The sequence below is a fragment of the Pseudorasbora parva genome, chromosome 18, assembly GCF_024679245.1.
Source record: "Pseudorasbora parva isolate DD20220531a chromosome 18, ASM2467924v1, whole genome shotgun sequence".
Taxonomy (NCBI): domain Eukaryota; kingdom Metazoa; phylum Chordata; class Actinopteri; order Cypriniformes; family Gobionidae; genus Pseudorasbora; species Pseudorasbora parva.
This window is the reverse complement of record NC_090189.1, coordinates 40,037,897-40,109,082: the sequence shown is the minus strand read 5'-3', so window position 1 is coordinate 40,109,082 and position 71,186 is coordinate 40,037,897. Positions and strand designations below refer to the sequence as shown.

The 71,186-nt window shown below is 40.2% G+C and overlaps 4 protein-coding genes across 5 annotated transcripts in view; 2 read left to right on the top strand and 2 right to left on the bottom strand.

Moving 5' to 3' along the window:
• Positions 1–7,447, top strand: part of atg4a (autophagy related 4A, cysteine peptidase) — a 12,845-nt gene extending 5,398 nt beyond the window's left edge. Inside the window, exons 8-13 of the mRNA XM_067424751.1 lie at positions 225–439; positions 1,886–1,964; positions 2,756–2,901; positions 4,914–4,970; positions 5,046–5,157; positions 6,882–7,447. Of these exons, the coding sequence (XP_067280852.1) occupies positions 225–439; positions 1,886–1,964; positions 2,756–2,901; positions 4,914–4,970; positions 5,046–5,157; positions 6,882–6,946 (674 nt within the window). The 3' untranslated portion in view covers positions 6,947–7,447. The remainder of the gene's footprint in view (positions 1–224; positions 440–1,885; positions 1,965–2,755; positions 2,902–4,913; positions 4,971–5,045; positions 5,158–6,881) is intronic.
• A 3,020-nt stretch (positions 7,448–10,467) lies between these two features.
• irs4a (insulin receptor substrate 4a) lies at positions 10,468–17,609 on the bottom strand. 2 transcript variants are annotated; one of them, XM_067422862.1, is made up of 2 exons: positions 13,797–17,275; positions 10,468–12,212 (listed from the first exon to the last, which is right to left on the bottom strand). In XM_067422862.1, the coding sequence occupies exons 1-2, from the start codon at positions 16,894–16,896 to the stop codon at positions 12,208–12,210; spliced, it is 3,105 nt and encodes a 1,034-aa protein (XP_067278963.1). In that variant the 5' UTR covers positions 16,897–17,275; the 3' UTR covers positions 10,468–12,207. The 2 variants fall into 2 exon arrangements, with proteins under 2 accessions (XP_067278963.1, XP_067278962.1); XM_067422861.1 differs by lacking the exon at positions 10,468–12,212 and adding an exon at positions 12,766–13,487 and having other exon boundaries at positions 13,797–17,609.
• Positions 17,610–24,113: 6,504 nt separating this feature from the next.
• Positions 24,114–42,980, bottom strand: si:ch73-362m14.2 (NHS-like protein 2). The gene is made up of 4 exons (XM_067423493.1): positions 42,514–42,980; positions 37,612–39,457; positions 35,177–35,315; positions 24,114–24,780 (listed from the first exon to the last, which is right to left on the bottom strand). Exons 2-4 carry the CDS (start codon positions 39,374–39,376, stop codon positions 24,513–24,515), a joined length of 2,172 nt encoding a protein of 723 aa, XP_067279594.1. The 5' UTR covers positions 39,377–39,457; positions 42,514–42,980; the 3' UTR covers positions 24,114–24,512.
• Positions 42,981–62,634: 19,654 nt separating this feature from the next.
• Positions 62,635–71,186, top strand: part of gpr185a (G protein-coupled receptor 185 a) — a 13,159-nt gene continuing 4,607 nt past the window's right edge. The window contains exons 1-2 of the mRNA XM_067423919.1: positions 62,635–62,899; positions 69,682–71,186. The exon at positions 69,682–71,186 is cut by the window's right edge and continues 4,607 nt beyond it. Coding sequence (XP_067280020.1) covers positions 69,705–70,691 — 987 coding nt within the window. The 5' untranslated portion in view covers positions 62,635–62,899; positions 69,682–69,704 and the 3' untranslated portion in view covers positions 70,692–71,186. The remainder of the gene's footprint in view (positions 62,900–69,681) is intronic.

Sequence of the window (71,186 nt, the reverse complement as noted above, 5' to 3'; positions counted from 1 at the left end):
GGAGGGAAAAGAGCAACTAGCATTTAATTGCTGATATTTTGCAGCATTTTTCCTAATACGTGACGATTTTGTTCTCTTGAACACATAGGATGGAAACGCTGTTTTATTCACAAATGTTTTTTGTTGCAACTTCGGATGGAAACATAGCTTGTGGCAAGGAATCCAATGCCTTAACTCTTCTTATTTCTCTCTTCCGCCCTTCTTGATGTCCTCTCCTGGTCCAGAGAAGCAGTGTCAGCAGCCAAGACGGGAACACAAGCCCAGGGCGGGTCCCTGTGTGTGGGGAGAGGCGTCAGAGTCCAGCCGGAGCGGGTCAGAATCGGGCCGGAGCGGGTCAGAGGCTCAGGGTCGGCCCCTGGACTGGAGGCCCCTGCTGCTAATCATTCCTCTGAGGATGGGCATCAACAGCATCAACCCCGTCTACATTCAGGCCTTCAAAGTACGCCGCTTCACTGATGAGCCCGATAGTCTGCTGCATAGGCCTGCCGCAATAATCAATATATCGATATATCACACAATATACACTCACCTGAAGGATTATAAATAGAGGCTACAATTTGGACAAGCTCACAAACATTTAAAATGTTGCCTGGTCTGAAGAGTCTCGATTTCTGTTGATACATTCAGATGGTAGAGTCAGAATTTGGCGTAAACAGAATGAGAACAAGGATCCATCATGCCCTGTTACCACTGTGCAGGCTGGTGGTGGTGGTGTAATGGTGTGGGGATGTTTTCTTGGCACACTTAAGGCTCCTTAGTGCCAATTGGGCAATTTAAATGTCCAATTGGCACTATTAAATGGCGTTTAAATGCCACAGCCTGCCTGAGCATTGTTTCTGACCATGTCCATCCCTTTATGACCACCATGTACCCATCCTCTGATGGCTACTTCCAGCAGGATAATGCACCATGTCACAAAGTTCAAATCATTTCAAATTGGTTTCTTGAACATGAGAATGAGTTCACTGTACTAAAATGGCCGCCACAGTCCCCAGATCTCAACCCAATAGAGCATCTTTGGGATGTGGTGGAACGGGAGCTTCGTGCCCTGGATGTGCATCCCACAAATCTCCAATAACTGCAAGATGCTCTCCTATCAATATGGGCCAACATTTCTAAAGAATGCTTTCAGCAGCTTGTTGAATCAATGCCACGTAGAATTAAGGCAGTTCTGAAGGCAAAAGTGGGTCAAACTCAGTATTAGTGGTGTTCCTAATAATCCGTTAGGTGAGTGTATATACTTGACCTCAATATTTGTTTGTGATGCTATATATCGCCCATTATGCTTATATAATAATTAATGTCTCCAATATTTTAATGGATTGTGCTGTCATCTTATATGTTTTCCATGACAGAGCTGAAAGTGTTTTTCGGGCAGTTCCTTCATAGACAGAGCGGTTATCCACAGGGGAAAAAAGGCGCAGTTTGAGGCGATATAGTGTTTTCTACTGACAGTTTGGTAGAATAAGCCCAAATGGACTCGATTTCAAAGCCGCAATCCCCTGTTCCATATAAAGGTCAACGCAGAATGACAAGCATTAAAGCCGTTTCACAAGGGAAAATGTTTATTTACTATTTATTTAATTAATTTTTTTATTTAATTGAGGATAATATATTTTTTACCCTTAATTTCTATGATCTAAAGAATTATAAGGCTGTCATTTGAAAGTGTGTAGGTCTACTTGCATTTTTATGCTGTTATATAAGGATAATATATTCAGTGGCATTAAATAGTCTTAAAGTGACAATAATATTGTTTATTGCAATTATTTCTGGGACGATATATCGCAAAACAAAAAGTAGTTATCGTGACAGGCCTACTGCTGCATAATCTTGTTGTTGTCCTTCATGTATCACATGCACGTTTCCTATCTTCTTTCACCAGGAGTGTTTCAAGATGCCTCAGTCGTGTGGTGTTTTAGGAGGAAAGCCCAACCTGGCCTATTATTTTATTGGCTTTATTGGTGAGTTTTCTCAATCAAATGTGTTTTACTTGTGTCCAAATGACACACTCAATACGTCTGCATTATCCAGTGTGTTGAGCTGTGTTTTAGGGGTGTGCAATAGTGACAAAAAAATGTCTGGATATTTTTGGGGAATTTTATCAATAATGATAATTAGACAATATTTTGCTGATTGTTTTGGTACCTTTGGCAGGTTTAAGACTGACTCCTAAAGTTTTTGATATTCTGTGGTAGTCAGTTCACAGCAGTGACAGAATTCGTCTTTTCCAATAAATTTACATTGATTTTGACCTTTTATGGTCATTATGAAGCCATTTTTCTAACCTAATTATCTTTTGTGTCAAAAGTATTACATTTATAGAATCACAGAATAAATTAAATTAGAATAATAAGACACAATAGGGCTGTTACCAATTATATATAATCAGTATCAACTAAATTCATCTTTGCAGTTCAGAGGAAACAGAAGCTGTGACTGAAGTGGATTTAGATAATTTACACAGACGGTTTAATGAGCTCAGAGCTCATGAATGAGTTTAACGTGCAGTTTATAATGGAGTGCGGATGTTGTGCGCTCTCTAGGTGTGTTTGTGTAATGTGAGGTATATTCTCGATTATTTCAACAAATACGATATTATCATAGATGATATATATTGCACACCCATACTGTTTTGTACGAGGATTACTTTTCTTCTCCCCAGTGATTCTTATGAACATTGATCAAACAAGTAAAGCTTTATCCTGTAAATGTGTCAGAGGCATCATCGTCGTCATGATTTGTTGTCCTTCAGATGACGAGTTGATTTATCTGGACCCTCACACTACGCAGCAGGCCGTGGACTTTGAGTCAGGCAGTGCAGTGGACGACCAGAGCTATCACTGTCAGAGGACCCCTCACCGCATGAAGATCACCAGCCTGGACCCTTCTGTAGCGCTGGTGAGAGTTTAATCCTCCGCTGTTTGCTTTAGCCTCGCCCCTATGGTCCCACTCATAGTGTGCTTCAGCCTCGCCCCTATGGTCCTGCTCACAGTGTGCTTTAGCCTCGCCCCTATGGCCCCGCTCACACTGTGCTTCAGCCTCGCCCCTATGACCCCGCTCACAGTGTGCTTCAGCCTCGCCCCTATGACCCCGCTCACAGTGTGCTTCAGCCTCGCCCCTATGACCCCGCTCACAGTGTGCTTCAGCCTTGCCTCAATGACCCCCCCTCACAGTGTGCTTCAGCCTCGCCCCAATGACCCCCCTCACAGTGTGCTTCAGCCTCGCCCCTATGGTCCCAGTCACAGTGTGCTTCAGCCTCGCCCCTATGACCCCGCTCACACTGTGCTTCAGCCTCGCCCCTATGGCCCCGCTCACAGTGTGTTTCAGCCATGCCCCTATGGCCCCGCTCACAGTGTGCTTCAGCCTCGCCACTATGGCCCCGCTCACAGTGTGTTTCAGCCTCGCCCCTATGGCCCCACTCACAGTGTGCTTCAGCCTCGCCCCTATGGCCCCACTCACAGTGTGCTTCAGCCTCGCCACTATGGCCCCGCTCACAGTGTGTTTCAGCCTCGCCCCTATGGCCCCACTCACAGTGTGTTTCAGCCTCGCCCCTATGGCCCCACTCACAGTGTGCTTCAGCCTCGCCACTATGGCCCCACTCACAGTGTGTTTCAGCCTCGCCCCTATGGCCCCACTCACAGTGTGCTTCAGCCTCGCCACTATGGCCCCGCTCACAGTGTGTTTCAGCCTCGCCCCTATGGCCCCACTCACAGTGTGTTTCAGCCTCGCCCCTATGGCCCCGCTCACAGTGTGCTTCAGCCTCGCCACTATGGCCCCGCTCACAGTGTGTTTCAGCCTCGCCCCTATGGCCCCACTCACAGTGTGTTTCAGCCTCGCCCCTATGGCCCCACTCACAGTGTGCTTCAGCCTCGCCACTATGGCCCCACTCACAGTGTGTTTCAGCCTCGCCCCTATGGCCCCACTCACAGTGTGCTTCAGCCTCGCCACTATGGCCCCACTCACAGTGTGTTTCAGCCTCGCCCCTATGGCCCCACTCACAGTGTGCTTCAGCCTCGCCCCTATGGCCCCACTCACAGTGTGCTTCAGCCTCGCCCCTATGGCCCCACTCACAGTGTGTTTCAGCCTCGCCCCTATGACCCCCCTCACAGTGTGCTTCAGCCTCGCCCCTATGGCCCCACTCACAGTGTGCTTCAGCCTCGCCCCTATGGCCCCACTCACAGTGTGTTTCAGCCATGCCCCTATGGCCCTGCTCACAGTTGCTTCATCCTCGCCCCTATGGCCCCACTCACAGTGTGTTTCAGCCATGCCCCTATGGCCCCACTCACAGTGTGCTTCAGCCTCGCCCCTATGACCCCGCTCACAGTGTGTTTCAGCCATGCCCCTATGGCCCTGCTCACAGTTGCTTCATCCTCGCCCCTATGGCCCCACTCACAGTGTGCTTCATCCTCGCCCCTATGGCCCTGCTCACAGTGTGCTTCAGCCTCGCCCCTATGGCCCCGCTCACAGTGTGCTTCAGCCTCGCCCCTATGGCCCCACTCACAGTGTGTTTCAGCCTCGCCCCTAAATAATATAAAAAATAAAATAAAAAAAAAAAAAACAAATAGTAATATGTTTAGATCATTCACATTTGGCCCACCAACATATTTTAGTTTTTTGCATTGAAATGTTGAAAATTGGATAATGAATAATATAATACTGTTGGATATAATGCAGGGAAATAAAACATTTATTTTCAGCCCACGTCCCTCAATCAAGAGGTGCTAAGAAGATTTTGATGAAAACATAAAGAGCCTGTGAAACCTTCTTAACACATTAAAATGTATTTGCTGAGAACACTTCACTTCCTAACGAATAACCAAGCGAATGAGCCGAGCGTTTTGGGCTACAGATGGTGGAGTGTGTGTAGGCTTTGGTTTCATTGGCCAGTAAATGTGAATGTTTGTCCCCAGGGTTTCTTCTGCAAGAACGAGGAGGACTTCGACAGCTGGTGCGATCTGGTTCAGCAGGTAAGACGTCTGCTTCACGTCTGCTTGCTTGCTTTATGGTTTAACTTGCTCTCATTATTCCTCTCTGCTTTAAAGGAGCTCCTGAAAAAAAGAAACCTGCGTATGTTCGAGCTGGTGGAGAAGCATCCCTCTCATTGGCCTCCGTTTGTTCCCCCCACCAAGCCGGAGGTGCAGACCACAGGAGCGGGTAATGTGTTATTACAGAAATAAGGCCCAGTTCACACACCTGGTGTTAAAGGGTTAGTTCACCCAAAAATGTAAATGCTGTCATTAATTCCTTTCCCTAATGTCGTTGGACACCATCAGACCTCCGTTCATCTTCAGACACAGATGAAGATATTAGTGTTGAAATCCGATGGCTCAGAAAGGCCCGATGGGCCAATTTCAAAATAAAGATTTGAACGGTTATGAATCAGCGTATTGATTCATGATTCGGATCGCCAAAGTCAAGTGATTTCAGCAGTTTGACACACGATCCGAATCATGAATCGATTCACTGATTCATAACTGTTCGTCACTATAGAAGTCGTTAGTTAGTTTTTTTGCTTACAAACTCTTCTGGTCTCTTCATAAAATGATTGTAGAGCCGCTGTAGTGAGATGGGCTTTGTAACGACGTCTTTAGTGCCTTTATGGGTCTTGAGAGAGGAAATGACATTGGTGTCAATGAAGGCCTTTCTGAGCCATCGGATTTCAACACTAATATCTTCATCTGTGTGTGAAGATGAACAAAGGTCTGACGGATGTCCAACCACATGAGGGAGAGGAATTAATCAGATAACTTTAATTTTAGGGTGAACAAACCTTTTAAGAGCAGTCGATCGGATCACAAGTGGACGATGCTAAATACAGGTGTGAACGGGTCTAAAGCCCAGGTGGCGTTTCTGTCTAAAAGCTGCGCTTGAACACACCAAACGGACAAAATGCGACTGTCAGCTAGTGCGTGCATGCAAGTAAATATTTGTCTCGGGATGCACGATATCAACAATTTAAAACCGTCAATTAAGTCCTTCCGATGGCCGATTCCGATTACCAAGTTCATATTTTTATATTATACTTTTCATATAATCTGCAGTTAGTGCACCCAGGAGAATAGAAAATCTAAGCTGCACTTAGGAAACTGATAATTTAGTAGCTCTGGCCTAACTACAACGGAAAACATCAGTCCTGACTCGTTAAATATTTTTTGTTTAAGTAATTTCAGGGACACACAAAAACAAAACACACACAGATATTGCATTTATACCACTGTATATTGGTGAGGAGGGAAGCAGGTGGAAATTACATAAAAAAGGTAATATTCCACCATTCAGAACCATTTGAATAAATCTTGCATGATCCAGACATTAAAACAAATGAAACTGGAACATTAATGTACTCTACACATGTATCAAAATGAAAACAGTTATAAATTGTTCTTACTTTATAGCTTTTTTCGCTCCAGTAAAAGAGTTCGTACACATGGGGCAGAGTTTGCGTGCAGACGGGGTTTTTTTCAAAGCAAAACTTAGGCATCGGTATGGCCTGATTTGTGAAACTGTTTCCAATTTAATACACGTGTAGAGTACATTAATGTTCCACTTTCATTAATGGCAATATGCACTGAAATTACATAAAGTCATTACTCAGATTTGAAACAAAAATGATTTACATAAACATGTGGATGTGCAACTTTTGATCACATTTCTTGCGACACTGTTTCAATGACAGCAAGGATTAAACACGTGTAAATACGTACGCCTCTTTCAGGGCCTGTTTTCTGCGTACGCAACAGTTGTAACGGGAATGTGTGTGTGATCCGATCCACCGAAAAACACATCTCAACTCCAGCTGTGTGTGAACAGGACATTAGATATTTCAGACGCACTGGATGAAGTGAATTTGATGTTTCATAACCTCATTCTTCTTCTAGAGTTCATCGAGTCCCCAGACAAGCTTTTTGAGTCGGAGGAGGAGTTCGAGATCCTAAACGTGTGATCTCCGGCCGGTCCGAAGCCTTCCTCTGCTTCACAAGTGCCTCAGATCAACAACACACACGCAAAAATCATGAGCTCGCGCTGTCTGGGGTTTAACCGGAGGAAAAACCAGCCGAGGATCCTGTAGCATCTTCAGTTTATCCTCATTCAGAGGCCTGGGTTTTTAACTACCAAAACCTGTCCGGTTGATGAGCGCTCTCGTACTGAAATGATGGAGTGATGAAGGCTTTACACCTCAACACACACACTCCACCGTCTGACCGCAAAATAACACTCAGTGTTACGGAAGAAAACCTCACTGGGGGAAAAAGTGCCTCTATTTGACGTATTTATGTTTCTGACTGGTAAAGGTGACGTTTCCTTTCCTTATTAATGGGTTAATTATTTCACCCACCCCTGCACATCTGTAAATATGGCTTCAAATGAAGATATTTAAATATGATATCGTGTTTTGGATTGGTCCTATCACTTTTTTTAGATCAAATAAACTACCTAATTATGATTTCCTGTCATTTATTGTCCCTTTCACTGTCTTTGTGTGTTTGTTACAGATAACAAATCTGAGCCGGATCGGTTCATGTATGAAATAAATAACATTATTGATGTAAAGTATTAATATGTAACTTGCATACAGTCAAACCAAACATGATTCAGACACAAGTGTGACTAGTGTGTGCAGGACACTATCGTTCATTTCTGTAAGTGAGGAGAGCAAAGTAAAGTAAACTGTGACATTATACCCAAATATTCTTCATACCAGTATAATTGATAATAATTTGGGAGTAAAATGATTCAGACACTTTGAGCTGAGCATGTTTTGCTGAAGTGTTTTTCTGTAATTGCTAATGTGACCTTTGACACCACAGACTAACCCAAATGAAGCATTGCTTGGTCATTGGTTGAGCTAAATTGGTATTATCTAATCTAACAGCCGATTGGTTGACTGTAATCCTTTACATCCCTTTCTATCAAAGTTATCTGACGCTATCAAGATATTTTATCACTGTTTTCTAAACTATAACGAAACATTACTATTTTTAATGTTTTTGAAAAGAAGTCTCATGCTCATCAATGCTGCATTTATTTGATCAAAAATACAGAATCAACAGTATTATTGTGAAATATAATTATAATGTAAATCAGCTTGTTTCTCTGTGAAAATATCCTCCTGGGACCCAGAAAAAAATAAGTTTTTCGAATTTTGTATTTTTTCATGTCATCAGATTGTTTAGAGCATAAGAAACAAATGGACCGTTATTTTTTGGGGAAAATTATATTGTATTCATATGTTATGATATGTCCTCTGTAGTTGACACCAGGACTCAGTTGTTAAAAAAAAATAATGAAATGAAATTGCATGTATAGGCAAAAGCAATGGGATTTATTTTAAATTCACGAATACATTTTTACGTTTCAGGATTTTTTTAAAACAAACCTTTTGTTTGAGCTATGTTATAAAAGATATAACTGAATGCTTTGACATGCCATCTTATTTTATGCAATATGTGGGTAAAATGGCCACACTTGAATTTTCCCATTTAATACAACGTATCGGTATATTGCATCTAATTTGCATATTATTGTGTTCTTGGTGCAACATGTAATGAAAAAAAGAAGTGTAATAAGGGAAGTAATAATTGGCAACATTTTCATAATAATATGTAATATTTCATAGGAATATTGCTATGTAATTTATTTCCCTATTTACTGTTTGTGTCTCCAAAATGCCCGATAAACATGATTTATGTCCTGGTGTCCTCTACAGTAGACATTTATGAAATCAATGCCCTGTTTTGTAACAAAAAGGTCATATTTTGATTAGAAACCCCATAGCATTTTCCTGAGATGTTGAATTATAACAAACAATTAGAAAATTAATCAGATTTATATTATAATTAAAAAATATTATCATATTTCCATAAGAGTGCTAAACATTAATGTCAGCCATTTTTAAAGACCAAGAAGTTTTTGTTGTCCTGGTGAAACCTCCAAACATTTGGTATCTCCGCAAAGCCCTGAATGTGCTCTATAAAGGACATCCTGACTCAAAACTGTGACGTGTGTGATGTCACAGAAACTCACTGAAATATAATGTCCACTACAGTGGACAAAAGTCTATTACTGGGTCCCAGGAGGAGTAAAGGGTAATGTATTCCTGTGATCAAAGCTGACTTTATCATCATTACTCCAGTCTTCAGTGTCACATGATCCTTCAGAAATCATTCTCATGAGGATTTATTATTAACAGTTGTGCTGCTTCATATTTTTTATAACCTGTAATACTTTTTTCCGGATTCACTGATGAATAAAAAGTTAAAAAAGAACAGCATTTATTTTAAATTATTTAATTTTTTTATGTAACAAAATACACTGCCATTAAAAAGTGTGGTCAGTAATTTGTAGTCACTTTTATTCAGCAATTATGTTAAATTGATAAATGAATCCTGAAAAAAGTATCACACGTTCCAAAAAAACATAAATAGCATAAAAATCCTCATATGAGAATGATTAGTGAAGGATCATGTGACACTGAAGATTAATGATGATAAATTCAGCTTTGATCACTGGAATAAATTACACTTTACTATATATTCACAATATAATATTTCAGTATTTCAGTTTTTACTATACATTTAGATTTTTTTTAAATGTAGCCTTGGTTAATATAAGAGACTTTATTTTTATGTTTATCGTACTGACCCAAAAAGTGTAATGTTTGTGTAGCTTTGTGTATCTTCATTAATCAACTTTTTTTTTTTTTCTAATGGATTATATACATACTTAAGGCTTAATTTCCCCCCTCATTTTAGAGACATGGTTTGGATAATTGTCGCTTGAATACTTTTGGAGATTACAAGCATGTATACTTTAGAAAAGCAATACTTATGGCACACTCATAGAGTTATGTTTTATGTTTGTAAAAAGGATCAGGTGTGTGCAAGGTGACCCACGCTTAGTTTTTGACCCCTGAACTTTACCAGTTTACTCGTGGAGCCGCATTGAGATCTCCATATCTCTGGCATTGGACAATCGAGGGCCTTTAAAATGGAGAAACCAAAAGAAAAGTTTGTTAAGAACCAGAATCTAAAAGGATATTAAGATATCTTTGATACTTCTTGAGTTACAGGCATGCAAACTTGGGGAAAATAACACAAGAAGTGCTTATTTCCAATTTTTGAAGGGTCATCGTTGGCATTTAATGCTAGAAAGATTGATAAAGTCAACAGATTTTACTAATAGAGCTACAAATCTCTGTGTGAACATACAATAATGATCCTGCCATCTTTCTAAAGTCATTTTTACCTCCTGTAATTTGGCTCCAAATCATTTTATAGACATGGTTAGGATAATTGTTGCTAGTATCCAGTGCTTTGTCCAGTAGAGGTCAGCACTTCTCAACTGAGCTGCGATGGATTCAGGACGACTAAGTGTAAAACTGGGGTCTTAACATGTCCACAGCGATGTTGCATCATACTAGACATGAGAAAGCACAATCACATGACTCAGTCACAGATACCTTGGCACTTTTTTTTATTGCAATAGCTCTATTACAAGCAAAAAACAATCTAATAAATATACACAAAAAACAAAATATAAAAATGTAGAAGTGACCAAAAAAAAAAAAAAACAGAAACAAACTCAAACACCCTCATCCTTGAAACCAAACGAGGTGCCGTGTAGCATGTCGACTAGAGAAGGGATATCAAAAATTACAATATTTACAAAAGGAAGACGGCGCTGATAATGGTCTGCTAGTATTATCAACATGTTTCGACCCGATCACAAGCTTAATAAGTGAGTACTGACCATATGAACAGCTCAAATGCTTCTTTTTTTGTCCATCTCTTCCTTTCAGTCATTGTAAAAGGCAAACAACTCGACACAATATCAGAATCCCCAAAATATAACCTCAGTAGAGCCCCAAGTATAAAAAAAACACACGTTTGATTATTTTCCCAGGCTGTCACGGTAGTTATTGTGTAGCAAAATCCCCAAGAAACGGTACTACTGTTTTTATCATTTCACATTTTACTTACATTAAAGCAACGCAATATCATGACACAATAGCTAGTCAAAAAAAGAGCGCGGCCACAAGCGTGCCGCAACCCAAACCAATGGGAAAAAAGTCACCGACGTATGATTTCGTCCCAACGTAATCTGGACTACTACTGTAAAGCTTACACATCTTACTACACAGCTTTCAACCACAACCCAAAATCTCTTCATATAAAGCTTCCAGGTACAAGCGAAAAAAGGACTAAGAACTCAAGGCCCGAGAGATGAGAGGTCGTCTGAAGTTGTATATATACACTGAACTCGCCCTCTCAGCAATGCACCGAACAAACCGTCCCGTAAACGCTGAATAAATAACCAATAAATAACCAATAAATAAACCAAACGCGGGGAATGCGAAGTGGCACGACGTCGTCCTGCTGCGACGTGGCAGTTTGTAAGACTAGTAGTGAAATGCAAATACAAAAGTGGTGTCGTCGAGGCCTGAAAACACCCGCAATTTTATGTAAACAATGCATTGCATTCGAAACGAGGACGGAATAAGCCGTGGTCGTGAAAAACAGTGTTTTGCATCACTTGGTTTCACACTAATACGAGGATTTCGTGAGCGTTTTCAGGAGGTAGCAGCTCACGTCTAAAAAAAAGTGCTCGACTGGGAAAGTGTCTTCGTACTCGTTTTTTCCCCCCCAAATTCGTTTTCACAGACACTCTCGCGAGGGGGGGGGGGGGGGGGGGCGTTTTCATGCACCGAGAGATGGTTTCTTCATCCAAACTTGACCCCTGAAAAAAGTACTCAAAATCAGTAGAACTAAGTGCGGCGAGTGGGGCGTCACACGGCTCATCGTACAAAATGAGATTCACTATACAAGCTTCTCCTATTTACACGGATCTCGCGTGGAGAAACATGAACCTGTAACCAAAAGAGCTGATGCGATTCGTTTCGTACACACACACAAAAATAGAAGTGCTAGATATCTGAAGCTCACAGTTCTAACTCCGCGAACCCGCTCTAGTAAACAAGACAGGAAAAAACAAACCGTGTCATTCGGACAAAAACAGACAAATGAAACCGGTTGTTGAGGCAGTTATGTGGGAGATACGGAGCGTAAGAGGTTGTGCAGTTTCTCAGTCTTTGTTGTTGGAGGTGGGAGGAGGAGGAGGTGGCGTCGTTCCTCTTTGACGTTCCAGAGGTCGGAGGCTCCTCCATATCCTGGTTCTCCTTTCATATTCTCCTGGAGTATGACTCACTCAATCTGCAGGCGTGAGGAGAGAGATGCGTTAAATGTTGGCATTCTGGACACATTCCTGTAGCAGAGCTCATGGAAAATTATCACATGTATAGCTCTCATAATGTAAATGTCATGCAACTTTATCGTTATGAACTAGAGCTCATTCATATGCAATCAGTAGCTTTTTTAAAGTTTACTACCTTAGTATGAAAATTAAAGTCTATTATGAATGGTCAAGATTCAAACCCAGACAGCAACATAGTGTCAGCCCAGATCCCAATGTTGGACTCAACATGTACCAGTAGTGTTGCCAGATGTGGGCCTGATCTGGGCCGACACTATGTTGCTGTCTGGGAAAGAACAGACCAAAGATATATTTGGACCCATTAGGAGTTTTTTTTGTTTCAGCAGATGTGACAAAATATTATACATGCATAGAATATAACCATGAATTGGAAATCAGGATAATGATGTTTAGACATATATATATATATATATATATATATATATATATATATATATATATATATATATGAAACATTTAGCTTCCAAACTAAATATGGGATCAGATGTTTTCCTAGATGCTTTAGAGCAAAACCTTTTAATATGGATAGGTTGAATGATTTTTGCAAATAAATACTCATATATCATTGCTTAAAGATGAGCATTACAGTACAAACAATGGGATTACATTTAATGGGATAGCTCATCCAAAAATTACCATTCTGTCATCATTTACTCTCCAACTAAACTTTTTTTCTTCTGTTGAACACAAACAGCTGGCACCCATAGTACTTTTCCCCCATTCTTTGGAAGTCAATGGCTATTGTCCAACTGTCCGGTTACCAACATTCTTCAAAATATATTCTTTTACGCTTGATATAGTAAACTAATTCATTTGGGTTTGGAAAGTCTGGAGAGTAAATGATAATGGTAATTTTTGGGTGAACTATCCCTTTAATGCTTTGCTTATAGTGGTGTAGGATTGCTTTTGTTGTTGTTCATTAATGTCATATAGTGTGTGCAAGCCTCATCAAAGCTTTTATAAATATTCTAAGCAACTTCAGCTTACATGCATGGCAATGTGAGAGCAATGTCACCTGAAAATTTCTTGTTGAAATGATGTGTGCAAGAAAATCAGGGATGCATCTTTGATAGACCAGGAATTCAAGTCATCATGGTGGAAGTTTTACTGGACTGTGTATTTTATGTAGCATGCAAGTGGATTCCTTTAATATCATACTTGCACATTGTGGTTGTACATCCGCTCAGTGTGCATCAAGTGCTCTTTACCCAGTGCTATTCAAAGTGCAAAACCAAATCTCAAATCAGTTCAATAAGGAAAAAAAGAAAGTCTTTGAAAGCAACAGCAATATTTTTCACTATTACAAGTTGAAATGACAATTCTGCTCCGTCGTCTCTTCTCAGGACTGTAGGAAATACTTGTTTGATTTAGAAAAGTGCTACTAAACAAATCAGACTGTTACTTCACATCACATCTGTGCAAAACCGTCTTTGCATTCACACAGGACAATGTCGACGCAGCATGCAGACTTTACTTGCGGTCACTTATCTTGTAGCATAATGGGAGACAGAGATGCAACCAACCTTTTGAGGCAGTGGCACGTCCTCCCGAAACGGAGAAGTCTATACCAGCGTAAGCATCGCTCTCTTGGAGGTTGCTATGAGCTGTGTGTGGAGGGGGAGTGTCTCGGACAACTTCTCTCAGGTCCAGAGCGATGTAGTTGAGGTAGCTGGATGAGTTGTTTAGAGTCGTCCCTCGGGTAGAGGCGCTAGCAGGTTCAGGAGAGGCGTCCGAATGTGCCCACGCGGTATCGAAGCAGGCCGCGTTTTGCCATCGGCTAGATTCGGAAAGATTCTGATTGGCCGAGGGCCTGATTCCACAACCGCTTGCAAACCCAGCAGGCGAGGGGATGAAAGTTTCTGAACTGTGTCGCCTCCTTCCCTGCGGATCCGCCCTGATGACCTTGGGCTCCGTGTGAACAAACGCCGCTCGTTCGGAGATGCAAAGATGCTGCATCGTTCTCAAGGGACTGTCTCCGCATTCAGCGTGCATCTTCTCCAGGTCCAAATTGGTTGACGCCTGCCCGTAAGAGCACCCTAGGGGACGGGCATAGTTGGGGGGGTTCCATGGAGCAACAAGCGAGTGACGAGGAGGACGGTCCTTTAGGAGGCTGTCCATGTTCAGGCCCAAATAGTCGTGATCCGGTGAGGAGCAACATACGCGGTAGCATGGCTGAGAAGGCGGCGGAGTGGAGGGCGAGTCTACGGAGTCTCCAGTGGGAGCTGGACGGGACTGGAACTCCATGTGAATGTACTCTCCGGGACTAGGCGGGCTTAGGGGCTCAGGTGGGGACATGGGAATGTAGTCCATCTTTTCGTGCTTGTCTCGTGACGGGGCTTTGTAGGAGCGCGGGAGAGAGAAGTATGAGGTCTTCGGGCCTTCAGGCGAGGCCTGGGAAAAGCCTTCGGCCACGGTAAGTTGGGACATATCCATGTAGTCGTCATACTCCGCCTGCTCTCTCGGGAGCATCATCATGTAGCCTTGCTGCGAGGAACAGGGGTTTGCTTTGGGATGCATAGGAGTGTAATCTGCATTCGGAGAGGGAGCAATGCTGTAAATCATGGGCATGTAGCCATCGTCTTTTGGCAGTTTCTTTTGACACTCGGAGCTGAGCAAGGGAGGTTTGTTTGGGTGATGTAACTCAGAGTAAGACTTATAGGCTGACTTTAGCATGCACGAGCAAACTTGGTGTCGTTTGGACTCCACCGGATTCGGTTCATCCAAAGAGGATGAGGTTTGCGTAGCTTTCTGCTGCGTGATACTCAAGCTGCCACTCAGCTTTGGCTTGGAGGACGAGTGAGCTAGCTTGAGGAAAGTCCTTTCCATGTAACTGCTCTCCTCCTCGAAAGTCCTCGCTCCATCTCTATGCCAATCCATGGTCATGTATTCAGTCAGCCGGTAGTCCTCCCTAATCGGCGGGGTGCTGCCGTGGGATTCGGGTGTGGTACAACTTGCGTGAAAGTACCTGAAGTCACAGGGGCTAGGGCAGAATTCATCGGAGGAGTTGAAGCCGCCGTCGCTTGGGGAGCCACAAATGGAGGAGCTTGAGGGGCGAGTGTGTGTTTCGGAGGCCGAGCCGTGCCCGCTGCTGCTGGACACGCTAATGGGGCTTGTGGCGGACAGGAAGTGAGACACAGGAAGTGAAGCAGAGCGGGTGTGATGGCTCGAACTGGGTGAGGCGTGGTTGCAGCAGCTGCCGCTTTCTTCTCGGCCCACACTAAGAATAGGGGTGTTGAGGTGCACCAGGCTGCCCGTGCCAGAGCTCAAAGGGCGGTCTTGAGTCCCTTCACCCTCGCTGGACGTTCGGTAGCGCTGCTGACCCCGCCCTCGGTTTTTCCCTGTCGGTGGCGTGCCCGTCACCGAATCGGTTCTGGAGAGGCGCTGCAGCCCAGTTTGGCTTGGGGGAAGGTTGCCGAGATGCCGACGCGTAGTTATAAACGCCAAGGGATTTGAGCCGGATGACTGGCTTTTGCTCCGCGGCCTAAAGTCAGGAAAGGCCTTCAGAGCCTTCATAGTTTCCAGAATGGTCTCGTGCATGTTCTGCGCTACCACCGAGTCCTCGACTTGCACCCATATCTCACCGGGGCCGATGGAAGAAGAGCGCCCCACCTCGATAAAGAAGAAACTCTCGGAGTGGCCGCAGCGGCGAATGTTCATCAGCGGCAGGTTGACGGCGGGCGTCTCCGAGTTCAGCTTCACCAGGTGAATAGTCTTGGCGGAAAGGCACAGACGGTATACCCCCATTAAATTCCTAGTCTGACCTAAGCCTTTAGGTTTGACGTTCACCTGCCACACCTCCTTGAATATAGTCCCTGGCGAAATCGTCCCATATCCGTCGTCAAGCTCGTCGTTATCTAGCTGGCCCTTTTTTCCCTCCGTCATAAGTTCGGTGAGGGATAAGTACCAATCCTCTTGCTCCTGTTCGCTCTCGGCCACCACCGCAAAGTACTCATCTTTAGTATAAAGGGCAATGAGGTATTTGTTCTTGGCATCAGCCCTCTTGTTGACCGTAAAACACTGGGATAAATAAATTACCCTTTTGGCGGGGCACGCAACACCGGAGGCAGCAGCTTTTAGGGCGTTTCGAAATTTTTTCTCGCTGTCATAGTACTCCAACCGACTGGGTCCGAGATTGCTGGGGCCCCTCAGCACAAAGAACCTCTTGTGGCCATGTTTTTGTTTTCGGAGATATCCACATTTCCATATATCCCGGTCCACGCCACCGGAGCAGATGGCAGCGGCGGCGAGGGCAGCAGCGGTTGTGTCAGCGCTTAATACGCGGCAGAAGGCAGAATCATGCACCTTATACTGGAGGGGTGGCAGGTTCTTCCTCAATACAGCATCCTGAGGGCTCTCATCTGGGAACAGATGATGCACTTTAAAGTGGTAAGGCGGATGGTACCTCCTCTGAGGCTGAGAATGAGAGGAGGCCGTTAAGTGCATGGGCAAACGGGAGCCGCTGTTATTGATTGAGGTGGATGAGGAGGAGGATGAGGATGGTGGCTCCCCGGCAGCACAAGAGATGTCGCCGTTAGTCGCGGTCGTTTTCGTGACAGCGCGACGCGGTTGTGCCTCCAGTGTCAACATGACGCCGTGATTCGGTAAACGCGGCCGATCTTCCATGGGACAATGCGATGAAAGGTCACTTTACCTCAGCTTTACGCCGATGCACGGCCCATTTTGTTGGCTAGCTCAGATACAATTACACGTTCGAGTAATCCGTGCTGCTTCGCGATGTATCGCCCCGGTGATTGTTCAGCACGACGAAACGTTGCATCTTCGCGGAGCCTCCATCATCTCTCGCTGCCATTATAAATCTTTATTTGCCCGCTTCACTCATGGTGGCTACACATCACTACAGCCCAGCGAAAACATCACGTGACGCGTACGTCAGCGCACTGCGCGGGGTGAACGGGGACAGCAGACGCTCCTGATTGGACTGCTCTTGTGACAGACAGCACTCTAACCCAATCAGAGCCGGCCTTCCAGCAACCGCGTCTTGTCGATTGGATGAGCGCTCTGCCTCTGTGTGCTGGAGCTCGAATAAATGTCTTTACATTGAAAATTAAAAGTATCGTTTCACAAAATAATATAGCGTTACATGCTTTAAACGTTGAAAACTACATATTAAAGGATTTTATTGATGGACAGGGGTGATAGTGTCTCGCGCTGATCTGTCAGACAAAAGTTTGGACACTACTGCTCATTCTTTATTTATTATAAATCTTATTATTTTGTGACACTATTCAAACTATTTTAGAATAATAGCAAAATCATCACACACACATACACACACACAATATACAAATATATAGATAGGCTACATATAGCCTATAGATATTTATTGACACATGATCTCATATTAATAATATACAATCCCAGGTTTTCTTTTGTTGTTGTTGTTGTTGTTGTTGTTGTTTTTACATTGTTGTTATAGTTTGACTGCAGGGCCAGACAATAATCAGACTGTAATATTTCCGATAAATGATCAATATCCTTACAACCTGTCATTTCCACTGAATGTTTTTCGTTGTCATAATAAAACATAATACGTTTACATGTTGTATCTGAATTTACTGCCTTAAACACTCCTTATGACCCAGTCTAACATTAAAAATGAGCAGGATTATTGAATAATCTTGATTGCATCTGACTGTCACAAAAAAAGTGTTATAGCAAAATCAACGGAGACCTGCTCGAGACATTCTCTTATCTCTGACTAACAGAGCACACAGAAACTAATAAAACATACAAGTACTAAGTTTGTTTCACATTACAGAGGTTGCATTTTAGAAGAATATAATGTTTGAATATCAGGATATTAAATAGTTCACATAGGTGATATTTCCTTACACGTTTATACACTTGTGTTTCAACACACACTGCATATGCAAAGGTACTGAAAATACATTTCATAATTCAGCACATGGACCATTTACATCGAACATATATTGAAAGAAAGGGCATCACACTTTCACAACCCCCTTAACCCGGGTGTTTGGGGTCAATATACTCCATCTGAGCTTTCCTTAGTTAAAACATATTGTGTGTTTTTGTGGCTTTTGTTACATTATATATCTATACATACACCGAAGCTGGGTTTGGTTCGGCTGTTCTGAAGATGTAATAAAAAAGGGGGAATATAAGCAACAATCAGGGTGTTTGGGGTCCGAATATGACCCGACATTAAAAAAAACACACACAAAAAAACATATATATTTATAAATTATAAACACACACACACACACACACACACACACATGTTGGTCTATGTGGTTTACAGGGACTCTCCATAGGCGTAATGGTTTTTATACCGTACAAACCGTATTTTCTATCCCCTTACACTGCCCCTGCCCCTAAAGCTACCCATCACAGGAAACATTCTGCATTTTTACTTTCTCAAAAAAACATCATTTAGTATGTTTTTAAGGCCATTTGAATTATGAGGACATTTGATATGTCCTCATAAACCACCTTTATAGTGTAATACCAGTGTAATACCCATGTAGTTATACAAATTTGTGTCCTCATAAACCACATAAACAGGCTCACACACACACACACACACACACACACACACACACACACACACACACACACACACACACACACACACACACACACACACACACACACACACACACACACACACACACACACACACACACACACAGTGTTCTGCTTTTTTGTTGTTGTTGTTGGTTTTATTTACTTTTAAAAAATAATTTCTTATTCTAACTGTAATTATTTTATACATTTGGATTATTGATTATTGGATTGTATATAATACATTATTACAATTAAGTCTTGCATTTTAGTGGCAATTATTATTTATAAAATGATTATTATTGCAAAAACAAGACCTACAAAAATAAATATATAAAATCCTAATATAAAATCACAGTGCTAGGAGCAGTTTTGTGGCTCTCTCTGGCCCTCTGCTGGATGGTCAAAACACTTTATGTCTAAAACTGCAGAATTCTTCAGATTGGAGTTTTTTCTGATGGCTTAAGCACATTTTTTGTAATTATTGGCTATTTTTGCAAAACTCTACACTCAAATAAGAGAACCCTTCACCAAATCAGAAAAGAAACATTGTAGTTCTCTTGCAAAAGCTAATAAACCTTGCTTAACTTCAAACCTTCGTACAAATGATCAAATAGTTAACACAAGTTATCACATAAATAAGCACACAATGTGCCAACTACACACTGATGGTATGACTAAAAACACATCTGACTTTCCCTTTCTCTGTGCACAAGGCTAGGCCAGTTTGAGCTCATTTTGTCATAGTTCTGTAAACATACGGGGATCCAAACTTCAGGTACTGGTGTTTATTTACACACATTAAGACATACACAAGTGTTTTTTTCCAAGTCAAAACACAAAATTTGCACTCACAAAAAAGAAATAAAATCCGTCTATCGTGTCGTCTCTCTGGGTCCGGCCACAAAATTTAGTCTCCATCCCATGTAATGTCCTCCAGTCCAAGGCATGGAGAAAATCTCTTCATGAATGCCGTATCCAGGCCGGACGTGATGGATATCATGGTCAATATCTCCACATGCCTCCTCCATTGCCTGTAAGAGGGCTATGCGTTGATGGGGATGAAAGAGTAGCCTGAAGAACTCTTCAATTGGACTCAAGAATAGAGTATGGGGGAGGTTGAGTGCAGTGAAGCGTGTGTGTGTGTGTGTGTGTGTGTTTCTCGTAGCCTTATGGAAGCACAGTTTTTCCATTCCATTTCCATTCCATTGCTAACACACTAAAATGACATGCACAGCACAATTATTTACACTGACACACGGAGAGCAAAACCTTTACTCAAGTCTCCTAAACTCTAAACACATTTTCTGCTTTACACACATTTTGCCATTCAAAATGGCACTTTTTACAGTTTTTCTCAATTGCTAAAACACTATTTCTGAAACCTTGCTCCATTTTCTGAAACCATTAAACACAAAACCTCCTCTTCAAGCACTATTCACAAAACCTCTGACTTCTCTTGCAAAATGAAACTTTCGCCTCAAAACAGTTTTACCTGTGTTCAAAATCAAAAACTGCTCTCAAATCAGAAACAAAGTGATCAAAATGAGAAACACTATCAAACAATACAGCAAAAAATAGAAAACACATTGTTCAAAACATAGTTCTCAGGCAGAAGTACATTTTTAATCTCAAAACAAATTTCATATTTTTCTGTCATTGTCTTGTGATGAATGAAAACGTGTTCCATCATAGTAGCTCAAAATTGGTCAGAAATTATTACTACTCTGCTTTGCTTTGCAATTTTTTGTTCTTCCTCTTGCTTGTAGCCCTATTTTTACCAACTCATTCTCATGAAATGCATATACATCACAAATTGTATTTATTGTGCGATTTATACGGCACATTTACAGTTTTTCTCGATTGCTTAAGGACGTTTCTTGAAACTATGCCTCGTATTCTCAAAACTATAAACACAAAACCATAACATCTCACAGTTTCCCAAACAACCTATTTTCAGGTCAAAATGAAGCTCTACACTCAAAATTTTCACTCTTGCTGAAAAACCAAACTTTGCCCTCAGACAGGACACACAAGCCCTCAAAATCACACACACACACTACAACATAGTCTAACACACTGGTGAAATAAATTCAAAACAACATTTCCAAAACTGGTAATTACAGTTTTTTTCAATTGTTTACACGCAATTTTGAAAACGGAGTTCTTTTTGTCAAAATATAAATCACAATTTTCCAAAGACCATAATCAATTAGCAAAATTCATAGATTGTTTGCAAAATGACACACTTCAGTCAAAACATATACACATATTTGTCAAAATCCTATTTGTTTTCATTTAACCAACACAGTCATCAATGATCATACACTATTGCAGCCAGTTTCACACTGCTGTGATAAATAAAAAACACATTTGTAAAAAAAAAAAAAAAAAAAAAAAAAAAAAGATTTTTGGCCAGACATTCTTACTGTATGTAAGAGATAATTTAGGTGACAAAAAATTGTGAGAAACTCACAACATTATTCATGATTTGTTTTGAGATATAAGGAGAATTTAGACAAATACTGTAGGCCTACTATAACCTTACCAAGCACTCCACAACACTTGATGCTGCAGACTGAATATTTCAAGTCTTTATTTCAATACTTACAGTATTTCTTACCGTAATCAGTTACAGTAATCAACCAACAATGATATCAATTACTGTAAACAAATAAAATCTATAGACAAATAAAAATTACTGCATGAATTAAAGTACATACACTTCAACTCTGAAGAAAAGTAAAGTAAAAGTAAACAGAAATGAAAGAAAACTACTGTAAAAGCAACAAGAATACTGTAACTATCCGTCTCTCCGTCTGGCTGGATCAGGCCATAAGATTTCATCCACATCACAGGCTATGTCTTCATTGGCAAGGCACCGTTGGAAGAATCGCCTTGTGTGACGAATCCACCCCTGCACTGAAGCTGCTTCAATAAGAACACATGCCTGTTCCATGGCCTGAATGAGGGGCAAACGGTCATAGGGCCGCAGGTCATATACCTTCCACCGCCACGCTGAAACAAATTCTTCTATAGGATTCAGGAAGGGGGAGTATGGGGGAAGGTATAAAACTTCAAAATCAGGGTGATCATGGAACCAGTTCTGGACCAGAGCAGCCCGATGAAATGAGACATTGTCCCAAATCAGTATCATCATCAAGTTTGCAGATGATACTGTTGTCCTGGGCCTCATTTCCAACAACAATGAGACTGCATACTTGGACGAGGTGGAGCAACTGACATCATGGTGCCAAGACAACTGTCTCCTTCTGAATGTGAACAAGACCAAAGAACTGATTGTGGACTTCAGGAAGAGACAGCAACGGTCATATTCCCCTCTCATGATCAGCGGGACACCAGTAGAGAGAGTGAGCAGCTTCAAATACCTGGGTGTGAACATCTCCGAGGACCTGACCTGGACTGCACATATCCAGTCTCAGGTGAAAAAGGCCAGGCAAAGACTGTACCACCTGCGCCAGCTGAGGAAATTCCGGGTCTCACCAGCTATCCTGAAAACTTTCTATTCAGGGGCGATAGAAAGTTTACTGACTCAGTGCATCACAGCGTGGTATGGTAACAGCACCAGTCACGACTGCAAAGCCCTGCAAAGAGTGGTGCGCTTTTCCGAGCGCATCTCAGGGTCAGCTCTCCCGTCTCTGCAGGACATCTACATCAAACGATGCAGAGGCAGAGCTACAAAAATCATCAAGGACATTAATCACCCGGCCAACCCCCACTTCACCCGGCTGCCTTCTGGTAAGCGCTTCCGTAGCCTGATGGCCAAAACTGAGAGACTCTTCCTCCTTCTCCTCTACCTATGCCTCTTCCTCCTTCTCCTCTACCTATGCCTCTTCCTCTACCTCCTTCTCCTCTTCCTCTACCTTCTTCTCCTCTACCTATGCCTCTTCCTCTACCTCCTTCTCCTCTTCCTCTACCTTCTTCTCCTCTACCTATGCCTCTTCCTCCTTCTCCTCTACCTATGCCTCTTCCTCTACCTCCTTCTCCTCTTCCTCTACCTTCTTCTCCTCTACCTATGCCTTTTCCTCTACTTCCTTCGCCTCTTCCTCTACCGCCTTCTCCTCTTCCTCTACCGCCTTCATCTCCTCTTTGAGCTCTCCCTCTCATTCTCACTCTTCTTCTTCTTCTAACTCCTTCCATTTTTGTTGAAGACAGGTGAACTCACCTGCTGCCTTTTATAGCACACCTGAGTGCTGCGTTTTCAAATGAGCAAATGTGTGCTTCCACACCTGGTAGATGTGTTTATCCAATTCGTTCATTAGTGTGGTAATTGGCAATCCGGTGCTTTGTAATTACAAGGAAGTAACCTCACAATCCTTATCTGTGTCTAAGGTGTGAAAATGTGTGTAGAGTTTTACAAATCACTGTGTGTAATGTTTTGCAAAAATGGTGAAGCAGACATTGTGTGTAATGTTGTGCAAATCTGTGGAGGTGTTTTGCTCATTGGAGTAAAATTTTGCTAATTGTGTGGAAATTTTAATGTTAGTGTGTAAACAATCGTAAAAAACTGTAATAAAAGCGGGCTTTCCACACAAACAAACGTACGTGTCATTAGTAGGCTATATGAGGAAAAAAAAATAGATTTTAACTGTCGGGCTCGGGTCGGGTTCGGTTACTGCTCTGTCGGACGCGGGCCGGGCTCGGACAGAAAAATGCGGCCCGATCCGCAGTCCACAGGTCTTTACACTGGCTTCCAGTTGCATTTAGGATCTATGTTTAAAGCTCCAGGAGACATTGTGAACCTGCTCCCTCTCTTCCATCTCAGATAGGGGTACCCAAATTTAGAATCCAGCAGATAGGGCAGATTTCTCACGATATTTTTTTATTTCCTTTACAACTGCTTCTATTTTTATTTTTACACATGGTATTCTTTTTCGTATGCATGTTATCACAATTTTAATTAATTTCTATGTAAAGCACTTTGAATTGCCATTGTGTATGAAATGTGCTCTATAAATAACCTTGCCTTGCCTGGCCTTGCCATGTCTCTTTAGCTCCGCTTACTGCACGCCTCCAAGATCTCAACTCATTTCAGAAAGAATCGGTACAGTGTATCTGTCTTTTATAAATCTGATAAAACTAAAGTGTGAGATGTGAAGGATCAACACTACTCTATAGACACTCAAGATTAACATGAGACAAGCAGAAACTGTGAGTTATGACCCTTTAAGTATATCATATTCCATCATCTTCATGTAAACTTTTGTTCAGCTTGCGTTCTCTAACAGATGTACCAAGTTCAACGTGTTAAGGAACACAAAAACAAGCATGAGTTACATCTGAAAAGCGATTTAATATACTGAACATGTGCAAATCTACAGCAAAACATCTTAAAACAGTCATTGATATAGTCTGCTTCGTTATGGAAGGCAGGAAGCCCAAACACAACCAATTATTTATGCTTTAATATTCAGTAGCTTTATGACAAGAACTGTAATATTTTCTCAAGATAGCATCTTAACTCTTAAAACATTTATATTTACATTAGCACATAAAGATATATTTGAAGATATATGATGTGAACAACTTCTTAATGTTCTGCTTCAGATCCTCTTCAAAACAAAAGCAAATATTTACAAGCTAATATTTTCTGATGCTTCGATATTGTTTTGTAGGCTTTGACATGGCATTGTAGTTTGGACGTAACACATGATTGGAAAATAAATTATACTTTATGGACCGTGTGACTGTACATAGCTATTTTTGCAGTGTGTGATGTTTTCTGCAATGGTAACGGAGGGTTTGGAGCTTCTGAGAAGCTCTGTGGCTGAGATCCGTTCCCCGCAGCCGGCCTTGGCACTTCTCGTCCTCCTCAGAAAAGCCATGAAGTTGTCATTTTGGGAACTGATCTTGGACGCTCCGCTGCCGAGTGTCTGGGTGCCAGGGTCACCTTGCTTATTTTCAAAGGAATCTTTACGACCCAGGAGCTTTCTTTTAGACCTGCAAAAATGGACAAATGATATAAAAGAGAGCGGAACGCTGAAGCCAACATCAAAACAAGACTAGAGCTGTACTGGGAACTACAGTATTTTGTACACTCTAAAACATGCTGAGTTTAAAACAACCCAAGTTGGGTTGAAAATGGACAAACCCGGCGACTGGGTTGTTGTTTGTCCATTTTCAACCCAACTTGGGTTGTTTTTAACTTGAGTTGTTTGTGGTTGGATTAAATGTTTGCCCAATGTGCTGGACAGTTTTATTTAACTCAACTATTGTTTAAAAATTACTGTATGGCATAGTTAAAATTAACCCAAAATAGTTTGGAACTTAATGAATTAAATCAGACAAAGCACCAATAATAAATAAAAGGAACAAACCGCGTTGACAAATACTGACGGTGTGTTGACAAATACTGACTGAGTTGACTAATACTGATTGAGTTGACAAATACTGACGGTGTGTTGACAAATACTGACGGAGTTGACAAATACTGACTGAGTTGACTAATACTGACGGAGTTGACAAATACTGACTGAGTTGACAAATACTGACGGAGTTGACAAATACTGACTGAGTTGACTAATACTGACGGAGTTGACAAATACTGACTGAGTTGACAAATACTGACGGTGTGTTGACAAATACTGACGGTGTTGACAAAAACTGACTGAGGTGACTAATACTGACGGCGTTGACAAATACTGATTGAGTTGACAAATACTGACGGAGTTGACAAATACTGATGGAGTTGACAAATACTGATGGAGTTGACAAATACTGATTGAGTTGACAAATATTGACAGAGTTGACAAATACTGACGGAGTGGACAAATACTGACAGAGTTGACAAATACTGACGGAGTTGACAAATACTGACGGAGTTGACAAATACTGATTGAGTTGACAAATACTGACGGAGTTGACAAATACTGACAGAGTTGACAAATACTGACAGAGTTGACAAATACTGACGGAGTGGACAAATACTGACAGAGTTGACAAATACTGACGGAGTTGACAAATACTGATTGAGTTGACAAATACTGACGGAGTTGACAAATACTGACAGAGTTGACAAATAGTGATTGAGTTGACTAATACTGACAGAGTGGACAAATACTGACAGAGTGGACAAATACTGACAGAGTTGACTAATACTGATTGAGTTGACAAATACTGACAGAGTTGACAAATACTGACGGAGTTGACTAATACTGACGGAGTTGACAAATACTGACAGAGTTGACAAATACTGACGGAGTGGACAAATACTGATTGAGTTGACTAATACTGACGGAGTTGACAAATACTGACAGAGTTGACAAATACTGACGGAGTTGACTAATACTGACGGAGTTGACAAATACTGACAGAGTTGACAAATACTGACGGAGTGGACAAATACTGATTGAGTTGACTAATACTGACGGAGTTGACAAATACTGACAGAGTTGACTAATACTGACAGAGTTGACAAATAGTGATTGAGTTGACTAATACTGACAGAGTGGACAAATACTGACAGAGTTGACAAATACTGATTGAGTTGACTAATACTGACGGAGTGGAGAAATACTGACGGAGTTGAAAAATACTGACAGAGTTGACTAATACTGACAGAGTTGACAAATAGTGATTGAGTTGACTAATACTGACAGAGTGGACAAATACTGACAGAGTTGACAAATACTGATTGAGTTGACAAATACTGATTGAGTTGACAAATACTGACTCAGTTGACTAATACTGATTGAGTTGACAAATACTGACGGTGTGTTGACAAATACTGACGGAGTTGACAAATACTGACTGAGTTGACTAATACTGATGGAGTTGACAAATACTGATTGAGTTGACTAATACTGACGGAGTTGACAAATACTGACAGAGTTGACAAATACTGACGGAGTGGACAAATACTGATTGAGTTGACTAATACTGACAGAGTTTACAAATACTGACAGAGTTGACTAATACTGACGGAGTTGACAAATACTGACGGAGTTGACAAAATACTGACAGAGTTGACAAATACTGACTGAGTTGACAAATACTGACGGAGTTGACAAAATACTGACGGAGTTGACAAATACTGACGGAGTTGACAAAATACTGACAGAGTTGACAAATACTGATGGAGTTGACAAATACTGATTGAGTTGACTAATACTGACGGAGTTGACAAATACTGACAGAGTTGACAAATACTGACGGAGTGGACAAATACTGATTGAGTTGACTAATACTGACAGAGTTTACAAATACTGACAGAGTTGACTAATACTGACGGAGTTGACAAATACTGACGGAGTTGACAAAATACTGACAGAGTTGACAAATACTGACTGAGTTGACAAATACTGACGGAGTTGACAAAATACTGACTGAGTTGACAAATACTGATTGAGTTGACAAAATACTGACTGAGTTGACAAATACTGACAGAGTTGACTAATACTGACTGCGTTGACAAAATACTGGCAGAGTTGACAAATACTGACGGAGTTGACAAATACTGACAGAGTTGACAAATACTGACTGAGTTGACAAATACTGACGGAGTTGACAAAATACTGACAGAGTTGACAAATACTGACTGAGTTGACAAATACTGACAGAGTTGACAAATAGTGATTGAGTTGACTAATACTGACAGAGTGGACAAATACTGACAGAGTGGACAAATACTGACAGAGTTGACTAATACTGACAGAGTTGACAAATACTGACTGAGTTGACAAATACTGACGGAGTTGACAAAATACTGACAGAGTTGACAAATACTGACTGAGTTGACTAATACTGACGGAGTTGACAAAATACTGACTGAGTTGACAAATACTGATTGAGTTGACAAAATACTGACAGAGTTGACTAATACTGACGGAGTTGACAAAATACTGACAGAGTTGACAAATACTGACTGAGTTGACAAATACTGACGGAGTTGACAAAATACTGACAGAGTTGACAAATACTGACTGAGTTGACTAATACTGACGGAGTTGACAAAATACTGACTGAGTTGACAAATACTGATTGAGTTGACAAAATACTGACAGAGTTGACAAATACTGACAGAGTTGACTAATACTGACGGAGTTGACAAAATACTGACGGAGTTGACAAAATACTGACTGAGTTGACAAATACTGACGGAGTTTGACGGAGTTGACAAATACTGACGGAGTTGACAAATACTGACGGAGTTTGACGGAGTTGACAAATACTGACGGAGTTGACAAAATACTGACAGAGTTGACAAATACTGACTGAGTTGACAAATACTGACGGAGTTGACAAAATACTGACTGAGTTGACAAATACTGACTGAGTTGACAAATACTGACGGAGTTGACAAAATACTGACTGAGTTGACAAATACTGATTGAGTTGACAAAATACTGACTGAGTTGACAAATACTGACAGAGTTGACTAATACTGACTGCGTTGACAAAATACTGACGGAGTTGACAAATACTGACTGAGTTGACAAATACTGACGGAGTTGACAAAATACTGACTGAGTTGACAAATACTGATTGAGTTCACAAAATACTGACAGAGTTGACAAATACTGACAGAGTTGACAAATACTGACGGAGTTGACAAATACTGATTGAGTTGACAAATACTGACTGAGTTGACAAATACAGACGGAGTTGACAAATACTGATTGAGTTGACAAATACTGACTGAGTTGACAAACACTGACGGAGTTGACAAACACTGACGGAGTTGACAAATACTGATTGATTTGACAAATACTGACGGAGTTGACAAATACTGATTGAGTTGACAAATACTGACGGAGTGGACAAATACTGATTGAGTTGACTAATACTGATTGAGTTGATAAATACTGACGGAGTGGACAAATACTGACAGAGTTGACTAATACTGACAGAGTTGACAAATACTGACAGAGTTGACTAATACTGACGGAGTTGACAAATACTGATTGAGTTGACAAATACTGATTGAGTTGACTAATACTGATTGAGTTGACTAATACTGACGGAGTTGACAAATACTGACTGAGTTGACAAATACTGATTGAGTTGACTAATACTGACGGAATTGACAAATACTGACGGAGTGGACAAATACTGACAGAGTTGACAAATACTGACGGAGTGGACAAATACTGATTGAGTTGACAAATAGTGATTGAGTTGACTAATTTCTGACGGAGTTGACAAATACTGACAGAGTTGACAAATAGTGATTGAGTTGACTAATTTCTGACGGAGTTGACAAATACTGACGGAGTTGACTAATACTGACAGAGTTGACAAATAGTGACGGAGTTGAACAGGATCTTGAGCGTGCTCAGGTTGAGAGTATGCACGTGTGAGTGAACGTGAACAAAGGCAGTATGAGGTGAGGAACCTAGAGCTCGAACTGGAAGTTAAGAAAGCTGAAGTTTTTTTTGTTTTTTGTGGGTGTGGACTACGTTCAGACTACATCAATAAACCCCGCCCCTCAAGCCTGATTGACAGGTGACTGTTTTAGACATCGGAAATGCAAACGCAAAGGGGATTGCGATTCCATTTTAATTTTGTGCAGGTTGTTGCAGGACACAGAGGAAATGAAATAGCAAATAGGTGATAGAATATTACTATTCCAAAATGACAGGGTCATTACTTGTAAGACATTGGAAATTCAACTGCAAACAGACTTTGCTTTTCCATTTGAAATATGGCATTCCTTGTGCATTCGCGTAAACGAAAATGCAAACGGAAATGCACAATTTGAAATTGCGTTTGGATTATGTGACATTTTAAGCGTCCACAAATTGAAAACGCAAATTGCAAATACAATTTGAAATTACTTTTGAAAATAGTCCATGATATCCTTCCATGTTTATAGCTATTTTTTAATGGAAAGTATAATTCAATATTTACTTATTGTATTGTTTGATATCTTAAAGATCTCCACCTTTTAATGTAAAGGTGTATTTTTTTTATTTGTTGCATTTTTAAACACTTTATTTAGCAGTTTTACATTGTGACCTGATGCTGAGGTTACATTAGTATAGACTAGACATGTGCCGATTTTCGGTAATGCGATATATCACGATAATGAATATGCACGATATTGTTATTGTGGGCACTTCAAAATATCGTAAATAATAATTTCTGTTACAAATGTAGCTATTGCTCAATCTGAGTAAATGCATTAAATAATGAGAGCTTATTGTAATTTGTTACCTGTTGTTCTTTATAGCCTAATTCTTTTGCACTTTAATCTGTTCGAAAATTTTACTTTTACAGCTCTGGAAAAAATTTAGAGACCACATACCATTGATTTCTCTTAATTTTTTCCAGAGCTGTATATATTTTTGGTGCATTATTGTATTTAAACATTCAGTTATTTTTGTTATTACAAAAATAGTTCTTAAAACTGTTATGCTATGGCAACACTTTTTTTGCAACTTATTTAAATATCGTGATGATGTCGTATATAAAAGCTTCAGCAATTAATCGCAACATGAAAAATTTATATCGGCACATGCCTAGTATAGAGTGTGCTTTTATAGTAATACTAAAGAAATGATTTCAAAGTATAAGCAACGGATGCCCTGAGTATACAAATTTCCATTAGATGTAAATTCCAACACACTTTGGGAAACATTTTAAGCAAGAAATACAGTCATTTTAACTACCCAGTAGGTTGGGCAAACATTTAACCCAATTGGTTTGTCCATTTTCAACAACTTGGGTTGTTTTTAACTCTTTTTTTAAGCTTATTTTTTATTTTTATTTTTTAGAGTGTAGCAGCACCAATTAACCTGTAAATAGGGTTGGGAATCAAAAATCATCATAAACATTTAAACTTTTAGATAAATAGTAACTGTGACATTATAAATACAACATATTGTTTCCAAACTTAAATTGGCTATATTTAATCTTGAAAATGTTGAACCTGAAAAAGATGTAATTAAAAATGATTTGTATTTTATTTGTATTTTCACAATAAATGTATGTAAGCAGCTTACGTCCTGCCTAAAGAACACTGCCTTACAACCCCGGTGAGTGAGATAAAGGGGACCATAGTAAGGAAAAACTCACTAGAAATATACAAAGCAAACAAATACAATTTTGGAAAATATGTACATGGCAAGAAAGGAGAAAAACATTTAGAAAATAAACCAGATGTTCGGTAGACGTTATCCATTTTCTCTTTGTCTTTTTATTCTCTGAAATTTCCTGGGGACCTTCTGAAGGACCCCTGGGTGTCCCCGGACCCCAGTTTGAAAATCCCTGCTGTATGCGTGATACTGAACTGAGTTCTCTTCCACGTCTTTTTGCACTTGAATGGACAAATACACTCAAAAATATGTCAATATCCTCCTAACACAGTCAGTTATGTCTTAATTGAATGTAAACACTTGAGAAAGACGTGTGTGTATCAATATATTGGATCCATGCAGGTCTTAAAGAGACAGCTGCCTAATATTCTTGCTGCTGTCTCCATAATTAACAATTATACAACAGCTCTTTCTGGTTCATAAATCTGATTGGCTGAGAGCCTTTTTCCACCTGTGCGACAGTTCCAGCTTTTCTTTTACAAATGCTACTGTTGTTGCGTCACAAAATGTAGTTGAAAGAGTTTTTTAAGGTGAAAATGTTGTTATTTACACCTCAAATATGTGACTCATATAATAAGCATAGGGCCTATTTATAATTTGTCTAGATGAGACGTGAGCTTCTGCAGAGAACAGCTTCATCTCAGACAGTTCTTCGGGAATGTACTGCTGACTCTTACTGTAAGTAGATATTGTTTAAACATGAGATATAATTCAATTGGCATAAAACAAACAAGCAATCTTTTGGGTTAAGGGGAATATTTAGGCTATATTTAATTAAATCCTGTACTAGAGCACTGCTTTTGTACGTTTGACTAAATTGTTTGCTTGCGTTTACATCCTGTTGTCTTTTATAATGGCTGTTGTTGTTAAGTTAAATATTGTTGTTCAATAAAAATTATTTGATATATAGAATATGCCGCATTTGTTTGTTTGTTTGTTTGTTTGTTCTAGCGTGTCATGGTTAAAATCCTTTAAAAGTTAAATAGTTTTTAAAGTTTTTAAAATAGATAGAATATTCTAAAGAGAATGAATGCTGCTATATCAGATGAAGTTAGTACACTTGTTTAGTCGATATCTCTCTCATAATATTCTATATAATACAATAAGCTTAAATGAAGCGTTCCTTCATAACTAGTTTTAAAGGTGCAGTGTGTAAATTTTAGCAGCATCTAGTGGTGAGGTTGTGAATTGCAATCACCCACCGCTCACCCCTCCCTTTCAAAGCACATAGAGAAGCTATGGTGGCTGACACAGGACAAAGATGTCGTCTGAGACAGCAGAGAGTAGCTAGCGCTCTGTAGAGGAGTTTGTCTCTTTAGGGCCACTGTAGAAACATGTCGGCGATTTCACTGTAAGGGAGGTGTGTATAGATAGAAATGGCTCATTCTAAGGTAATAAAAACATAACGGTTGATTATGTAAGGTCTTTATACACCACTGAAAACATAGTTATGTATATTACATTGCATTTCTGTCAATAGATCCTCATAAATACTACACACTGCACCTTTAAAGTGACGTTGTAGTATTAGTAATGGAGGTTTGGCTCGACTGTCAAACTGTCAACTTGAGATTTTTTTTCTCATTACTGTACACACAGCACTCTATATTGACAGAAAAACAACAGAATTGTTGAAATTTTTGCAAATTTATTAAAAAAGAAAAACTGAAATATCACATCGTCATAAGTATTCAGACTCTTTGCTCAGTATTTAGTAGAAGCACCCTTTTGATCATCTAATACAGGCATGAGTCTTTTGGATATCCTCTGCCATTCCTCCTTGCAGATCCTCTCCAGTTCTGTCAGGTTGGATGGTAAACGTTGGTGGACAGCCATTTTCAGGTCTCTCCAGAGATGCTCAATTGGGTTTGAGTCAGGGCTCTTGCTGGGCCATTCAGGAACAGTCACAGAGTTGTTGTGAAGCCACTCCTTTGTTATTTTAGCTGTGTGCTAGGGGTCATTGTCTTGTTGGAAGGTGAACCTTCGGCCCAGTCTGAGGTCTTGAGCACTCTGGAGAAGGTTTTTGTCCAGGATATCCCTGTACTTGCCCACATTCATCTTTCCCTCAATTGCAACCAGTCGTCCCGTCCCTGCAGCTGAAAAATACCCCCACAGCATGATGCTGCCACCACCATGCTTCCTTGGTCTCATCAGACCAGAGAATCTTATTTCTCACCATCTTGGAGTCCTTCATGTGTTTTTGTAGCAAACTCCATGCAGGCTTTCATGTGTCTTGCACTGAGGAGAGGCTTCCGTCGGGCCACTCTGCCATAAAGCCCCGACTGGTGGAGGGCTGCAGTGATGGTTGACTTTCTACAACTTTTTCCCATCTCCCAACCGCATCTCTGAAGCTCAGCCACAGTGAGTCTTTGGGTCCTTCTTCACCTCTCTCACCAAGGCTCTTCTCCCCCAATAGCTCACTTTGGCCAGATGGCCATCTCTAGGAAGGGTTCTGGTTCTTGCCACAGTTCTGTCTCTGAGCTCTTCAGGCAGTTCCTTTGACCTCATGATTCTCATTTGTTCTGACATGCACTTTGAGCAGTAAGGTCTTATATAGACAGGTGTGTGGCTTTCCTAATCAAGTTCAATCAGTATAATCAAACACAGCTGGACTCAAATGAAGGTGGAGAACCATCTCAAGGATGATCAGAAGAAATGGACAACACCTGAGTTAAATATATGAGTGTCACAGCAAAGGCTCTGAATACTTAGGACCACGTGATATTTAAGTTTTTCTTTTTAAATAAATCTGCAAAAATGTCAACAATTCAGTTTTTTTCTGTCAATATGGGGTGCTGTGTGTATTTTAATGAGGAAAAAAATGAACTTAAATGATTTTAGCAAATGGCTGCAATACAGAGTGAAAAATTGAAGGCGGTCTGAATACTTTCCGTACCCACTGTAAACTCAATATCAAACTTGTATCCGTGTGATATGGCTGTATATGAGAAGGCTGTGATTACCTATGGCCTTGTGCCTATGGTCGAATCACAGCCGTGCTGATATAGAGAGATATCGCACGGCTACCAGTGTGATATTGCTCATTAACCAAACAACAAAAGAGCTGTTGTATAACAACAAGAGATAATTCACTTGCCGTTCTTGACTGAATAACTATATTTGTAATGTATATTTGATAGAGTGCAGCGTTCTTTTACATTTGATTACAGTTTCTGTACCCTAATACCTGAAAATCTTGAAACACTATTTATTTCAATCGTATCTTTGTTGAGTTGTATTGATTTGTTTATTCGTTTTTTTTTTGAGTGTTTACTTGTCTTTAATAATCCTTGAAATGTGAAATTCTTTTGTGTATTTATTAGTTAGGCTAGTTGTTTTTGCTATGGTATTTTTAAGTAACCACTGAATGGAATAACATTTAAGGTATCATTTAAAGCGTAGAAACTCAGATTTTGAATGCATCAAACCCTTTTGATCAGCTCTTGACAAATGTTGAGTAGTCCCTTTAAACCGCCAGCAAACGGCACTTAGCTACGAAAAAATTAATAATCATAATTTTAAAAACTACTGCCTTAATCAGTCTTAGAGCTTAGAGTCTGAACTTTACAATGAACGTAGCCCATTTTAAATAACTCCAAAGTAGCGCTGGGTTATTTGTTTATAAATAAAAACTAATTTTCATAATTTTCCTAGACAGCAACATAGTGTCGGGCCAGATCCAGGTCACATCTGGCACATGTGGATTCAACTGGTACCAGATGTGGGCTGGATCATGGCCGGTATGAAATACTTTTTGTACTATGTACTGCGACGTGTCAAAAACATCACACAGCTCAGATGGTTATGTGTCATTTGAAAGGTCTCACGGGGAAGTATGTAAATAATATTCAAATGCTGCGTTTATGTCACGTTTTCACACATAACTTCATTGTGTCAATCACAAAATATTCCTCACGGAGGAACAACGAAAAGGCTACTTTGGTTCCAAATTCTGATTACTTTATGCAATTTGATCCAGATGCAGCTCACATGTAGGGGAACTTCACCAAAAAAGAATTGTCCTCCTACCTTATTTCCTTCTTGAGTTATTGCATGTCAAATAAGAAAGATATGTAAAATTATAATAAAAAAAATGAAATGCCATCAGGGTTTAAAGGGTTAAACCATAGGCAAACGTTCCTTGTGTAAGTGCTCTTTAGCCTGTTGGTTTTTGTTCATGGTATTCAGCTACAATTAAATGTTTGCAAAAAGACAGAATAAATGTGAGTGATATCTAAGTTTTGAACTGAAATTAGGAATCAGAATCGTTGTAAGCAGATTCAAATGATACACAACCCTACCTGTGAATTATGGTGAATAGATCCTCCGTTGTTTGAGATTTGGACTTGTAAAGAAATACATCATCTTCCTCTCCTACTAACTGCAGAGGTCCAAGGTCGGGCATTCGGTCCCTCTTCTCTACATCGTATGTTGGATGATCTGTTGACACGATGAGATGGCGAATGATTATAGTATTTGGCAGTTTCAGAGCTCCAGACTCACATCTGAGAATTACCTTTATAATTCTCATAAAGGTAATTGAATCAAAAAATTACTATTGTTTTGCATTGTTTTGTTAAGAAGTGCAGTTAATAATATTACTTGTTTGTTTATTGGACATTTCACAGTTAAGCCCTGAGATTGAATCTACATGCAGATAAAATGAACTTTTATTAACAACCATAATGTGCAAAAGCTTATTTGTTTTTTTTTAGGGAAAATGTAAATATTCTTCTCTTTTTAAATGTGCCATTGTTCTTCTATAGTCTCAAACTGAACTGACATACAGATTCAGTGATTATTAAAAGAGCTCTGCTCTTGTTTTCTGTGTATTTCAGTCACAATTTGACAAAAGTTTTTTTTTTACATGAGCCTTTGTGAATTTTTTTTAATATATTAGTTCACCCAAAAAGGGTTAGTTCACCCAAAAATGAAAACTCTGTCATTAATTCCTTTCCCTAATGTGGTTAGACACCTGTCAGACCTCCGTTCATCTTCAGACACAGATGAAGATATTAGTGTTGAAATCCGATGGCTCAGAAAGGCCTTCATTGACACCAATGTCATTTCCTCTCTCAAGACCCATAAAGGCACTAAAGACGTCGTTACAAAGCCCATCTCACTACAGCGGCGTTACAATCATTTTATGAAGACACCAGAATAGTTTTTGTGCACAAATAAAACCCCTAAATAACGACTTATAAAGTGATGAACGATTTCGAAACACCGCTTTCTGAAGCTTTAAACCACTATGAATCAGTGTATCGTTTCATGATTTGGATCTCCATAGTCAACAGATTTCTGCAGTTAATAAATCGATACACTGATTAATTATGGTTCGAAGCTTCAGGAAGCGGTGTTCTGAAATCAGCCCATCACTATATAGGTCGTTATTTAGTTTTTTTGCGCTAAAAAATGACTCGTTTTCTGAAACTGGTGTTCTGAAACTGGTGTTCTGAAACTGGTGTTCTGAAACTGGTGTTCTGAAACTGGTGTTCTGAAACTGGGGTGCTGAAACTGGGGTGCTGAAACTGGTGTTCTGAAACTGGGGTGCTGAAACTGGGGTGCTGAAACTGGTGTTCTGAAACTGGTGTTCTGAAACTGGGGTGCTGAAACTGGGGTGCTGAAACTGGGGTGCTGAAACTGGTGTTCTGAAACTGGGGTGCTGAAACTGGTGTTCTGAAACTGGTGTTCTGAAACTGGGGTGCTGAAACTGGTGTTCTGAAACTGGTGTTCTGAAACTGGTGTTCTGAAACTGGGGTGCTGAAACTGGGGTGCTGAAACTGGTGTTCTGAAACTGGGGTGCTGAAACTGGTGTTCTGAAACTGGTGTTCTGAAACTGGGGTTCTGAAACTGGTGTGCTGAAACTGGGGTGCTGAAACTGGTGTTCTGAAACTGGGGTGCTGAAACTGGGGTGCTGAAACTGGTGTTCTGATACTGGGGTGCTGAAACTGGTGTTCTGATACTGGGGTGCTGAAACTGGTGTTCTGAAACTGGGGTGCTGAAACTGGGGTGCTGAAACTGGGGTTCTGAAACTGGGGTTCTGAAACTGGGGTGCTGAAACTGGGGTGCTGAAACTGGGGTGCTGAAATTGGGGTGCTGAAACTGGGGTTCTGAAACTGGGGTGCTGAAACTGGGGTTCTGAAACTGGGGTGCTGAAACTGGGGTGCTGAAACTGGGGTGCTGAAACTGGGGTGCTGAAACTGGGGTGCTGAAACTGGTGTTCTGAAACTGGGGTTCTGAAACTGGGGTGCTGAAACTGGTGTTCTGATACTGAGGTGCTGAAACTGGGGTGCTGAAACTGGGGTGCTGAAACTGGGGTTCTGAAACTGGGGTGCTGAAACTGGGGTGCTGAAACTGGGGTGCTGAAACTGGGGTGCTGAAACTGGGGTGCTGCGGGGCTGCATCTGGATCCTATTGAGCGCTGTGTAGTAACGGTGTCACGTGATCGAGATCGGCATGTGTATGAGCTTGCGCTGTCTATTTTTGCCCCAAGCTGATAAATGGTCAGCCCAGCGTAGCTCAATTGGTTCTTTTACACTTTCGTTTCCCTTGCCGTTTAATTTTTCTCTTATGTAATAGAAATGGCCGCTCTTATTAGTTGGGCACTAGTGTGACCTCTAACAAAATAGTTGCATCAGCAGGAAAAAAGTTTGCAAAATGCATTTAGTATCAGTCTGGACTCCTGAGTTTCACAAACCGAAAGATGAATTTCAGTCGATTACAGTTTTCTTACCTGGTGCACTTGAGTGCTGTTGCTCAGTGACCGAAGGGTAAGTTGGAATAACGCCATACAAGGTGACATGATATTGACTCGCAGAGGTCGGAGACTTTGGAGACTTGCAAAGTTTAGATGGAGACTGGGCTTCGTCTGGGCTCTTCATAGCACCTGAGTTGGGATAATGCGAATGGTCCACAGCTGGAGTCTTTGCCAGAGGTGGTGGTGGGGCTCGTCTCTTCTTTTGAAGTTGGTTGCAATAGGTGGTTGTGTTGAAGGGGACCGCATTTGGATTCTGTGGCTCAAAAGTGCATGGCTGACGGGGTTGCCCTTGCAAAAAAAGCTGCTGCCTCTGATGATGTGGTTGTTCAATACTCTGTGATGGTAGAGTCACTGTTGGTTTTGCTTTGTTAATCATTGCGTAAATGTCTTCCGATCTCTCACTGGCGATGACCGTTGGTGTTTCTGGAGCAGAGGCTGCTCCAAGATTTGGCTGTACCACGGTATTGGGTGGCCATTTATTCCTCTGAGGCTTCGGAGCCACGGGTGGCTTGGCTTTATGGTTGTTTTTAGGGCTTAAAGAGTTTCCAGCCTCCTCCTCGATAATGTCAGCCGTAGTTTCCTGGGCGTTCTCGAGATCCGAGCTGCTGACCGCCCGTAAACGCACGTTATTCAGGTCCTCTTGAGTAACCACAGGCATTATAAACATGCTGTTGCTCATCCTTTGCTTGGGTCTGGTGGCTTCTGTGCTGTCCGAGTATCGCCGATTGACTTTTGGCTGAGCTGCGGAAGGCTCTGGATCAGGGGTGTGTTGCTGAAACTCAGGAAGCTGAAGAGAGAGCCTCGCGTTGCGGTTTCTCGCCCTTTGGCCTGGGATAACACCGGCGGAAGGCTTATGGCGCATTCTGCAGGATAGGATTGACTGAGTGGGCGTTTCACACTGGCTCGCGTAGCCACTCGAGGGAGAGTTTCGTTTGGAAGGTGATGAGATGGAGGGCTGCGAGGGGGAAGAGTGCGAAGAGGATGGGGATGTGTTTATTTCAGAAGAGGTACATTCATTTATAGGAGTTGCTGTGGAGGAGCCTAGGCCCAACTTGCACGGTTCGCTGGATCGAAGCTCGTTTAGTGCTCTGTGACAGGTCTTAAGGACAGCCTTGCCTGGTACTTCAGCGGTGGGAGTCGGTTTCTTGCACTTACCAACGTCTTGCTTCGAGGTTGGAATGAGATCTGGTAGTATCTTGATGCTTTGGCCATCTTTTCCGAGGTGAAGTCCCTGTTTTTTGTGTTCTGCTGCGAGCCTTTGCAGGGAAACGGTTCGCACAGGTGGAGCTGGTTTCCTTTTGGCTTTCTTGAGGACGATGCTCCGGGATCTGGATCGCGGTACCGCGTCTGGAAGTCGATCTCCCCTCCTTGCAGAGTTGCTGTCACTTCCACTGTCCTCCGAGCTGCTACTGGGATAGGAAAGCGCGTAGCTTTCGCACCGGCGTCGGGCCACGCCTGGGTTGGAATTGACCGTGGTGGAAAGCGACAATGAGCGTCTGTGGAGCTCTATGTTACTGGTTGGTCTACTCCTACGGTCTTTCCTCAGGGAGTCTTTATCTCGTCTCAAGTTGGTGGGTGACACCTGGCTCGGCTCCTCTGGATCCTGGAACTGTGGAGGGGGTTTAATCACGTCAGGCGCCATCAGAAAGGAGTTCACGCTATCATCCCACTCGGAGGAAAAGGTGGAAACGTTTGGGCCGCACCAGCCCTGGGCAGAACAAAGCAGGGTCGTGTTTTCCATCTTCGATTTCAGCACTTTCTTCTGAATATTTTGCAGAGATATTCCATTGACTCCTTTAAGCTATTCTTGAAAACACACAACCTGCATGGGGAAAGAGAAAAAATAATTCATTGCAGGGCTGTGATGTTTGGCAAATACTGAATCTTGTTCCCACTAAAAATATCACTGGGTGACGTCACTGTCCAAATGCTCCAAACAGAGCGGACTAAAAAGTGTGGAAAGGAAAATCTGCCCATCTCGGTCTTTGTTTGGCTCATGAGTGGGTGTTTGCCATGGCAACTGTTACCTGTTCATCCATATAAGCGACTCGAGAGAAATCTTGACTGTATTTACACATGTGTTTATGGCTCTCAGAAGAGTGGCAAAGACAACTGAAGTTCTCTGTATAATTACTGTACACTCTCAGAAAAAAAGGTACAAAAGCGGTCACTGGGGCGGTGCCCTTTCAAAAGATACACCTTTGTACCTAAAGAGTGCATATTAGTACTCAAAGGTACATATTGGTACCAAAACTGTACATACAGTATTAATAGTTTTTGAATGGGTACTGTCCCAATGACAGCTTTTGTGCCTTTTTTTCTGAGTGTGTAGGAATGTCTTTTTTTTAAAGCTGTATTCTCAGTAAGGACGGTAACTTCTCAGGTGAGGGTTACTCTATCATCTTGACAAACGTGATCAGAAACAGTCTGGTCTTTGCTGGTCTAAAGCTGTTAATAAGAGAAAAACCTTCCCTTAACTGCCTTTTCCCCCTATTAATATTTGATTAATGATCATTAATTAGGTATCATTCGAAAGCTCACAACCTCAGCATTCGTCCTATTATAAGCATTTTGAAATCGGATGTTTCGTTACCATGAAAACAGAACCTAAATTCCTTTTGGTGGGCTCCTCCCGCTAGTGGGTGGTGACATGTTTCATATTACAAAATTTTTATAATCAAAACTTTTTCTGATCTTGGCAAAACATGTTATTGGACAGGTCTGAGACTCAAGGTTTCATATTTGGTAATAGAAGTGATATTGTGACAAAAATGTCTTAATTTGTGACAGGAGAACTCAATAAAATGTGGGTGACATCTGTGGCTATTTTTGGTATAGCGCCTAAACAAAAGCACCTAAATTTTTGTGATATTAACTTAGAGAGACATAACACTTTTTATGGAAGCTTGTTTCCTCCAATGAATAAAGAATAAAAAGATTATTGCTTGGTTTTATTCTGAAATTTTTCTCGCAATTGTGAGTTTACATATTGCAAAATAGAATTGCATCATAAGAACTCACAATTGCGAGTTATAAAGTCCAATTCTGAAGGGATTTTTTTTTTTGCATACTGTAAAAAAACTGATTTTATTATTTAGTATTTTTGTCTTGTTTCCAGTCCAAATATAAATATAAATATATATATATATATATATATATATATATATATATATATATATATATATATATATATATATATATATATATATATATATATATATATATATATATATATATATATATTATATTAAGATGCTTTTACTAAATAAGTGAAATGACAAAGATATATTTCTTGCTTAAAAAAAAAAAAAAAAATCTAAATGAAGTGAGTTTTTGCTTAAAACAAGCAAAATGATCTACCAATAAGGTGAGAAACATATCTTGTGTCTGTTTGAAATCTTGTTTCGGTCCCAAACAGAAATAAGATAATTTTTCTTACCCCACTTCATTTTGATATTATTTGCCAGAAAACAAGAAAAAAATATGCTGTAATTTAACTTATCTAGTAAAAGCATCATCAATTTTTTTTAATATTTGGACTGGAAACAAGACAAAAATACAAAATAAGAAAAGCATTTTTTTTGCAGTGCATTTGCAGTATATTATCATATAGTCAGATTTGCAAAATGTAAACTCGCAATTGCAAGAAAAAAACAAAGGAAATCAGAAATCTGAATTGAGATAAAAAGTCTGATAATATTATCTGTTAAATGACACAATTATATTCTTATTTTTTTTATTCTGAGATGGAAATTAGCTTCCACAGATTTTATAGCATTTTCAAATTATAAAATATTTTCTTAAATATATATTTTTGTATAAAATATAAAATGCTTAGTACAATAAATTTGCTTTACAGTAACTTTTTTTTTTTTTTTTACAGTGTTGTCAACCCAAAGCATTCATGAATCGCAACCATCTACGTTTAAAAAAAGAGGGGCGGCAGTTGAAGGGTTAATATAATATTAATTGAGTGATGATGTCATGTTACACGTCATTGCTGGAAAAATAACAAAAACAGAATATCAGCACTCGCTGGAATGACTCATGATTTATTCAAAAAAAAGAAAAAAAGTCAATTTATTCGTGTAATTTATTCAGAGTATCCCAGACAGCCAAACCCACCGTATGCCAGCATGTAAATACTGAAGGCATCCGTTATATAACCGGGCCAGTGCTAAATACATTTAAAAACATTTCATTATAGTGAAATATAATTAAAATATAAAAATGATGCAGTAAGTGTGAGGACGTTCAAATGCAATAAGATGGACTGAATTTAACAACAAAGCCTATTTCCATCCCACCCAGTGCTTATGATGAAAATGAGACTTGTAGAGCCATCAGGCCAACTAAACAGTCGCTCTGAAGATGAAACCAGATGTTTACACCTGCTTCTCCACAGCCGGGATCTCAAACCCAGACAACCTGTCGCTCTGTATTGATAATACGCAGCATCACCAGTGGACAACATGAAAGTTGTCATGAGTGCAATTACCATAAAGATCTTCCAGATCAACAAAACACTGAAGAAGGATATCGATACGCACATGCTCTCTCACAGGTGCATTGTGACGTTGCTTCTTACAACCAGAAAAAATGTTACACCATATTGATGTGATGCCCAGCTGGACTAAACATGCAAAAATAAAACCCTTCGAAAATGACCTGCGACTGGCATCGCACGGCCAAAGTCAGAGGTCACTTTGTCAAAATGCACAGTATTGCCGCAGATGACGAACGTCATACACAAAGGCATGAAATCGACCATCCAACCTTTTAAATGCAGAAAAAGGACATTCTTTAGAGATCTGAGGATGATGACCAAACCCAGCCGTCTCTGAAATGTCCCATAATCTCTCTCCCCATTCGCCTTACCGTTCATTCGCTCCGGAGACCGAGCCGTGCCTTCTGATGCCGTTCCCACTCGATCTGTCTCTGGCTCAACGCATTCACATGCTGTTGCCATGACGATAGGAAGTGGGCTGCTTGCTTCCTCCCCGAGTTCAAGTTCGTTGAATGCTGCGTGAAGAGAGAGAGAGAGAGAGAGAGAGAGAGAGAGAGAGAGAGAGAGAGAGAGAGAGAGAGAGAGAGAGAGAGAGAGAGAGAGAGACATATTACATAAACACCAAATCCTCAGAGACGCTGGAAAATGCTGCTTGTCAAAACCCCCAGAATCCACAGTGCCAGCATCGATCCTCAGCTAATAGTCACTCCGTGAAATACACACTTATACCCATTGCATTGAGTAGCAGCTACGCCTATGCATTAGTAATAACTCTATTAATCACATGTAATAACAACACCACAGAAACAGCGCTTTCATAATTGATATTAAGAATGATGTTATGCAACATTAAGACCGAGCAGAACATGAAGCAGATGTGCAGCACTGCAGTACGCTCGGTTTCTCATGCACATCTCTGCAGATATGAAGTTTGTTCCACCCATTTGCAGGAAGACTGCGAAACAGGTCATTGTTCTGCATTTTCCACATTTCAACAACAGAGGTGGTGTGAGTGCATGTTTGAAGAGGTGTGAAATATATAATCATCCCGTATTACACAACTCGGTTGCATAACAAGTGCATTTGATCGTAAAACTTCATGGTGATGTACAGTGTAGCGATTACAGCTCAGACCAGGGTGCCTTACTTGATGTATGGCCGCTGTAATCATAGATGGCTTAATCAATTTGATTTATATAATCATTCAAAGAGAAAACAATTTGCATGCAACCTGGATGATAAGAGCAGGTAATCTTACAGCATGAACAATGGTAAAGGTGTCATGAACTGGCTTTTATACTGTTGTCTGAGGTCAACTAATGATGTTTGTGTGGTTTTTACATTCAAAAACATCATAACTAATAAGTAATAGGCTATTTCCTACACTGGTTTTGAGGCTCTCTCCTGAACGCTGAGTTTTGATGGGCGTGTCACTGGAGACTTGGAAGTAAACGCCTGCGGATAGGTTTGGATAAGATTTGCATATTTAATGAGCTTCAGCCCCTGTTCAGTTCACATGAGGGAGGGATTGATTTGAAAGCGGCAACCAGAATAAACGTCTTTATCGAACAAACACGATTTATTTCTCATCCACCCGCAATTAATTGGATGATTATTTTTGTATTACACATAGCCCGCAAGATCAGTCGATATGAAGGCAAACTGCGCACACACACACACGCGCGCACCCTTCAAATGTCATGTCGAGAGAGAAAAAGAACAGCGCAGAACAAGAAAGGAATATTATGAGATTAATCGGCCTGCCGACGCGCTTTCGTTTTGGTAGCCCGTCTGGAAAACACACAGCCCCAGGACGTTGGGCTTTGCGAGCCCTGGCCCATACGTGTCTGAGTCCAGCGTGCTAAAGGTATGTTCTGTTAGACACGGACACATAATCAAAACGATCTATAACAATGCCGAACTATTACATATAAAAACACGTTTTACTCACACAAGTGTGTTGCACCATTCCTGTCGGATCCAATATAGAAGAAACAACATAGTGTTTTAATATCAATATGTCTGCAAATCCAGCTCGACCTGAGATTAGTTTACAAACGATCCCGCAGTGAACTGAAGTGAACATGTCTTCCCCACGTCAGCTGGACCTTCATTAAAAATAAAGTTCAACCACTCATTCCTAATATTAGGATCCGAAGGAAGCTTATGCGGCGACTGTGTTCTTCCACAACCAGGAATAGTGCAATATCTTGCTATCTTCATCGCCATGTTTACTAGCACGAGCTGAACAGCTCTATGAGTCGGTGGGCGGCTGAACTAAAAACATTTCGACCCACTGGGTCTTCGTCAGGCAAACAACAAGCACAAAAAGGCACAATTTAAGGCCCCATTCACACAAAGCCAGAGCTTTCCCTTTTTTTTCCCGTTTCAAGAAATATCTGTATACACATGAGATCACTGAAACTGACTCAAAACGATGTAGTATACATGCCAGGCCAGTGTGTGGCGCTGTCATTCTGCCACAGAAATACACTAAAAACAGAGAAGAAGAGTTGTGGCTAGAAGAGGTATAGCCATAGACAGTAAAAAAAATGGACGGAGCGTTCCCATTGACGTCAACGGCAAAAGAATGAAGTCAACCTAGGGGCACTCACTTCCTGATGGCTGAGCGAACTGCGCAGGCTCAGACTGAGCTTGACGACGTAGATGTGACGTGAGCCTCCTGTCTGACAGCTGTAGTTCTTCTAGTAGATGTGGAAAGCGAAAGCTGAATCACGTTGTTTAAATATTTTCTCCCGTTGCTTTTGGCTCACTATGGGCTTCTCCCCATTCTTCCCCCTTGACTTTATCAGACTAGTCTCCAGGACATGTCTCCACGTCCCCCCGACTGCCTCATAGACAGTAAAAGATTGCCTGCGAGCGTCTCCTCATGTCTATACGGTAATTTCTCAACTGTGTGACAGGGTCGCGTTGGTTATGACGCAATCGTTAGCCTATTTTTACAAAAACAGCTTCTGCGGGGCGATAGTGTAAGATACAAGGTAATGGAGCCTTTTATACATTGTCGTGTTTCTTTAGAAATAAACAATGGACAAATGGAGTCTTTAAACGCCTCAGATGTAAAGTTATTCACTGTCAAAGTGACTCAAAAATGAATGGGAGTCAATGGGATGCTAACAGCAGGTGATGGCTTGGTTAGCAATGGCAGCCCCTATGGGTGGAACGCTTTCCGAGCGCTAGATTACCCCCTTGGGTATAGCAGTGGTTGGATGTGAGGCAAAATCTCCCGATAAAATAACAATAAATACATTTGCTACTTAATAGATGTGTTTTATTAATGCCTACACCTACCCCAACCCTAAACATACCCTTACAATAATGCAGATACGGTAATTAAATGACGCGATATTAATGTGCGCATGCCCAGTGCCCGTAGTTGTATCCCTTTAGTGTTTCACCGTGCCAGACGTAGTGTGATGACATCACCATTTTGCAAAATATACGGATTGGCTGAACACACGAAAAAGCAAGATTGTCGTTTTCAGATTTATCCACTCTGAGACACGGTTTCAGAAAATATCGGATTCATGCTTCTAAAACGCCGGATCCATGTGGACGAAACGCTGATACGGTACAACATTTATACGTATACAGCTACACACACACTGACTGACACTGACACACACCTGAATGACACTGACACACACTGACTGACACTGACACACACCTGACTGACACTGACACACACCTGACTGACACTGACACACACTGACTGACACTGACACACACCTGACTGACACTGACACACACACTGACTGACACTGACACAAACCTGAATGACACTGACACACACCTGACTGACACTGACACACACCTGACTGACACTGACTGACACTGACACACACCTGACTAACATCTGACTGACACTGAAACACACTGACTAACACTTACACACACCCGACTGACACTGACACACACCTGATTGACACCTGACTAACAATGACACACACCTGACTGACACTGACACACACCTGACTGACTCTGACACACACCTGACTGACACTGACACACACATGACTGACACTGACACACGCCTGACTGACACTGACACACACCTGACTGACACTGGCACACACCTGACTGACACTGACACACACCTGACTAACACCTGACTGACACTGACACACACCTGACTAACACTGACACACACATGACTGACACTGACACACACCTGACTGACACTGACAAAAACCTGACTGACACTGAAACACACACATGACTCACACACACCTGACTAACACTTTACTGACACTGACACACACCTGACTGACACTGACACACACCTGACTGACACACACCTGACTGACACATGACTGACACTGACACACACCTGACTGACACTGACACACACCTGACTGACACTGACACACACCTGACATACACCTGACTGACACACACCTGACTAACACCTGACACACACCTGACTAACACCTGACTGACACTGACACACACCTGACTAACACCTGACACACACCTGACTAACACCTGACTGACACTGACACACACCTGACTAACACCTGACACACACCTGACTGACAGTGACACACACCTGACTTACACCTGACTGACACTGACACAAACCTGACTGACACTGACACACACCTGACTGACACTGACACACACCTGACTAACACCTGACTGACACTGACACACACCTGACTGACACTGACACACACCTGACTGACACTGACACACACCTAACTGACACTGACACACACCTGACTGACAATGACTGACACACACCTGACTGACACTGACACACACACATTGACTGACACTGACACACACCTGACTGACACTGACACACACATTGACTGACACTGACACACACCTGATTTACCCTGACACACACCTGACTGACACTGACACACACCTGACTAACACTGACACACACCTGACTGACACTGACACACACCTGACTGACACACACCTGACTAACACCTGAATGACACACACCTGACTGACACTGACACACACCTGACTGACACACACCTGACTAACACCTGAATGACACACACCTGACTGACACTGACACACACCTGACTGACTCTGACACACACCTGACTGACACTGATGCACACCTGACTGACACTGACACACACCTGACTGACTCTGACACACACCTGACTGACTCTGACACACACCTGACTGACACTGACACATGCTTGACTGACACTGACACACAGCTGACTAACACACACCTGACTGACACACACCTGACCTGACTGACACTGACACACATCTGACTGACACACACCTGACTAGCACCTGACTGACAATGACACACACCTGACTAACACACACCTGATTGAAACACACCTGACTGACACTGACACACACCTGACTAACACCTGACACACACCTGACTGACACTGACACACACCTGACTAACACTGACACACACCTGACTGACACTGACACACCTGACTGATACTGACACACACCTGACTAACACTGACACACACCTGACTAACACTGACACACACCTGACTGACACTGACACACACCTGACTGACACTGACACACACCTGACTGACGCTGACACACACCTGACTAACACTGACACACACACTGACTGACACTGACACACACCTGACTGACACTGACACACACCTGACTGACACTGACACACACCTGACTGACACTGACACACACCTGACTGACACTGACACACACACTGACTGACACTGACAAACACCTGACTAACACTGACACACACCTGACTGACACTGACACACACCTGACTGACACTGACACACACCTGACTAACACTGACACACACCTGACTGACACTGACAAACACCTGACTAACACACCTGACTGACACTGACACACACCTGACTAACACTGACACACACCTGACTGACACTGACACACACCTGACTAACACTGACACACACCTGACTAACACTGACACACACCTGACTGACACTGACACACACCTGACTAACACTGACACACACCTGACTGACACTGACACACACCTGACTGACACTGACACACACCTGACACACACCTGACTGACACTGACACCGACCTGACTGACACTGACACACACCTGACACACACCTGACTGACACTAACACCGACCTGACTGACACTGACACACACCTGACTGACACTGACACACACCTGACTGACACTGACACACACCTGACTGACACTGACACACACACTGACGGACACTGACACACACCTGACTAACACTGACATACACCTGACTGACACTGACACACACCTGACTGACACTGTCACACACACTGACTGACACTGACACACACCTGACTAACACTGACATACACCTGACTGACACTGACACACACCTGACTAACACTGACACACACCTGACTGACACTGACACACACCTGACTGACACTGACACACACCTGACTAACACTGACACACACCTGACTGACACTGACACACACCTGACACACACCTGACTGACACTGACACACACCTGACTAACACTGACACACACCTGACTGACACTGACACACACCTGACTAACACTGACACACACCTGACTAACACTGACACACACCTGACTGACACTGACACACACCTGACTAACACTGACACACACCTGACTGACACTGACACACACCTGACTGACACTGACACACACCTGACACACACCTGACTGACACTGACACCGACCTGACTGACACTGACACACACCTGACACACACCTGACTGACACTGACACCGACCTGACTGACACTGACACACACCTGACTGACACTGACACACACCTGACTGACACTGACACACACCTGACTGACACTGACACACACACTGACTGACACTGACACACACATGACTAACACTGACATACACCTGACTGACACTGACACACACCTGACTGACACTGTCACACACACTGACTGACACTGACACACACCTGACTGACACTGACACACACCTGACTAACACTGACACACACCTGACTGACACTGACACACACCTGACTGACACTGACACACACCTGACTAACACTGACACACATCTGACTGACACTGACACACACCTGACACACACCTGACTGACACTGACACACACCTGACTAACACTGACACACACCTGACTGACACTGACACACACCTGACTAACACTGGCACACACCTGACTAACACTGACACACACCTGACTGACACTGACACACACCTGACTAACACTGACACACACCTGACTGACACTGACACACACCTGACTGACACTGACACACACCTGACTGACACTGACACACACCTGACTGACACTGACACACACACTGACTGACACTGACACACACCTGACTAACACTGACATACACCTGACTGACACTGACACACACCTGACTGACACTGTCACACACACTGTATGACACTGACACACACCTGACTAACACTGACATACACCTGACTGACACTGACACACACCTGACTAACACTGACACACACCTGACTGACACTGACACACACCTGACTGACACTGACACACACCTGACTAACACTGACACACACCTGACTGACACTGACACACACCTGACACACACCTGACTGACACTGACACACACCTGACTAACACTGACACACACCTGACTGACACTGACACACAACTGACTAACACTGGCACACACCTGACTAACACTGACACACACCTGACTGACACTGACACACACCTGACTAACACTGACACACACCTGACTGACACTGACACACACCTGACTAACACTGACACACACCTGACTAACACTGACACACACCTGACTGACACTGACACACACCTGACTGACACTGACACCGACCTGACTGACACTGACACACACCTGACACACACCTGACTGACACTGACACACACCTGACTGACACTGACACCGACCTGACTGACACTGACACACACCTGACTGACACTGACACCGACCTGACTGACACTGACACACACCTGACTGACACTGACACACACCTGACTGACACTGACACACACACTGACTGACACTGACACACACCTGACTAACACTGACACACACCTGACTGACACTGACACACACCTGACTGACACTGTCACACACACTGACTGACACTGACACACACCTGACTAACACTGACATACACCTGACTGACACTGACACACACCTGACTGACACTGTCACACACACCTGACTGACACTGTCACACACACTGACTGACACTGACACACACCTGACTGACACTGACACCGACCTGACTGACACTGACACACACCTGACTGACACTGACACACACCTGACTGACACTGACACACACACTGACTGACACTGACACACACCTGACTAACACTGACATACACCTGACTGACACTGACATACACCTGACTGACACTGACACACACCTGACTGACACTGGCAAGTTCATTCCTGAAGAGTTTAGCTCCAACCCTACTACAATACAGTACCAATACTCATGACTCCCAGCATGCATTGCAGCAGTATGTATGTCACCATTGTTGAGATTCATGATGTGATTCATTCATGTGTGTGTCTAAACTGCTTCTCCCTCTAGAATGTATTTTAAATTCAAAATTTCTGATCTGTAGCAAAAAAGTATTGATGGTGAATATTATTTATTAACATTTTTAGTCAGTGATAAGTGTAGTCAAACATTTTCTCCATGATGATTTTTGTTTAAGCCTTCTTTGATTTGAACCAATTGTTTTTTGTTAACGCAAAAAAACGCAAACTCACAAAAAATGCCAATCGTCAAACTGCCCAACTAAAAGAAACACTGACCTCCAATATGGTGACCAAATATTTTCAATAAAAGATCACCATCTAAACATCTTTTAATTCCAAGGGGGTAATCTGGCTCTTTTTTGGGGGAAAGCGTATCACCCATAGGGGCGGCCATTGCTAATGCTAACCAAGCCATCACCTGCTGTTAGCATCCCATTGACTCCCATTCATTTTTTTAGTTACTTCGACAGTGAATAACTTTACATCTGAGGCATTTAAAGACTCCATTTGTCCATTGTTTATTCATAAAGAAACACGGCAATGCATATAAGGCTCCGTTACCTTGTATACACTATCGCCCCGTAGAAGCTGTTTTTGTAAAAATAGGCTAACGATTGCGTCATAACCAACGCGACTCTGACGCACAGTAGAGAAATTACCGTATAGACCTGAGGAGACGCTCGCAGGCAATCTTTTACTGTCTATGAGGCAGTCGGGGGGACGTGGAGACATAAAGTCTGATAAAGTCAAGGGGGAAGAATGGGGAGAAGCTGAAAGCGCCAAAAGCAAAAACATTTAAACAACGTGATTTAGATTTCACTTTCCACAACTACTAGAAGACTTACAGCTGTCAGACAGGAGGCTCACGTCACATCTACGTCCTCAAGCTCAGTCTGAGCCTGCGCAGATCGCTCAGCCATCAGGAAGTGAGCTCTGATTGGCCTCATTTTCCGCTGTTGATGTCTATGGGGTCGCTGTGTCCATTTCTTTTACTGTCTATGGTTAATTCTCAATAAGAGCTTCTATAGACGTCTTTCAGGGTTGGAGCCAAACTCTGCAGGACAGCGAGTCTCTAGGACTGAACTTGCCCATCTGTGCTCTAAGCAGAGGAACACACTGGTGGAATTACCCTAAGGACCAACCGTGTACCTTTAAAGCTATAGATACAACAATGTACCTCCTCTGTTTTTTTTTCTGAGAGTGTAGTATAAAAGCAGAATAATTGACTCTGAGCCATTGAATTATTAGAAAATTAATGCACATCCGAGGGGGTAATGCCATTACACCTCAGGTGTGCATAATTTTCAATAATTCAATGGCGCATTATCAATTATTCCGTACTTAATTTCAGAGGCGCACAGTAGTGGAGTACAGGGATGGAAATTAGCACCCGCCACCAGCCAAATGCGGGTGATTTTGAGTTGTGGCGGGTAAACTCGCTTCACCTACCGGCCACCGTGGCGGGTAAATAAAAATAGCATACTGTTTCCCCTCTTTATAAACTTTGTTCAATGCATGCGAGTGCGGCCGTTTGTCCGAATATGACCAGTCGTTTTCGCCGTCATTACCCGGATGTAGAGCCAGAAGACGCGAATACGAACTCGCGCGCGCTGAGAGAAGTTCCAAGGCAAGGCAAGGCCTTATATTTATATAAAATATATAAAAAGTGTATTTATATATTTATATAGAGCTTGTATTTTTCAGATGCAGTTACACATTGTCGGTTAAAAACATTAAGTGGCTGCTAGATTTTGAAATCCACCAGCCACAGTGGCCGGTGGACAAAAAAGTGAATTTCCATCCCTGGTGGAGTATTTTTACTTTCTACTCAAGTAAATTTTTTAAGTATATACTTTATCAGTGATTTTTATTTAGAAAACTTTTACTTCACTACATTTCAAAGCATAATATATAATGTCATACTTTTTACTGCACTACATTTCATAAATAAAAGTTGTTGTTTTCTTACCTTTAATACTTAATTGCATTAAAAATTTAGAACTTTCTTACTTGTACTCAAGTAAACTAACTTGAGTACACTTTTACTTGAGTAAAAGTATACAGTACTACATTTTAAATGTAATTAAGTATTAAATAATATTCAATATTAAATATATTGCCGTAAAAAGTACAATATTATGTTTTGGGGTGTTGTGAAGTAAAAGTTTTCCAAAGAAGAACACTGATAAAATACATACACTTGAAAAACAAAATTACTTGGAAAGTAAAAGTACTTCAATACTGTCCGTGTATATGATAATGCATGAATTCACAGTAAATAAATACCAGTAAAGCAACAGAGTGTCGGTCCAGATCCGGGCCACATGTGGTACATATAAAGGAGTGGGCCGGATCTTTGCTGACACTATTGCTGTCTGGGTATAAGTAACTTTTAAACTACATGTCAACTAACTCTCATTAGAGTATTAGTACTGTCTGCTTAATATCTGCTGACTCTTTATTTTGATGCTCCTTAACAGCAGACATTCAATTGACTATCAGCAACTTTGCAAGTGCATGTCAACTTTTTTACTAGCCCAAACCAGAACCTAACAGTTTATTAATATTCTAATGAAAGTCAGCTGACATGAACCTTCAAAGGTAACTATAGTAAGTCGAGAGTGGGCCATTGTAATAAAGCGAAAGCTAAATTCGTCCAGTGTTATCTTGCATGTTTTCATTCAGCGGTTGAGCTCATCACAGTCCACCCTCTGCCACTAAACCCACAAGCCAAGCACGAGACACTCCCTTCAAATAGAGGAAGCACATTTGCTCAAGCGGACAGTGACAGGAAACATGGTTTCTAGGTTGCTCAAACTTTGGGTTGAGTTTATGGCCAAAGTCAAGATAGCCGCACCTGTAACCGCAGAGTATGAAACAAGGACAACACCCAAGAACTACTCCTTGGGGGGTTTCCCCTCGAAATTATTTGATCTAGCTTTGACTATAGGAATCAAACCTTTTTAAAAATTCTGATAAAGACATTTTGAGGAATACAAAACATTGAAACATTTAAAATGACATTAAGCTGGAAGAAAACACACAGAAGCCCTAATTGGAGCCCAAGTTTTCATTGCAGCTTACAGTGAATTTTCCTCTTTATGTCGACATCAACAAAAGTTGCTCTGGAGGAAACAAAAGATCTACAATAATAGAGTACAACGGGCACACCTTTTCTTTAACTAATGTCTGAGTTCATACTTGTTCAAAATAATCACTTTAACCAAGTTCAAGCTATTTTCAGTTTATTTTGATAAATAAAATAAATAATTGTGTTCAATAAATACACTGTCATTAAAATGTCATTTTTAAAAAATATATAGAAACAAAATTATTTCAAAAAGTAAAGATTTTAAAAGCATTAAATAAGATCCCATAATGATTTAATATAGATTTACAGAAGTAAAAATAACCAGTGTTATATTATATGATATAATTAATATCATATGTTTTAATTATGAAGGTTTTATATGGTGATTATCTCTAAAGTTTGATGTATGATGTATTTATCATCTGAATCTAACCACGTCAACAAAAAGTCAGGGACTTTTTATGATCTGGGTGGTTCCAAAATATACGATCACATGGCAGGTCAAGATACACTTGCCAAGATAAAGGGTGTGGGTTAACTTACCCACCGGCTCATCTTACCCCACTACAGGCTCATAACTGGTAAAACACATCGTCAGAGAAGAGATGTTTTTTGGATTCAAATAAAATAATTATGTGTGTGCACAGATGACTCAATAAACACTGCAATATTTAGTAAAAAAAGAAAAAAGAAGACAATTTTGACTGCTAAATTTAATGATAGTTTAGTTCATTTCAAGATGACACCTGAAAAGAGAAGCTGCTACGTTCATATGGACACTTTTGGCTTCAATCTGAATGAATCCGACCGTAGTGTTTATATGATCGCGTTTTTGTCACAAGTTTCTGATTGGATTGAAACTTTTGTCATGCGCACACTTCACAAATATACAGTTACCCGCTGTTTAATACTAACCATTCTCCTTTTCTTTGCTTTAATATGAACCTCTATGCTGTGCTGCTTGTATTTATCAAAGAGTACAGCCATTCTCCTGCCCAAAACCAGTCGACTGGGGATCAGAGTCTGAAACAAGGACTGTGTGGGAGAATTTCAGAATGACACGGCTATGGCAGAGCTCAGTAATTGAATTAGCAAGCTCTACATTTGCATTCTAACAATTCAATTGTAGAGCTCTCTAATTAAAAAGGAATGGAAGTCAATAGAGTCAGATGACTAGTAAAAATTTGTTTGTAGAGCTCTCTAACTGGAGTTGTTACTAGTAAGAATTTAATTGTAGAGCTCTCTAATTGAATTCTCACTATGGAAGGCCGTTTCAGCATAAAAACGTTCCAGCGTTACTCGTCGTAATTATATTTTTACTAGTAACAATTCAATTAAAGAGCTCTATAATTCAATTTTTACTAGTAACAATTCCAATTAGAGAGCTCTACAATTCATTTATTACTAGTCATATGTCTCCATTGACTTCCATTCATTTTTATTTATAGAGCTCTGTAATTCAATTGTTACTAGTAACAATTATAATTGTAGAGCTCTCTAATTGAATTCTTACTAGTAACAATTGAATTACAGAGCTCTTCAAATGATTTATTACTAGTAAAAATACACATTAAGGATATGTGTAATTGCAGAGCTCTATAATTGTAATTGTTACTAGTAAGAATTCAATTAGAGAGCTCTACAATCATAATTGTTACTAGTACAAATTGAATTATAGAGCTCTTTAATTGAATTGTTACTAGTAAAAATATAATTACGACGAGTAACGCTGGAACGTTTTTATGCTGAAACGGCCTCCCATATTCTTAGTTAAAATGCAATTACGACGAGTAACGCTGGGAACAATTAAAGCTAACACAGCTTGCCATTCACAACACTCATTTAGCTCTGCACTGCTCATGCGCAGTACTCTCAGACAGTTTCGGTTATTAATCTGATCAAGTGTTTACATGACCTCTCAATCGGATTAGAGATGGTTTGAACCACCCCTTACAATCCGAATTCAATTTTAATCAAATCTGGTTGATTCATTCTGATTGACATGTTTTTTACATAGGCCTATAATCAGATTATTAGGGTCCATGTAAACACTAATAATCAAACAAGAAGAAAATCACTCACTGCTCTTTGGTGGGTTTAGTAGGATTGATCTATAGAAACTAAGACTGCAGTTTCTGTAGAGAAAGACTCTTCTGCTTTTCCCCATGAACGTCCTCCGTTGCCCGCCTGTCACCTTTACCAGGTTTGTAGTAAGATTTAATGTAGTAAGACAGTGATATTAAAATACCAAATTCAATATACACCTTATTGATGATGCATATTTTGTACAGGAAAGCAGATGAACAGGTCAAGTCGTCTTTATTTATACAGCGCTTTTACAATGCCGATTGTTTCAAAGCAGCTTCACAGTGTCAAACAGGACAATACTGCAACAAAATATGATTTGGCTGTACAGTCGCTCTGGAGAAAACAGTGATGTTATCAGCTTATTTTAATTTATCATAGGGCGACCATGTGGGCAGATCAGTATTATAGTTTATAAATACAATTAATTAAGACCTAATAAATGTACTTTATTTGTATATTTAGTTGAATAACTTACATCGGTGTTTTAGTGTCCCCAACTGAGCCAAGCCAAGCCAAAGGCGACAGAACCCAAACTCCATCAGGGCATGATGGAGAAAAATAAACCTTTGAGAAACCAGACTCAGTTCTCCTCTGGCCTATTAACACACAGAGTGTGATTATTATTCTGGCGACCTTACAGGTCAGAAATCATATTAGATCGGTATATTCACAATTTCTGGATATCACGCCAGAGACGGGTTTATTGAGGATGATGTGCCGGCCAGTTTCTCTTGAAGCCAATATGGAAGTAATGTAAACTGCAATTCCTCAACTGGCCACTAGGGACAGGCTCCAGAAGGAGCAGAATCTCATTGAGCCTCATGTTAAAATGCCCAACTTTACAGCAGAAAAACACATGTTTACAGCCTGGTACAAATTGTGTTTTTGGTCTATACGGCTAATTTTGCCCTTCATGACAACTGTGAGAGGGGAGAATTTTTTCTCATTCATTTACGTTATATAAAACCTTAAAGTAGTGCATAATTAAGGGGCGTGGTCACTTTTGATTGACAGGTGGACAGCCATTTATTCGCTGTCTGTTAGTCACCACTCAGCTCCGCCCACGTCCCGCCTCTTCGCCCATTTTCTGTTATCCGGGCGTATTTTACATGCTTGTGACATTTTAAAGGTGTCATGAACTGACTTTTACATTTTTTTATACTGTTGTCTGAGGTCAACTAATGACGTTTGTGTGTTTTTTACTTTCAAAAACATCATAACTAATAAGTAGTAAGCTATTTTCTACATTGGTTTTGAGGCTCTCTCCTGAACGCTGGGTTTTGATTACTAAAAGTTTTACTAAAATTATGACTAAAAGTTTGCTAAGAGGTATTTCTTACTAAAGCAATACATTATTTGACTGGTAAGTGAATCCAGAGCAGACTGGTGGGCGTGGCCTTGGATGACAACAAGCCCAGTGCATTATGGGTGTTGAAGTTCATATTTGGCAAAAGGGAAGACAGCAAAAAAAAATCTTCTGTTTTCTCTAGTCAGGTAGCACCGAGCCTCAGAAGCCCACGGACCGTCGTCTGAATGTCTGATGCATGTGGAACACTTATCTGGACACACTTCAGGAGTTCGGAAGACGTCATCTGATTGGTTGAATTATACAGGATGTCCGTGAGATGTGTGTTGCGTTCTTTAAAGGGTTAGATCACCCAAAAACAAAAATTCTGTCATTAATTCCTCTCCCTAATGTGGTTGGACACCCGTCAGACCTCCGTTCATCTTCAGACACAGATGAAGATATTAGTGTTGAAATCCGATGGCTCAGAAAGGCCTTCATTGACACCAATGTCATTTCCTCTCTCAAGACCCATAAAGGCACTAAAGACGTCGTTACAAAGCCCATCTCACTACAGCGGCTCTACAATCATTTATGAAGACACCAGAAGAGTTTTTGTGTCAAAGAAACTAAATACCTACTTATAGTGATGGGCCGATTTCAAAACAAAAATCTGAACCGTTATGAATCAGTGAATCGATTCTTGATTCGGATCGCCAATGTCACGTGATTTCAGCAGTCTGACACGCGATCCAAATCATGATTCAATACACTGATTCATAACGCTCCGAAGCTTCAGGAAGTGTTTTTTTTAATCAGCCACCGCTATAAATTATATGTTTGTTTTTTTGCACACAAAAACTATTCTGGTGTCTTCATAAAATGATTGTAGAGCCGCTGTAGTGAGATGGGCTTTGTAACGACGTCTTTAGTAATAAAAAAAATAAGAGGCATCTGTAGTGTGATATTTTTCTCTCATGTTGTCAAGGTGTTATCTTGTGGTTGTTATTATAGGGTGTTAATGTAAGTGGTCTGGGTGTTTGTCGACTGTTCAAAGTCTAAAGTCAGACCTAAAGTCTCTTTATATATATATAGTTCAGTCATGAACTGGCGGGCCCAGGCTGATCTGTCCTTTACATGCAATCTCCATGAACGAAATCTATAAAATGAATACTGAAAATATTAATCTGGTACAAATGCTAGAAATATTTAATTTCCTTAAGGTATGACATACAGTAACAGACAATGTAGATAAAGTGTACACTGATCAGGCGTAATATTATGACCACCGTCTTTACTAGTCATTGACACTAATCATCCTTTGTTTAGTAAATATAATATAATATGATATGATATGATATGATATATGATATAATATAATATAATATAATATAATATAATATAATATAATATAATATAATATAATATAATATAATATAATATAATATAATATAATATAATATAATATAATATAATATAATATAAATAATGGTCCCTCTTTTGCTGCCAAAACTGCCCTGACCTGTTGAGGCATTGACTCCACTCGATCCCTGAAGGTGTGCTGTGGTATCTGGCAACAAGATGTTAGCAGCAGATCCTTTAAGTCCTGTAAGTTGCGAGGTGGGGCCTCCATGGATCGGACTTGTTTGTTCAGCACATCCCACAGATGATCAATTGGATTGAGATCTGGGGAATTTGGAGGCAATTTCCATGATAGGCTGAACATGGTCTCAGCAATGCTTAGGTAGGTGGAGCGTGTCAAAGTAACATCCACATGGATGGAGGACCCAAGGTTTCCCAGCAGAACATTGCCCAAAGCATCACACTGCCTCCGCCGGCAGGTCCTTCTTCCCATAGTGCATCCTGGGGCCATGTGTTCCTCAGGTAAGCCACACACACACACCTGGCCATCCACGTGATGTAAAAGAAAACCTGATTCCTCAGACCAGGCCACCTTCTTCCATTGCTCCGTGGTCCAGTTCTGTTGGTGCTTTCGGCGGGGTCAGGGGTCAGCATGGGCACCGCCGCCCCTAACCCAGCGCTTGGGTTGTTTTAACCCAGCAATTGGGTGTCTTAAGCAACATTTAACCCGACCGCTGGGTTAAAACAACCCAATTGCTGGGTTAGTCCATTTTCAACCAAACTTGCGTTGTTTTATATATCCTTGCTGCCTAATATATCCCACCCACTAACAGGAGCTGTGATGAAGAGACCATCAGTGTTATTCACTTTACCTGTCATAATGTTATGCCTGATCGGTGAATGTTTATGCTTTCTCTGGAAATCAAACTCTTTTTTTTATGTTGATTGTGGACTCTTCTAGTCTCTAAGGAAACAGCTTCAAACAGGGCATTCACCCTAAATATTGCTGACAAAAGAAAAGAAGAAGAAGCAACTAGGGTCACATTTGCTGATTCTCCATCACTCTTGTTGTAGTTGAATGTGTGTGTGTGTGTGTGTGTGTGTGTGTGTGTGTGTGTGTGTGTGTGTGTGTGTGTGTGTGTGTGTGTGTGTGTGTGTGTGTGTGTGTGTGTGTGTGTGTGTGTGTGTGTGTGTGTGTGTGTGTGTGTGCTGCCATCTGGCGTCCACCCCATGAACTGCATCAGCACCACGGTCAGCACCAGCGCATCGATTATCAATGCTGTGCTTTTTAAGGCAATCTGTGGAGGTCGTCAAGCAATAAAAGTATTCAGGAGTTGCTTTGATGTGGACATTGCTGATTATTCGAGGAAAAGCTTTTCAGTGCGCGCATTACTTGAGGAAAATTCGTGGTTGTAGTATTGATGTCTCTTCTGAAAATGTTATTGGGTTTTGTCTTAAAATTTCTCCTTGATTTGTATGGTAATCTCGATGGAATAAGAATAAATTTGGCTAATGTTTAGAAAACGTGTAGTAAGATCTTAATAAAATGACGCAAGTGCACCCGAGAGAGAATTGAAAGAAGTCATTGAACTAGTCACTGACACTAACCATCCTTTGTTTAGTAAATATAATATAATATAATATAATACAATATATTATAATATAATATAATTTAATTTAATTTATTTTAATATAATATAATATAATATAATATAATATAATATAATATAATATGTATAAAAGGTAAACACTTTTGGGTCATTCTATGTCAAAATCAACCACATTTCAGAAACTTTCATGTTTTTATTTCTAAAAAAAACAAACATAAATTAAGAAGAAAGCAACATTACTGAAAATAAGCACTTGTGTTTTTGCCCAAAGTCTGCATGTCTGTAACTCAAGAAGTGTTAAATATATCTTAATATCCTTTTAGATTCTGGTTCTTAAGAAACTTTTCTTTTGGTTTCTTCATTTTTAAGGCCCAAACATTTCCAGAGATATGGAGATGTCAATGCGGCTCCATGAGTAAACTGGTATGTCAATGGTCGCTCATTTTCTGAAAAAACAAATACTGTTGAACCTAGAAAGTTAGGCCTATCTTGTTTTTTTATAATAACACCAGTGTAGAAAATAGCCTATTACTTATTAGTTATGATGTTTTTAAATGTTCAAACCACATGAACATCATTAGTTGACTTTAGACAACGGTATAATTTTTAACAAAAAAAGCCAGTTCATGACACCTTTAATGTTATTGCATCCGGATGGTTCGGTTCTCTCCTGCATTAATGCGATTTCTTAAAAGTCCTTTTTATGGTATTTTGCGTCACTGCTGTTTATCTATCACACATCTGCAAATTATAGGCTAAGTGAATACTACTATCTACTATTGCCTAACACAGCTGTCAATCAAACTCACCAAACGTCATGCAAAAACCATAGACTTTAAAAGCACATTTTATTTATTTCAATATTTGATATTAATATTTGTTATAACAATTTTGTAATTAGCCTACGTTAAAATCATATAAACAACTGTATACACATATTTGTATAATAAGCTGGGGGGGGGGGGTTATTTTTCTCCAACCAATAACTTAATTCTGAAGAATATTTGTTATTACATGAGTACTAATGTTTTTGAAAATAACAGACGGCAGGCAGAGATAAAGGATCCAAATGCAGAGAGATCATTTTATAATTAAAAAAAAAAACAATCAAATGAGGATTCAGGAACAAAACAAATTAGAGAACAGGGAACATCGCCTGGAACACCAAACAACGACCGACAGAGAACCAGAAAAACACAAGGGCTATAGGGAAGACTAGCGTTGCACAATAACAAATGGGAAACACCTGCTAATCAACATGAAAAACTACAAAGAACTACAAAATAAAGCACAGGAGACACTTCAACTTAAAAGTCCAAGTCCATAGATCACAAAAACTGGTTTAAGAATGGGATCAGATAGCGAATTATTTAATCAGGATGGTTGATGGTTACTCTCTCACTATCATGTTTGCCGCTGTATTTGGTGCTATCCCTAATGGCGTCGTTGTTATTTAAGGGCCACAATAGTTTTCTGACTGAGTTCTGAAATGCCTCTCACAGACCCGGCTGACGCGGATATATGTGGGCAGGATATGTTTTAAATCTACATTAAAACATAATATTATATATAAATGGTACCAGATATTCGTTTTCCGTTTTTCAGTGATGATTGTGTTTCCACTCTTCATAGTGGACAATATTTAATGGAAGAAGGTTTGGAGTCATAAGGTTTTGATGTCAAAGTTTAAATTAAGTATAGATGCAAATGGTACTTTTTGTGATTCAGAAACATTTTTCTGTCATTTTGATCATACAAGAAAACTTTGGCAAGACATTTGTACTATATAGCCTATATATGAAAGTTACGCTCTAAAAAAATGCTAGGAGGAAGGAGTTAAGGTTATTTTAGGGGAAGGAATTAGGTTGTTTTAACCCAGCGATTGGGTTGTTTAACTGCTTGTTGTTTAATTGGGTTAAAACAACCCAATCACTGGGTTTAGTCCATTTTCAACCCAATTTGGGTTGTTTTTAACAAAACAAATTTTCTGTACCCCCATTTTTTTCTCACATTCAAGATCTATTTTAAACGCTCATCTGTAACTAAAACTCTGAATAGGCTGTATGCTCACTTTACCGTTTTTGTATAATTAGTTTATTGTTTTGTGGGGAGAATCGTTTTTAATTAATACTTCTTCATTATGTTATAATATAAAAGTTTCTGAAATGTGGTTATGTTTTTTTATTTTTGTTTGTATTTCTTTCTTTCTTTCTTTCTTTCTTTCTTTCTTTCTTTCTTTCTTTCTTTCTTTCTTTCTTTCTTTCTTTCTTTCTTTCTTTCTTTCTTTCTTTCTTTCTTTCTTTCTTTCTTTCCGTCCCTGACCCTCTGGCTCTCTTTTCTGCCTTATTATCATCATGGCTCTTCACTTTCTTTCATCCGCGCGTTTCGCCGCGTCGCGTCAGCTTTCTGGTTCAGTCGCGTAGCGTCGCGTTGGTGACAGTTGTGATTGTGAACGAAGGGTCTGTGCTGTGTGTGTGTGTGTGTGTTTCTGGTTCTGGTTCTGAATCATACCGCAAACCGAGCCATTGACGTCAGCCGCGCGAGTCATCTCAGCGACCAATCAGATGCGAACAAGCAGATGTCTGTGAACTGCCAACGCGTTCTGATCGGAATGACAAGCCGAGGCTGAGCTCAGGTGAGAGACCTCCAATAAACGGGCGAGCAAACATTACAACCATGAATACTTAACAACGACAACAGCAGCAGAAGCAAGCCGACAGACTCCCTCTCAACCACGTCTTCAGTTTCATCCCCAAAAGATGCGCTCCTGAGCCTCATCTATTCTTCTCTTGACGGAAGAGGGATGGAGACTCGAGCCCGTTCAGTGGTCGGTACTGTCTTTTCACAATGAGTCTGTGTTTTACAACAATGTGTGCATGATATTTTCACTTCAATTAAGAAGCTTGGCTATTAGCTCAGTTAAATATAGCCCCTTATTTTACATGCAGCGGAGGGCTAAAAATAGCCCATTTTGAACAGATCTGTGACAGGTCAGTTTGGCTTTTGTTGTGTAGCCCTGGTATATTTTTAGTAATCTTTTTAAAGGCACAATATGTAAGATATTTGAATTAAAATATCCCAAAACCACTAGAACATTGTTATATATTTGTGTGTACTTACAATATCCCAAATGTTTCTTAAAACATTTAAATCCAGAGAAATAAGCTATTTTAACCAGAACATGGACCGTTAAAGGCATCATACACGTGTAACCCTCTATTTCCGTTGTTTTATTAGACAGGTGAGCAACTGTTTGGATCATTGATGGACAGAAACCAATCATTGATTATGATCTCGCTCACTGCAGTGTGAACAAGTCTCTCATAGTAGCACCAGAGTAGTATTATAACATCCCTTTAACACACTCAGATGTGTGTGATATGATGATTAAACAGAGCTGCGTTACCACACAGACACACACACACACACACACGCGTTTGTTTTTGTGAAATGTGGAGACATTCCATGGGCGTAATGGTTTTTATACTGTACAAACCGTATTTTCTATCCCCTTATACTGCACCTGCCCCTAAACCTACCCATCACACACACACACACACACGCACGCACGCACGCACGCACGCACGCACGCACGCACGCACGCACGCACACACACACACACACACACTGCCCATCACAGGAAATATTCTGCATTTTTACTTTCTAAAAAAAAACTCATTCTGTATGATTTATTTTGAAAAGTGGGGTAATGTCCTCATATTTCACCCTCTCCTTGTAATTCCTGTGTCATACCCATGTCATTATACACATTTATGTCCTCATATTTCACAAAAACATGCTCACACACACACACACACACACACACACACACACACACACACACACACACACACACACACACACACACACACACACACACACACACACAAACAAACAAACACAGACACACACGAGCGGAAGCGTTTGGTTGTCAGAATAAAAGCTCCGCCCAATCAAGTCATAAAGACACGCCTTTGTTTTGAATAAGAGACCACTAGCGGTGAAAAATTAAGTCAAGTCGTATTTATTCATATAGTGCTTTATACAATGCAGATAGCTTCACATTAATAAACAGATAAATAACAGTGTTAATGCTGTAACATTAATTAATTATGAATCAAATTCAAGCTATAAAGCAGCTCTAAAGAAGACAGTGATGTAATTATTCAGCTCAATTCAGAGAAAAAAAAACATACGTTCTAATGGTTTCCACTAAAAACTCCATTTCAAAAATCACAGACCTTTAAGAGTTAACCATTAAAGCCATCACCTAATGTTTATGTTTATGTGCATTTCAGCCATGGGCGTCGGAAGCAAATAAAAAATGGGTGGGTCAGTACTAAGGCAAAATATGATAGGTGGGGAAATTGTTTAGTGTGTGTGTGTGTGTGTATGTGTGTGGGGGGGGGGTGTCTGGGGGTTTATCAGAATTGAGTGATATAAAGTCAGAATTGAGAGATATAAAGTCAGAATTGAGTGATATAAAGTCAGAATTGAGTGATAGAAAGTCAGAATTGAGAGATATAAAGTCAAAATTGAGTGATATAAAGTCAGAATTGAGTGATATAAAGTCAGAATTGAGTGATAGAAAGTCAGAATTGAGTGATATAAAGTCAAAATTGAGTGATATAAAGTCAGAATTGAGTGATATAAAGTCAGAATTGAGTGATAGAAAGTCAGAATTGAGTGATATAAAGTCAGAATTGTGAGATATAAAGTCAGAATTGAGAGATATAAAGTCAGAATTGAGAGATATAAAGTCAGAATTGAGAGATATAAAGTCTGAATTGAGAGATATAAAGTCAGAACTGAGAGATATAAAGTCAGAATTGTGAGATATAAAGTCAGAACTGTGAGATATAAAGTCAGAATTGAGAGATATAAAGTCTGAATTGAGAGATATAAAGTCAGAATTGTGAGATATAAAGTCAGAATTGAGTGATATAAAGTCAGAATTGAGAGATATAAAGTCAGAATTGTGAGATATAAAGTCAGAATTGAGTGATATAAAGTCAGAATTGAGAGATATAAAGTCAGAATTGTGAGATATAAAGTCAGAACTGTGAGATATAAAGTCAGAATTGAGAGATATAAAGTCAGAATTGAGTGATATAAAGTCAGAATTGTGAGATATAAAGTCAGAACTGTGAGATATAAAGTCAGAATTGAGTGATATAAAGTCAGAATTGTGAGATATAAAGTCAGAATTGAGTGATATAAAGTCAGAATTGTGAGATATAAAGTCAGAACTGTGAGATATAAAGTCAGAATTGAGAGATATAAAGTCTGAATTGAGAGATATAAAGTCAGAATTGTGAGATATAAAGTCAGAACTGTGAGATATAAAGTCAGAATTGAGTGATATAAAGTCAGAATTGTGAGATATAAAGTCAGAATTGAGAGATATAAAGTCAGAATTGTGAGATATAAAGTCAGAACTGTGAGATATAAAGTCAGAATTGAGTGATATAAAGTCAGAACTGTGAGATATAAAGTCAGAATTGTGAGATATAGTCAGAATTGTGAGATATAAAGTCAGAATTGTGAGATATAAAGTCAGAATTGTGAGATATAAAGTCAGAATTGAGAGATATAAAGTCAGAATTGTGAGATATAAAGTCAGAATTGTGAGATATAAAGTCAGAATTGTGAGATATAAATTCAGAATTGTGAGATATAAAGTCAGAATTGTGAGATATAAAGTCAGAATTGAGTGATATAAAGTCAGAATTGTGAGATATAAAGTCAGAATTGAGAGATATAAAGTCAGAATTGAGAGATATAAAGTCAGAATTGAGAGATATAAAGTCAGAATTGTGAGATATAAAGTCAGAATTGTGAGATATAAAGTCAGAATTGAGTGATATAAAGTCAGAATTGTGAGATATAAAGTCAGAATTGAGAGATATAAAGTCAGAACTGTGAGATATAAAGTCAGAATTGAGTGATATAAAGTCAGAATTGTGAGATATAAAGTCAGAATTGAGTGATATAAAGTCAGAATTGTGAGATATAAAGTCAGAATTGTGAGATATAAAGTCAGAATTGAGAGATATAAAGTCAGAATTGTGAGATATAAAGTCAGAATTGTGAGATATAAAGTCAGAATTGAGAGATATAAAGTCAGAATTGTGAGATATAAAGTCAGAATTGAGAGATATAAAGTCAGAATTGTGAGATATAAAGTCAGAATTGTGAGATATAAAGTCAGAATTGAGTGATATAAAGTCAGAATTGTGAGATATAAAGTCAGAATTGTGAGATATAAAGTCAGAATTGAGAGATATAAAGTCAGAATTGTGAGATATAAAGTCAGAATTGAGATATAAAGTCAGAATTGTGAGATATAAAGTCAGAATTGAGAGATATAAAGTCAGAATTGTGAGATATAAAGTCAGAATTGAGAGATATAAAGTCAGAATTGTGAGATATAAAGTCAGAATTGAGTGATATAAAGTCAGAATTGAGAGATATAAAGTCAGAATTGTGAGATATAAAGTCAGAATTGTGAGATATAAAGTCAGAATTGAGAGATATAAAGTCAGAATTGTGAGATATAAAGTCAGAACTGTGAGATATAAAGTCAGAACTGTGAGATATAAAGTCAGAATTGAGAGATATAAAGTCAGAATTGTGAGATATAAAGTCAGAATTGTGAGATATAAAGTCAGAATTGAGAGATATAAAGTCAGAATTGAGTGATATAAAGTCAGAATTGAGTGATATAAAGTCAGAACTGTGAGATATAAAGTCAGAATTGAGAGATATAAAGTCAGAATTGTGAGATATAAAGTCAGAATTGTGAGATATAAAGTCAGAATTGTGAGATATAAAGTCAGAATTGTGAGATATAAAGTCAGAATTGTGAGATATAAAGTCAGAATTGAGAGATATAAAGTCAGAATTGTGAGATATAAAGTCAGAATTGTGAGATATAAAGTCAGAACTGTGAGATATAAAGTCAGAATTGAGAGATATAAAGTCAGAATTGTGAGATATAAAGTCAGAATTGTGAGATATAAAGTCAGAATTGAGAGATATAAAGTCAGAATTGTGAGATATAAAGTCAGAATTGTGAGATATAAAGTCAGAACTGTGAGATATAAAGTCAGAATTGAGAGATATAAAGTCAGAATTGTGAGATATAAAGTCAGAATTGAGAGATATAAAGTCAGAATTGTGAGATATAAAGTCAGAATTGAGTGATATAAAGTCAGAATTGAGAGATATAAAGTCAGAATTGTGAGATATAAAGTCAGAATTGAGAGATATAAAGTCAGAATTGTGAGATATAAAGTCAGAATTGTGAGATATAAAGTCAGAATTGAGAGATATAAAGTCAGAATTGAGAGATATAAAGTCAGAATTGTGAGATATAAAGTCAGAATTGTGAGATATAAAGTCAGAATTGAGAGATATAAAGTCAGAATTGTGAGATATAAAGTCAGAATTGTGAGATATAAAGTCAGAATTGTGAGATATAAAGTCAGAATTGAGAGATATAAAGTAAGAATTGAGAGATATAAAATCAGAATTGTGAGATATAAAGTCAGAATTGTGAGATATAAAGCCAGAATTGTGAGATATAAAGTCAGAATTGAGTGATATAAAGTCAGAATTGAGTGATATAAAGTCAGAATTGTGAGATATAAAGTCAGAATTGAGAGATATAAAGTCAGAATTGAGTGATATAAAGTCAGAATTGAGTGATATAAAGTCAGAATTGTGAGATATAAAGTCAGAATTGAGAGATATAAAGTCAGAATTGTGAGATATAAAGTCAGAATTGTGAGATATAAAGTCAGAATTGAGTGATATAAAGTCAGAATTGTGAGATATAAAGTCAGAATTGTGAGATATAAAGTCAGAATTGTGAGATATAAAGTCAGAATTGAGAGATATAAAGTCAGAATTGTGAGATATAAAGTCAGAATTGTGAGATATAAAGTCAGAATTGAGAGATATAAAGTCAGAATTGAGTGATATAAAGTCAGAATTGAGTGATATAAAGTCAGAATTGTGAGATATAAAGTCAGAATTGTGAGATATAAAGTCAGAATTGAGAGATATAAAGTCAGAATTGAGTGATATAAAGTCAGAATTGAGAGATATAAAGTCAGAATTGAGTGATATAAAGTCAGAATTGAGTGATAGAAAGTCAGAATTGAGTGATATAAAGTCAGAATTGTGAGATATAAAGTCAGAATTGAGAGATATAAAGTCAGAATTGAGTGATATAAAGTCAGAATTGAGTGATATAAAGTCAGAATTGAGAGATATAAAGTCAGAATTGTGAGATATAAAGTCAGAATTGTGAGATATAAAGTCAGAATTGAGAGATATAAAGTCAGAATTGAGTGATATAAAGTCAGAATTGAGTGATATAAAGTCAGAATTGAGTGATATAAAGTCAGAATTGTGAGATATAAAGTCAGAATTGAGAGATATAAAGTCAGAATTGTGAGATATAAAGTCAGAATTGAGAGATATAAAGTCAGAATTGAGTGATATAAAGTCAGAATTGAGTGATAGAAAGTCAGAATTGAGAGATATAAAGTCAGAATTGAGTGAAATAAAGTCAGAATTGAGTGAAATAAAGTCAGAATTGAGAGATATAAAGTCAGAATTGAGAGATATAAAGTCAGAATTGAGAGATATAAAGTCAGAATTGAGAGATATAAAGTCAGAATTGAGAGATATAAAGTCAGAATTGTGAGATATAAAGTCAGAATTGAGAGATATAAAGTCAGAATTGTGAGATATAAAGTCAGAATTGAGAGATATAAAGTCAGAATTGAGTGATATAAAGTCAGAATTGAGAGATATAAAGTCAGAATTGAGTGATATAAAGTCAGAATTGTGAGATATAAAGTCAGAATTGTGAGATATAAAGTCAGAATTGAGAGATATAAAGTCAGAATTGAGAGATATAAAGTCAGAATTGTGAGATATAAAGTCAGAATTGTGAGATATAAAGTCAGAATTGTGTGATATAAAGTCAGAATTGTGTGATATAAAGTCAGAATTGAGAGATATAAAGTCAGAATTGAGTGATATAAAGTCAGAATTGAGTGATATAAAGTCAGAATTGAGAGATATAGTCAGAATTGAGAGATATAAAGTCAGAATTGAGAGATATAGTCAGAATTGAGAGATATAAAGTCAGAATTGAGAGATATAAAGTCAGAATTGAGAGATATAAAGTCAGAATTGAGTGATATAAAGTCAGAATTGAGAGATATAAAGTCAGAATTGAGTGATATAAAGTCAGAATTGAGAGATATAGTCAGAATTGAGAGATATAAAGTCAGAATTGTGTGATATAAAGTCAGAATTGAGTGATATAAAGTCAGAATTGAGTGATATAAAGTCAGAATTGAGTGATATAAAGTCAGAATTGAGAGATATAAAGTCAGAATTGAGTGATATAAAGTCAGATCCATCCATCCATCCATCCATCCATCCATCCATCCATCCATCCATCCATCCATCCATCCATCCATCCATCCATCCATCCATCCATCCATCCATCCATCCATCCATCCATCCATCCAATCCATCCATCCATCCTGCTTTCTTACGTGACTCTTCTGCTTGTCTGGTCTCCAGTGATCCGGCCTCCTGCTGTAGCGATGAGTAACCTGCTCCAGAACGCTTCTCTCTTCCACTGGGATGTGCTGGAGGACAGAAACGCGTCTCCTGTCCCGTCCTGGGATCTGGAGCCGGTGCCGGTGCCGGTGCTCCTCAACCCATGGGACGTGCTGCTGTGTGTGACGGGCACGCTCATGTCCTGCGAGAACGCTGTGGTGATCGCCTTGATCTCCTACACGCCGGCTCTGAGAGCGCCCATGTTCGTCCTCATCGGGAGCCTGGCCTTCGCTGACCTCCTCGCCGGCCTGGGCCTGATCCTCAATTTCATCGTAACCTATATAGTCGATTCAGGATTCGTCACGCTGCTATCAGCGGGGCTCCTAATTACAGCTTTCTCGGCATCTGTGCTCAACATCCTGGCTATCACGGTGGACCGTTACCTGTCGCTGTACAACGCCCTGACTTACCACACCGAGCGCACTTTGGCTTTCACCTACGCCACGCTCGTGCTTTTGTGGGTCACCAGCATCATGCTCGGCTCACTTCCAGTTTTGGGCTGGAATTGCCTGGAGGACGAGAGCACCTGTAGCATCTGTCGACCGGTGAATAAAAGCAACGCCGCCGCTCTCGCAGTGTCCTTCCTCCTGATATTCGCTCTCATTCTGCAGCTGTACCTTCAGATCTGCAAGATCGCCTTCAGGCATGCTCAGCAAATCGCAGTTCAGCGGCAGTTTATCGCTGCGTCTCACGCGTCTTCCACTACGAAAGGGGTCTCCACCCTCACCACCATCTTGTGCACTTTCGCTTTTTGTTGGTTCCCTCTCGCCATGTACTCTCTGGTGGCGGACACACGGTTCCCAGTGATCTACACGTACGCCACGGCTCTTCCAGCCATCTGCCACTCCATCATTAACCCTATGATATATGCCTTCAGGAACCCTGAGATTCTCAGATCGTTGAGGATTGCTTGTTGTGGATGCATGCCTTACCGATTCACCATGCGACCAAGGACACCCAGCGATGTGTAGCGTCTTCGAATCAAAGCACAATCGTGGTAGTGGCCTATCTGTGAAGAGCACGTTGCATTAGAAATGTTTATTATTTGGGCAATTTAATAGCACAATGTGCTAGAAAAACCCTTACTTCATGGAATATTTTCAATGGTTTTGACATTTTTTTTGGTTGAATTGTTTTTGCCTTTGGTTGAAGCCAAAATTAATGAATAGGGGTTAATAGGAATTGGAGTTATGTTCAATATCCAGCCTGGTCTCATTGGAAAAACGTACCTGTGGCAACATTTTTGCAAACCACAAAATACGCACCAATTGGTACATATCGCAACAGTTTCAGTGAAATGTCCACTCGGGTGACGCTAAAAGCTGTACCTGAACAGATGTGCGTGAATCTGGCATGTTTTGTAAAAATAAAGATTGTATCCATGTCATTTTAGCTTGTTTCGGACTCGTCTTTGAGCTCTTTTAGCTTTCAGTATTGTGTACAATCTGTATCAGCTGAGCTATCGA

Coding starts and splice junctions, on each gene's coding strand:
- si:ch73-362m14.2 (XM_067423493.1), bottom strand. CDS start 39,376: ATGGAAAACACGACCCTGCTTTGTTCTGCCCAGGGCTGGTGCGGCCCA. Junction 35,316..37,611: donor ACAGCACTCAAGTGCACCAG/GTAAGAAAACTG, acceptor TCGTGTCAACAG/ATCATCCAACATACGATGTA. Junction 24,781..35,176: donor CTATTCACCATAATTCACAG/GTAGGGTTGTGT, acceptor CCATTTTTGCAG/GTCTAAAAGAAAGCTCCTGG.
- irs4a (XM_067422861.1), bottom strand. CDS start 16,896: ATGGAAGATCGGCCGCGTTTACCGAATCACGGCGTCATGTTGACACTG. Junction 13,488..13,796: donor ACGTGCCACTGCCTCAAAAG/GTTGGTTGCATC, acceptor CACTTTGAATAG/CACTGGGTAAAGAGCACTTG.